The 72089-nt window shown below is 37.6% G+C and overlaps 1 long non-coding RNA gene across 1 annotated transcript; it reads right to left on the reverse strand.

The window, feature by feature from the left end:
- Positions 1 to 1483: 1483 nt before the first annotated feature.
- On the reverse strand, positions 1484 to 27899 carry LOC140500865 (uncharacterized). The gene is made up of 4 exons (XR_011965918.1): positions 26859 to 27899; positions 22273 to 22347; positions 12635 to 22158; positions 1484 to 2409 (listed from the first exon to the last, which is right to left on the reverse strand). It is a non-coding gene; the product is annotated as an uncharacterized lncRNA (long non-coding RNA).
- Between the last annotated feature and the right edge of the window lie 44190 nt (positions 27900 to 72089).

Here is a 72089-nt window from a genome sequence, read left to right on the forward strand (position 1 = left end):
TGTCAATTTGAATGGACTTTTCTCGCTCCTTATTTTTTTTGACTCCTCATCCTTCTCTACACTGTGACCCTCTCAATCATCCTATTCTTCTTGATGCTTTCTTCTCTCTAGGTTGCTTTTTTTTTTTTTTTAAACAGTCCTCTCCTGGTTCTTCTCCTATCTATATGACTCCTCAGTCACGTTTGCTAAATCTTCACCCAAATTATGGCAATGAGTTAATCAGTGTTGTAAATGTTGTTAATAAGTGTTCCACAAGTTTCTATCCTGGATCCTCTTCTCTTTTCCCCCTCTACAATTCCACTGATTGATCTCATTGGCTCCCTTGTATTCAATGATCATCCATATGCTGATTCTCAGATCCATATATCCAGCCCTAATCTCTCTATTGACCTCCAGTCTTGAATCTCCAACTTCCTATTGAACACCTCAAACTGGATATATTGTTTATATCTTAAACTCAATATATCAAAAACTGAACTCATCTTTCCCCACTAACTCTCCCCTCTTCCTACCTTCCCTATTACAATTCAGGGTACCATTATCCTTCCAGTCACTCTGACTCGAAATCTAAGTGTCACCCTCAATTCCTCACTCTTTCTCACCCTTCATGCCTAATCTTTGCCCAAGGTCCGTCCATTTTACTTTTGTAACATCTCTCACATATGACTCCTTTTTTCCTCTGACACCAGTGCCACCCTGGTACAGACACTTATCACCTTATCACCTCACCTCTGGAATATGACAAAACCTGTTGGTTAATCTCTTTGTCATACATTTCTCCCCACTCCCATCCACCCTTCATTCAATTGTCAAACTGATTTCTCTAAAGTACAGGTCTCACTATGTCACTTCCTTGTTTGATAAATGCTAGTGGCTTCCTCTTGCCTTCTATGTCACACATAAAATCTTGTTTGGCATTCAAAACCCTTCATAACTAACCCTCTCCTCTACCTTCTAGTCTTCTTACACACTCCCCATGCCCCTTACACCCATATTCTATGTAATCTAGTGACACTAGATCGCTGTTCTTCGAATTACACAGTTTCACAGTTGTTTTTAATTATTGCAAGTTTCTCCTTGAAAAAAAAAATGCAGTATTTTCACACCAGCATTTTTCTGGTGATGTTGAATGGTTATGAGTCATGGTACACTTCAGGCTCACCCAAATGGCAGTGGAGGTGAACCCCTATTGCTTTTCTTTAAATAAGGCACTTCATCTCTCTTTGGGCATTTCCTCTGGCTATCCCCCATCTCTGGAATGCATTTCTTTCTCATCTCTACCTCTTGGCTTTCCTGGTTTCCTTCAAGTCCTAGCTAAAAATCTCACCTTCTATAAGAAGCTTTTCCTGATTCCTCTGAATTCTAGTTGTCTTCTCTTTGTTGATTATTTGCAATGTAGCTTATATATAATTTGTTTATAAAGACTTATTTACATGTTGTCTCCCCTATTAGACTATGAGTTCCCTGAGAGCAGAGACTTGTCTTTTGTTCTTACTTTTATTAGCACAGTTCCTGGCACACAGTTGGTATTTAATATTTATTGACTGACTAATTCTATCTAGGATCTATCTGCCATTGGATAAACTCTATAGTCTGTCCATCAGATGGGGTGTTTGGGTGCATGTCCTTGGACTCCAATTCTAAAATCACATTTCTTTCTAAAAATCACATTTCTCCCTAGCCTCAAAACACTATCCCAGGCAGTTTCTTGCCAGCCCAAGGACACAGCCTGCCCCAACAGCAACCATTATCCCCCTTCCTGATACAGTAGCCAGCTGCACCAATAGAACTTATTAGTCTGAACCAGCTGTGTACTGACTGAACTGTGTACTGGGTTATAATGGCATTTACTTCTCACTGACCAATCACACGTATCCTAGACTTAGACATAAGTACACTCCCTTACATTCATCTTTTCTAACAAGACATTGATGAGAGCAGCCTGGTGACCGCTAGTTGACTTAGTGATGTTTGAGGCCTAAAACACATCTCTATGTACCCCTCCCACCTTGGGCTATTTCCTGACAAACTCTAGGTAAAATACCTGCACAGTAGATACTAAAAGTGCATGTTCCTTTAAGAACTGACCAATCCTTAGCCACTCCCCAGTCCCACCCCGAATTACCTAGTTATCGTATTTGGCACATGTTTTACTATAGAATATGTTATATAAACTTTACCTGTACCCTTCTAAAGTTGCAGGTTCCCTAAGAACTCTAGCGCCGCTGAAAAGTGTATTAAATCTTTACTACCTTGACCTCCACAGTGCTTGAGTCTGTGAATTCTTTTCCAGATGACCATGCAGGAAGCTCCAATCTTAGAGTTCCTGTACCTCTAGCTCTTCATTTCTCATCATATCCAATTGTGTACCATAATCTGGATAATAGTCTTTCATCCTCTTGGCCTTTCCTGTATGAATAGTTAAAGCAAACTCTTTTTAGAGATTATGAATCTCTGTAAAGTTCTCAGGTTAAAATTCAGTCTGCATAATGTCATTTGCAAATAGGATCATTTGACGCATTCTACCACACACAGGGAATTCTTCACCTTGGGTTCTCTGCTGAGCCTTCTCCATGACATTTTTGGTGAGCACGTATCTCTCTGTTTTATGTCTTACTTGATATTAATAGTCAGAAGGTCATCAAACAAATGCTCCTCTCTTGTTAAATCTTTCAAGCTTTATTGTTTGATTGTAACATTGGAGGCACCTTGTTAGGGAGCCTTTGAGGTGTTTGCATTTCCAAGTTTTTGTGGTGACTTTTGGAATTGTCTACTAGAGTAGGGCTTCTTAAACTTTTTCTACTCTCGACCCCTTCAGCACCTCTTAAAGTGAGGATCTTGACCCAATAAGGGATCATAACCCACAGTTTGAGAAGTGCTGTCTGAAAAAAACCGTTGGCAAAAGCCTCTTCATATAAGGGTGGCAATTATTGAATCTTCACCTTTACATGACACCATGTGTGTGTTCATCCTTCATTGCCAAAGAAGACCATGGCATCAGAGAAATAATGACATGACTTGCACTTGACTTTGTTTTGAGGGAGGGCTGGGCAGGTTACCGGCCTCACTTCTTGAGAGCCATCTTAATCCAGTGACCAGATATTCATCAGGATGACTGGAGATGACCCAGGATGTGTCAAGTGTCTGATGTGAGATTTGAACTCAGGTCCTCCTGACTCCTGCACTGGTGCTCTATCCACTACACCACCTAGCTGCCTCACATGATACCAGAGCAGCTGAGTCAAGTAGGCCAGTAATTTGAATTACTTTTCTGGATTCTCCGAGACTCAGGGTTAGGAAAAATATCTCCATATTCAATTTAATTCTCTACTATGTGCTAGTGTGTTGTGCTAAGTACTGAGAATATAAAGAAAGAAAAATGAAACAGTCCCTGCCTACACAGAACTCTCATTCTACTGGGGGGTGGGGGTGTGGAGATAGATATAACCTTTACATTAATAAATTCAAACAAAATACGCTCAAACAGATAATGGTCTCATTAATGAGGGCATCTCCTCCAAAGATGTAGATCATATCCTGTTCATGTCTGCCCATTCTGCATAATTCTTCCTTCCATGCTCCCATAAATTCACCAAAGATGACTCATGCTGGAGCCCTTCTCCTCTTCTCTTGACATCACAAAGACACTAATATGACATATACTTTGCCTTTCAGGAATACTTCCATTTTTGCTCATAACATATCAATGACAGAGGAGGTAGGGCAAAAGGGGTTCAAAAGGGATTATTTCAGAGGGACAAGATATTCCTTATGAAAGAGGGAGAAAGAAGATATAGAATCTGAAATGGTTTTAAAACTTTATGCATGGGAAGCAGAGAAGATTCCAGGATTTAGAACTGGAAAGGACTTTAGAGAACATCTGGCTCAACCCTCTCATTTTACATATAAAGGAATTGAAACCCCAATATGTTAACTGGTTTGACTAAAGTTACACAGGCATTAAATAGAGCTAGGATTTGAACTCTGTTCCTCTTGATGAGGTTTAGGGGTATTGGGGACCCCAAAATGTCAACACATCTGGTCCTGCTCACATGAATTCGACTCAAGGCTTCTTAGAGCCAAAGAAAGACAAAGTTTACTAAAGATTCACCATACTGGGTTGACTCTTAAGGAGCCTAAGCATTTGTAATGCTTGTATTCACAAGCCGGCCAGATAGAATCTCAGCTAGACAGAGTCTGAGCTGGATTGAGGCTAGATGGAATTTATATACAGAAAAGACTGAGGGAAGCATCCAGGTGTCGCCAGGTAGTCTTGGGTCCCAGGGATGGTCTTGAAAGATCAACCCCGGGGAGAATCCTGATGGGAGGGGCCAGTAATCCAGATAATCCACAATCCAGGCTGGGCAACTTGGACTGCAAGAGAATGCTAAGTAGTCGGGAATATCAAAAGGATGCAAGGATCAAAGGAAGAGAATGTTAAATGATGATCTGATAGGGAGTATCCAGGGTGGGAGAAATGGAAGGGGAGTCCAAGAAGACCTCCCCCCCCACCCCAAGGCCAGACTTTCCAGGGCCCTTCAGACAAATGGGATAAAAGCCCTCCCGATCCAAGGGGAAAAGGTCTTGGCTTGGGCCCGTACCCCATCACTCTGAATATAAATCCACCACACTCTACTGAAAGTAAGGCCTTCTAGTTAAGATGGTAGCATAAAATGACCAATGATGATCCAACCATACCATCCAAGAGTGTGGCAGGGTGCTGAGTCTGGCCCTGATAAATCTCAAAACAGGAACAAAAGCAAGAGATGTGAATAAACAGAAGAAGTTAGTAAATACCATGAAGAAATAACATGAGTCAAGAAATGTTAAATAAATTCATAAGACAGATAAATCCACAGCAACTATAAGCAGAACTTCAGAGGAAAATCTAGAAGAAATGAAACAAGGGATAAAAAAATGTGAAATACAACTGATATAAAATCTTTGGAAAAAAGAATTGGAAAGAATTACATATCTTAGAATAAGTAATAGACTCCCTGAAAAATGAGAACAGAGCAAACAGAATTCAAGGATTCCATGAGACAAAAAGAAATAATAGAACAAAGTCAAAAGACTGAAAGGACAATAAGAACAAGGCAAGAATTTAGGAATGAGGATCTTGATAGGTAAAAATCAGCTTAGTTTTTACTTCATTCAACTTGGTGAGATTTCTAAACATTCCATGTTTCAGGATCACAAAACAGATGACAAAAGTAGATTTGGGAGTCACTTGGGAAGTAGTTAGGTGTAAAGAAGCAAGAAGTGAGGAAGACATTATTTGGTTGCCCAGAATAAATGTGCATGGGGGTAGGAGAGAGGAAGTTTTCTTCAAAAGGAACCTTGAAGGATTATTTTTAGAGGAGGATATGCTACTGTGTTTGAAAGCCAAGTTGGAAAGGTCTTCTGAGAGGATGAATTCCAGAAGTAGAAATAGAGATGGGTGTGGAATGCATGAGAAAGCTGCTTTGGAACTTCTTACTCCAATAAGTATGCAAATCATTTAATAGTATGCAAGGTTCCCAGGGTAAATCAAATCCATTCCCACCACAAATGAGATTTGCTATGCAATTGCTAACTTTCTTTACTCTGCAGAGTTTACTCTGCTTGTGGGCTCCCTTTTACTTGGAAAGGTTGTTTCTCAAATATCTCATTAAAACCTAATGTTTTCACCCTGCGTTTACAGGGTCCCCCTAATCTAGCTCCATGTGAAAGGATGTCAAGCGAAAACTAATTGTTTTTAACGAAAGAGTGGTGGTACACGTTTTTTTTTTGGAAGGGGTGCTTTGACTATTTCTCCTCTCCTACTTAAATATTCTAATATATTTGAGAAGTAGTGTTGCATAGTAGATACATTTAGAATTGGGAAGTCCAGGATTCAGATCTTACTTCAGATACTTACTGTGCAATTCTGGGCAAATCATGTAACCTTTAGCTTCAGTTGCCTCGTCTGTGAAATGGGGATAATAACGTACTTCACAAGGCTTTAATGAGCACTGAAAGAGGGTATATAAAAGCACTTTCCAAAAGTAAAATTTAATATATATATAATATATATGTATATTATATATACATGTATGTGTGTATATATATATATATATATATATATATATATATATATATATATATATATATAGTCAGGTACCATTCTCATCTGTAACTGGCATTTGATAGCTTTATGTGTTATTTGCAAATGCATGAGCAATGCAAAAAGGTGAACAATTCAACAGAGTTCATGATTTTTCCCATTCATTGAGTTCCTAAATATATTTAAAAGGGGAACAAAGCCCAATAACTGACATTTGAGCTCCAGGAAGCCACAAAGTGCTGTAGTACAATAGGTAATGCTGTTGATTTTATTTAACAGTTTGATCCTTACAGACAAACACAAAAGCAGTAGAGTGGAAGATGTTCTCTTAATAGACAAGAGTCGTGAATATTACAGTAAGTGCCCTAAAAGCCTCTCTGCTCACCACACTGTGTCCTTTCCCAATGTCTTATTTAGCTCCACAAACATAAAACAGGATGTTTTGAGTTAGATTTGAAGCTCACAACTGCTGTATTTAAATTGCTTTTGGTAAATACAGACTCCTCTTGTCACTACCGGTTGATGAGCTCTGGGCTGGAGAAAATGTGGCAAGAAGTCATTTACATAAAAAACTCACTATCTGTCCATTCCTATTAGAAACAACACTTTATGTTTTAGTGAAAATTATTTTAAAAGGGCTGATAACTTAGAGATGCAGAAAGGATAATCCACAGAGATATATGCAGTTTGTTCACTTGGATGTCCTCAGGGCAAAAGCATCAAGGATAACAAGTATACTAAATACAAACAGACACAATCATAAAACATGACACACATGATTAAAATATCCTTTTCAAGGGACTTGTTCATTTCCTAATAAAAGTTGCCTTGTAGATATCAAAAGACATAATTTCCCACACACTAGGGACAGGTTAAACCAATGATAGCTTATCTTTCTTTGCTTTTTTTTGGACTAAACCTGTGATTTCACTAGTATAGGAAACTCCCAATGAGTAAAATCCCTCTACTGATGTATATCGGTACTGATTCTGCAACTTACAATCTTATTTGGAGCACTGAGAAGTTAAGCTATTTGTTAGTATGTTTCAGAAAGAGAACTTGAACCTAAATTTTTCTCACCTTAAGACTGGCTCCCTATACCTTGAGGATAGAGAGACCTGTACGTGGTCTTTCTTGTCATCTTAGTGAAGAGGCAGAAATTCACAAACCTCAATCAGACTAGATCTTAGAATTTAAAATATTGGACCTTATTTGCTATTCCTGTAATGATGGTGGTCTGGCCTAGGGGGACCTTTGAAAATGAATATATTTCTTGCCTGGTTCCAGTCCATGCAACCATGTTGACTCCCCTAGGGAAATTAGTCTTTTCCTATAACTGAAGGGCTGGTCTCTGTGATAAATTTTCTTATTGGCTGCTGAGCCAGAACTGATGACTCAAGGAATGCTAACTTGGAACTCAGTATGCCTACAAAAAAGGCAACCTAAGGTCCTCCTCTCCCCAACTTTGAATTGAGAGGTAGGCTTTGAGCTGCTTTTACAAGAGTTGGTAGAGGAAAAGACAGCTTTCTCTGACTCTCTCCAGGCAAGGGCATCTATGAGCATATGCCCAACTATGTCTTTTGTGTTTCTCTCCTTGGGTGGGTGATCGAGTAGCAACCTCAAGGTGGATGTGTCCCAGGCAGTGACCTTATGAGTTCAAGGTCCTATCAGACTATGGACTTGAATGGCAGTAGAAACCACTAGAGCAGTAGTGGCAAATAGTAATGAGAACACTTACATAAGGATCAAAGAGACCTAGCAAGGCCAAACACATGCAGATAGTTGTAAGGAGTGGGATCCCTCATGATGGAGATGAGCATTGGCTAAAGGTATGGACCCTCAGAATTCAGCAGAGCTACTCCCAAGAGGAATCTGATGATGACTTTATCAAAGTAGAAAACAATCTCCAGCGTGAGTTGAGTGATCCATTGCCATATGTGCTCTCTACACATGTGCCTCACTACCATTTCCTTAAGTTTGTGTCCATTCTCCTTACAGATACAGTGTAACAGTATCAGTGAAACAATGAGTCTCAGGCTTGAGGAAAATGTTTTGTATTAACTGTTCATTCTTACTATATTTTTTCTAAAAGCTAATTAAGTGTACTAATTGTTAATGGGAAGCACTAACCAATAAACTTTCATGAGCGGTATCCTAGAAACCTAGTCCATTATCTCCAATGATTCTCTTTATCCCTTGTTTTGCTAAAGAACTCTTTCTCTGTTCTTAAGTGTGAAAAGCATTGACTTCTCTTTTTTTTTTTTTTACGATATCACACATATATTTGGAACTTATTGTGGTATTCTACGTATGTGTGTAAGACAGATATTGGTCTAAACTTAATTTCTGCCTAACCATTTTCTAATTTTCCCAGTAGTTGGTTTACTGACACTCTTCTACTGATGGATTGATGCTCATTCTTGTGAACATAATTTTTTCAAAGATAAAACTTTTAAAATATTTTTAAGCAGTATCAGATAGTTTCGAGAAATACTGCTGTGTATTATAGTTTGAGATCCGGTACTACAAGGGTCAATTCCCTTCTATATGTGTGATCTTCTCCATTAGAATGTAGCTCATGTAGAGCACAGACTTTTTTATTTGTATAACTGACACTTAATACAATGCTTGATACAGAGCAAGCACTTAAATGTTTTATTTATTATCTATCATCTATCTATCTAAAGAACAAATTATGAAAAAACAGAATTTTGTCAAAGAAAATCATAATAAGACAACATTCCAAACTTTTTGAGTTGTAACCAAAGCAGTCTTTGGGAAATTTACATTTCTAAACTCTTTCCTTAACAAAAGAGAGAATGAAGAAATCAGAGAACTAGATATGTAACTTAAAAAAATAGAAAAACAGCAAATCAAAAACTCTAAGCATGATGAATTTTTTAAATTATATTTTCTAATTTTGTGAAGTAATTCTGTGGTGGTTGATTGGTATGGATCTGAGTCTGCTTATACTATTATTTTTATTCCAATGGCATGGCCCAACCACAACAAAATAATTTCTCTCAAAATATTTGTCTATCTTTATTTCTTCAAGGAATATTCTATAGTTATATAATTCTTATGTGTCTTGATCCCCAAATATTTTTTATGTTCTATAGTTATTTTAAAATGATTTTTTTTCTTTCTTCCTGCTGAGTTTTGTATTATTTAGAAAGACTGATGATTTTTGGTGACCTTATTCCATATTCTGGCGCTTTACTAAAGCTACAATTTTTTTGTTTAATCCCTAGGGTTCTCACAGCAAACTATCATGTATCATCTGCAAAAAGCAATAATTTTGTTTTCTCTCTGCCTAGGAGTCTTCCCTTAATTCATTTTTTCTTGTGTTATTATCTATAGCTAGCATTTCTAGAAGTAGATGAAACAATAGTGATAAAAATAGATAGCCTTTTTGTCTTTACTCCAATCTTATTTGAGCACTTCCATACCACAAATAATGCTAGTTTCTTATTTTAAGTACATAAAGGAGTTTTATTTATTCTCATGCTTTTTCATTTAAAAAAAACAACAGATTGTTGTATTTTGTCAAAAGTCTTCTGCATTGGTGTAATCATGACTTTTGGGAAAGTTATCAACAAGTTCTCTTATGTTTATAATATTCCTGATATTGATTCAACCTTATATTTATGGTACAAATCCACCCTAACCACAGTATATGCTCTTTTAAATGTGTTGCTGTACCTTGTTGGTTAATATTTTATTCAACATTTTTTGCATTGATATTCTTTATTAAAATGCAGTTTTCTTTCACTGATTTATCACCTCCTAGTTTAAATTATCAGGATTATATTGGTCTCAGAAGGAGCTTAATATCATGCCTTTTTTGAATGTTTGATAGCATTGACTTGTAAATCCACCTGGCCTTGGTTTTTTTTTCCTTTTAGAGTACAATTATGTCTTATTCAATTCCCTCCTCTCCCTAAGGACTAGGCTATTTAAATTATCTGTCTTTCTTGTTATATTAATCTAGGCATTTTATATTCTTATATACATTCATTTCATTTAAATGGTCAACTTTGTTGGTGAAATACTGGGAAAAATAGCTTCTAATTATTTCCCTCGTGTATTTTTCATTTGCTGTTTTGAAATTGGTAATTTAATTTTCCTTTTAAAAAAATCAAATTAACTAAAAGTTTATCTGTTAGTTTTTCATAATTTCTTTATTTTCTGATTAATTTTTTAGTCTCTTTTTTCCCAGAAAGTTTTGTGCTTAGTGAGTTTTTTTATTTGTTGTTTTTCTATTTTTTTAAGTTATATATCTAGTTTTCTGATTTCTTCATTCTCTCCTTTGTTAAGGTAAGAGTTTAGAAATATAAATTTCCCAAAGACTGTTTTGGTTACAACTCAAAAAGTTTAGAATGTTGTCTTATTATGAATTTCTTTGACAAAATTCTGTTTTTTCATAATTTGTTCTTTAATCCATTAATTCTTTGTTATGTTTCTTGTTCAGTTGTGCCTGACTCTCCATGAACCCATTTTTAGAGTTTTCTTGGCAAAGATACTGGAGTGTTTTGCATTTCTTTCTCCCACTCATTTTACAGCTGAGGACAGTGAGGCAAACAGAGGTTAAGTGGCTTGCCCAGGGTCACACAATTTGAACTCATGAGGATGAGACTTCATAATTTCAAGCCCAGTGCTGTATTCATTATATCACCCAGCTTTAGTTTTATATTATTTGGCCTTTCATTACATTTGAATCCTTTCTTCAAATGCCCTTTATTGATTATAACTATTATTGTCATTAGTAAAGGATATTCTATTTCCTAACACATGGTGAATTTGTGTAAATGTGCTATAAATTTGCTCATAATGTACATATAAATACATATATGTATGTACATATTTAATAAATCCTTATTTTTCAAAGATGCCATAATTGAATTTGCCTACTCACTAAAATTTACTTGTAACCTCAAAATCAATACTCATAGCACTTTGACTATCACTTGTAGACATGCAGAACATCAAAATATTTGAGTTGCCTTATATTCATGTTCCCAGCTGAAGTCAAACAATAAGGCTCTGCCTTCTTGTTACAGCTGTCATACTGTAAACACCTGTCCTTTTCACAGTTTGTTTAGTGCCACTTTTTTGCATGTTTGTCCTTTTTCTTGGTGATTTAGCTGTTTAAAATGGTTCCTCGGAGTAGTGTCAAATGCAGTCTACTATTCCTAACCACTAGAAACCTGTGGTGTGCTTTATAGAGAAAATATGTGTTAGATAAGCTTCAATCAGGCATGAATTATAGTGTTGTTGACGATGAGTTCAATGTTAATGAATCAGAATACAGTACATTGAGAAAAAGGGAGAAGAATTTTGCTTATCTGCAGATGAAGCCACTCTAGAAAAGTACTAAAGTAAGTGTTATGATCAAAGGTTCACAAGAACCTAACCCTGTATTCCCCTTAGGAGCAATATTCCAGTATTCACTAATTTGGTGTTTATAGTGACTATGTAGAAAATAACTACCATAAATGATGAGAATTGGCTTTGTGTACATACACACACACACACACACACACACACACACACACACACACACACACACAGTGTTTTTATTTCCATTCATTAACTGCCAGAAATCTATCATATCTAACTATGCTAAAATTCTATTCAGGTCCTTAATGTATTTCTTGTTTATCTCTTCAATAGATTTGTCTAGTTCTGAAAGGGCACATGGAGAACCCTAACTATTATAAATTTGCTCTCTATTTCTTCCTGTGATTTGGCTAACTTTTTATATAAGTAGATGCTATATTATTTGGTGCATATGGATTAAGTACTGATGTTATGTTGTTAATTATAATTCCTTTAAGCATAATGAGGCTTCCCTGATTATCTCTAATTACATCTTTTTTATTGTACCTTGCCTGAAATCATGATTGCTATCCTTTCTTTTAAAAAATTCACATGAAGTGATTAAGTGATTAATACTACCCCTGGCATTCATCTTAACTACAAAAATCTTTATGTTTCAGCTGTATTTGTTGCAATCAAAATATTGGATTCTGCTTTTTAATCTATTTAGAAATTTACTTTTGGGATAGCTAGGTAGCATAGTGTATAGAGTACTGGGCCTTGAGTCAGGAAGAACTGAGATCAAATCCATGCTTGATACCTTACCAGTATGTGACCTTGGGTAAGTCACTTAACCTCTGTTTGTCTCAGTTTCCTCATCTGTAAAATGGGGATATCTACCTCCCAGGGTTGTTGTGATCAAATAAGGTAATATTTGTAAGAGTACTTATCACAGTGCTTGGCACATGGTAAGCACTATGTAAATGTTACTAATGGTAATAACAATTATTATTACTATGCCTTTTCTCCATTTTATAGGTAAGTCAATCCCATTTACATTCATGTTATAACTATTCATTGAATGGTCCATCAAGTACATCTTTAAAAATCTCTTTTCTTCCATCCTCCTTTCCTTTCACAAAAAAGGTAAAGAAAGAATGAATATGTTTACTAGTGATTTATAATTAAAGCAGTTAGTTCCTACTCTTCTGTTTTCTATTCTTCACCAACCTTATATGAATTTCTTCTTCTTTTTACTCCAGTTATTTGAAATAAGTTCCTCATCTTTCTTCATTTCTTTCCAAGTATATTTATTTTTCTCTTCTTTTCTTTCCTTTCTTAAAACCAAAAAACAGAAGAAAAATATAACTAGTCACTGTGTTTGTATATTTTTTACTTCCCTTTAACATCCCTGAAAGCAGAAACATTCTGAAGGGACAGATATTCCCCCCCAATTAGAATGTCAATTGTTTCATCATCGTGTAAGCTCTTTCAATTGCTCAAATATGTTTACCGTTCCCAGTTTTTCTTGATTTCTGTGTTTACATTTCAAAATCTCTACTAAGCTTTGGTTTTTTCATTAGAAATGTTTGAAAGTCTTCTCTCCATCAAAAGGTCCTTTTTTCTTCTATAGGATTATACTCAGTTTTGAGGGGTATATTAATCTTGGTGGCAAGTCTTTTGTCTTGTTAAATGTCATGTTCAAAGATATTCTCTCTTTTGGAGTAGTTGCAATATAGTATTGTGTGATTCTGGCTGTGATTCGTTGGTACTTGAATTCATTCTTTCTGGCTGTTTGCAGTATTTTTTTTTTCTTTGTCTTGGAAGCTCTTGTGTTTTTTAAAGATATTTTTAGGCATTTTCAATTTGAGTTTTCTTCCAGGAGAGTTTAGATGAAATCTTTGTATTTCCACAATACCTTCTGCTACATATAGACAGAGGGTCAAGCAGGAAAATTCAATAAAGTCTTAAGATACTGCAAACTAAGTTAACGCATACTTTGGAACTTAAAATTTCCATGTAAAATGGTGGTGGGTTGATATATGTAGGGTGGAGGAGACTACAATGATAGTGGAAACTATTTTGGAAAATATTATTTGACAGTAAGAAGTAAAAAAGTTCTATGGCTAGCAGATTTTAAACTATATAGAAATCTTATACCCATATATCATGGACACATCAAAAAGACAGGCAAAAGGTATCAGGCATGGTCAACACCTAATGACATCTAAAAAAATGACATTTAATTCACCTTAACAAACAGAAAAGGACTGGTTCCAAATGAAGCATCCTTGTCAAAATCAGCTGTCTTTTTGCAGTCAAATCATTAATTAATAGAGTAAAAGAAAAAATAAAAATCAAATCAGAAAGAATAAAGGTGAGAAGACATTTGGGATAAACATAGCCATTTAAATCTTATCTGTTTATATACAAGATATTGACTCAAATAATAGAAGATAAAGGGGAAGAATGGATTCTACTACTAAAAGCAGTGATTCTAGTGACATTTCTTTAAAAAGTTAACTGGTATAAATAGTCACTACAATGAAGATCCTGAAATCGCTCAAAACTTTTTGTTCATGTCCTTTGGCCATTTGTCCACTAAGGAATGGCACAGATTATAATCTTACAGAGTTTCCTGGGGGCACTAAGGTTGAGTGACTTGCCTGGAGGCACACAGTCATTGCGTCAAGGCCAGACTTGCAGACTTGAACCCAGGCCTTCCTGATTTCACAGCCAGCTCTCTATCTACTATATCAGGTAATACTTATCTATGTTATCTCTCTGCTTGATTATTAGCTCCATGAAACAAACAATGAGGTTAAAACCATCTTTGTATCACCCTCAGAATCTAATATTGTGCATTAGTGGGGTGATAGACTAAGCAGAACCTCCATCCTTACCCTTGCACCCCACTGTAACTTCTAAATTCATCCCATTACACCATCACTTAACAACTCTCCATCCATCTGGTTCATCATATTCAGATCAATGTTGTTGTAACTTAGAGGTCTCCATATCATTCCTCCTTCCTTCTCAAGGCATCCAATACTTGGCTCAATCTTCTTCTCTTTCCTAATCCTTGACTTCATGCTTGGGAACTCCAGTGTATATATCTTCAGCCATCTCACTTATCCTATTTAGAAAATGGTTGCTATGATTGATTGGTCTCCCTTAGTTCTCAAGGCATCAGTACCTATCTCACAGTTTTCTCTACCCCAGTCTCTGCTGTCATAATTTGTGACTTCAGTGTTCACTGATGTCCCTTTGAACATTCTTCCCTTCCAATTCATCAACTTCCTTAACTCCCATAATGGATATTTTCACTACAGGTCAACTGCCTATAGGGATAATCATACCTTAGATCTCACCATCACACAATATTGTGCTGCTTCCATGATTCTAAACTGAATTTCTTTTTTGATCATAATCATCAATGCTTCAATCCTAGATCACCTCACTATCTGTGTTCTCTCTGCCTACTTCCATGCGCTAGTATATACTAATTCTTTTTTTCCTCCTCAGTGGCAATTTCAGAACTCTTTCTTCCCATAAGACCAATTCAACCTTCTCCAGCAGATATATGTGCCAGCTACTTTATTGATATTAACTCACTCTTTACCTGCTCTCTCATTTTCTCCACTGAATAACACAAAAGCCTCTACACTTTCATTCAATTCAAAATCATCTCTATTTTTCATTTTTGTTCTTCACTTATCTACAGGTTCCTTCTATGAAATAAACAAACATGCTCAGGTCTACTCCACTGCTAGAAATAAAACAAAACCTGCAGTTAATCTTGCTGTCCCCTCATGCGGTCCTCTTAAACTTCTCCTTCCTTGCACTTCCTAACTTCTAGAAATCACCTATTACTGCTTCTATTTCCTCACCATGCAATCACTTTTCAACCTCTTGAAATCTGAGTTCTCATCACATCACATCAGAACTGTTCTCTGTGTCTCTGTGCACTCCATCTCCATCTTAGCAATTGCCAAGTTTTGTCAATTTTGTCTCCACATCATCTCTTTCCATAGACTTCCCACAGATATCTTCCCATTGACCCTATATGGCCACCATCCTAGTTCAAGATGTCATTCCTACTTACCTCAATTATTTATTGTAAAAGCTTCCTAGTTGGTGTTCCTAATACTGTTCTCATTCATTTTCCATACAACTGTCAAAACAATCCTTTTAAAGGCACAAATATGACTATATTTATTCCCCCTGTTCATCATCCTGTATTGACTCCTAATTCCTATAGGATAAAATACAAACTCCTCAGTCTAGTACAATCCAATTTCAAACTATATTTCTAGCTTTATTAATATAACTTTCTTCCACAAACTTTTTCAGTTAAACTGGATTAGAGTTCTTCCTTAAACATTCCCTTCCATTTCTCAACATAGTGTATTTACCCAAGCTACTCTTTAAAGCTATGGAATGTACTGCCAAAAGCACTCCTCAGGATCCTGGTCTTCCCTTAGGGTTTAGTTTCAGTGCCACCTCTTCTGGGAAGCCTTTTTTGATCCTCTTAGTTGTTAGTGAGCAGGAGGATATGGTGGATACAGTGTTATATTAGGAGTCAGAAAGACATGTCTCTAATACTTATTAGTTGTTAGTTAGCATCATCTATAAAACAGGATAATATCTGTAATATCTACTACATAGGTTGTGAAGTTCAAATGAGGGAATGTAGGTAAAGTGCTATACTAATGAAAGTTTAATATTTATTGTTAATGTTCTCTCCTTCCTCAAATTACCTTCTATTATACCTATTTGCATATGAGTTGCTTTCCTTCCAGTAGAGTATAATCTTCTTGAAGCGAAAGATTGTTTTGTACTCTCACAGCCTTGTATATAACAAATGCTTAGTTAATTTTCCTTAAATTGAATAGATTGGCAGTAAAGAGACATGAACTAGAGTCCCAGATGAGATTTTAACTAATTTCATGACCTTAAGGAAGTCATTTAACTATGATAAGCCTATTTCCTCATTTAAAATGCAGAAAATAATACTTGACCTCAAGAGTGTTATGAAAAGTGTGCCTTTTAAGCTTTTAAGTGCTCCAGACACATGGATTACTATTAGTTTCCCAGTACTCTGAGAAAATATTGATAACAGAAAATGAGAGTAAAAATAGAGCTGCTCAAGTGAATGTTCCTGCAGTGTGACAAGTATAAAGCAATAACTTGTTAGGTAAGGGCCACAGATGGCATTCAGTGCTGTGGCAGTGAGGAGTAACCACTGACTGCAAGAGAGAAAGCAGTGCAGGATGGCAGGATTCTGAAGCGGGAACCTGACCAGAAAACCTAAATGGAGAATAGAAAATTATTCTGGATTAAGAGACTGGCTGTACCTACTTAAGTAGTTCTGTATTTTCAGCTGTATGAAAATATTCTACAACAATATTCAATTAAAAACCACAAAGACACAGCAAAACAAAGCCAGTCCCAGAATGTCTCCATGGCATTGAGGGAGAAAAAAACAATAGAGTTATGGCTTTTATTCAGTTTTGCCCCTTTTGGGAGTCTAATTATTAGATTTATGAGTATAAGAAACTTCACTGACCACAATAGTATTGGTTAGTGGGAAGGAGCTATAAAAAAACCCCAAACATTTAAATCAATAATTTTCAAATATTTTGAAGTTTTTATAACCTTTCTGTATTGTTTTGAGTGGTCCAGAACCTTAATTCTTGGTTTAATGTAAAAATGGTAAAGAAGAAACAAATGAATCATGTCCATCTTTCAAGCAGTCCAAAATGAAATGTGGCATATCTCTGAGCTTCTGTGAAAAGTCTGAAAAGTCTCTGGTCTTGGGCTAATAGAATCTAGATCACACAGAACCCCAAAGAATGGAGGAACCAAGAGCATCTCCAATTTCTCCTCACCAGGTGTAATGAGTTGGCCTGATGTATGACTCAAAATCCCTCTTGTAAAATCCCTCAAAATACCCAGATTCCCTATTGTGGCAAAATTCAGATGGAGAACAGTAACAGAAGGAGGAGCAGAAGCACCAGGTATGTTCAGGTAGGAGCAGAAACAGACTAAATTCCTCCTAAAATCCTTCTCCTCAATCTTTAAAGCATGACCCTAGAGAAGTGGCAATCTGCTACCACAGCTATGGTTTACTTCAGTACGTCAGAAACTTATAAGAGAACAGTGATAGAGCAGGATATAGAAGTCAGGCTTGGTCTATGGGAAATGTCAATGGTAGCAACAGGTCTGCTAAGTCATCTACAGTTAATCTACTTACCCCTAACTATTTCTTTGTCTAGTGTTATTTTCTGAGCAAGTAGACTGTGCAGTGTTAATGAAACACCTCTTTTTACATTCTGTACTCAGATTTTCCCTGGGAAATAAATATTAGGGAGACATCTTCCTTAAACATGTACTGCTTTTTTTTTCCACCTATACTCCAAGACCCTTTATTCAAGAAAATAATTGGTAGATATTCAAAAGAGTTAACACTACATAACATCACACAAAAAAAGTTGATTATATTTTAACGGACCAGAGAAGATCTATTATTGGTGAAGGAGTCAGCTATCTGTGTATGGACAAATCACCAAATTGTTAGAACAAAGATGAGAATTAGTATACACCTAGAAGAATGAGAAAAAATTATTGCATGCAATTGAAATGACTTGATCTTGACCTCCTTAAATAAGCTATCAATAATGAAAAATGGATAATGGGCAGTAGCAATGATACTCATGTCAGCCATAATAGTTTTATTCGGAAATTTAACCAACATAAAAATAAACTGCCACAAAAAATAGACCAAAAGAGTAAAAATATCACCTCATTCTGCAAACATTTGACTTTTTCAATCAATCAATAAACATTTATTAGGCCCCTGCTATATACCAGGGACTGTACTAAGTGAAGAGATAGATGGTATTCAAAGGCAACACAGGTTCAGAAAATAGACTCATTTCTAAAATCTTACAAAGAAGGATGATGGGTAATTATGAGCAATTTTGTTTCATAAAGTATAGAGAGGCAATGGAGGATAAAATCAATTTAAAGATAGCTTCTCAAGAGATCCAACTAAATAAAGTCACCCTGAGTTCATTTAATAATAAACATAGAAGAACAACAAACACAAGAAAAATGGAAAAGATCTGCAAAGGTTTGTTTTGCAAGTGTTTTACCATTAAGGACAGTGGAGACACAACACTTGGACTCTAAAATTACAGGCTCAGATATGCTTACAAAGGAGGTAAACGTGACACTAAAGGAAACAAAGACAGAAAAATCATCAGATTGAACTGTGTACATAATAAACATCCATGTTAGAGGCAAAGGAATTGTAAAGGTGCTAAGTATTGGTTTTCAAAGTATCTAAATTAGGGGAAGATATCAAATAATTAGAAGAAACCTTGATTTCTATTAAAACAGGGAAAGAACATCTACTACTACTGACATGTATGCCTACTTTTCTGTCTATATAACATTTTTATAAGAACATTTACACATATAAAGAGTATTCTCAATGACAGTATTAGTAGAAAGTAGGAAATGTTTACTAAGTGATTTTTCACAATGGACTATATTATTATCACAGAACTGACAAAAAGATGTAGAGAATACAAGATTACTGTAATTATTGTTTATTGGAAGAATTTGGGTAAGCATGGGAAGATAAATAAGCCGATGCAAGGTGAAATAAGCAGAATCAAGAAAACAATATGGATAACGACTACAACAATGTAAATGGAAAGAACACAAAACTAAAACTGAATGCTGTACGATGTATAATAATCAAACCTGATCCCAGGGAAGAGATGAAGACATTCATTTTCTTTGCTTCTTCACAGAGATGAGGGGCTATGGATGTGAAACATTGCATATTCTGACAGACATGATTGATGTGCTGATTAATTTTGCTGAAGTGTCTTTTCCTCTTTTTTATTCTATGTTATAAAGGAAGGTTTGCAAGGGGTGGGATGAGGAGGGAAAGAATATATTTGAAAATGAAAGTGGTGTAAGAAAAATATATCAATAAAAATTTTAAAAAGAAAAAAAGTATTTGATTTAGTACAAAAAACCTTCAAAGGCTTTTATCCAACAAGGTGTCACCTATCTATATAAAAGAAAAATAATTCAAGATTCCTTGAAGGCTACAACAATAGAGATAACCTTGTTCAGTGCCCTCTGATCATTAACAATGGGTGAGGAATAAAACAGAAATGTGTTCCCCAAAGGTATTCACCACTATGATGGAAGAGATTCAGTGCAGAGTCAAAATTGAAGAAGGATTACCTGTAGATGTTGAGGCCCTACAAACACTCTTATTTATGGATAACAATATGCTAAAGTTACATAAAGCCCTGGAACACTGCAGAATCTTCTGAAAGATATCAATAGTCTCTTAAAAGGGTTTGACTTGGCCATCTACTGAAGAAAGACCAAATGAATGAAGACGATAAACTGCCCAGGTTATGGCATTCAATTAGATGAACAACGTATAGAACTTGTCCATCAATATGTCTATCTAGGATGGCCATTATAAATGGATGATGATTTGAGCCTAGAATTAAACAGGAGGATGAGGCGAGGCTGGACTGATTGTGGAGACAGAAGAGAAGTGATTAAAGATAGGAGGAGAATTAGGAGAGAATAGTGTCCCTTAAGGAGAAGAGGCCCACAGTGTAAAATGTTGCAGAACTGAGATGATGAATACTGAAAAATAGTTATTGGATTGGATACATGTCAGTGCAAGGCTGACATCCAATACCACTGCTAAAGTGATTTTCCTAAAGTAGTGATCTGACCATGTCATTTTTCTGCCCAATAAACTCCAGTAACTCCTTATTACCTTTAGGATTAATCCAATCCAATCCAATCCAATAAACATTATTTAAGTGCCTATTGGCATTTAAGACCCCTCATAATTTGGCCAAAACTTACTCTTCTGGGATTACTACGTACTATAGTATATAGTTTACTATGTACTATACATTACTGCCCTTTATATACTTTGTGGTCCAGATAAATTGGTCAGCCAGGTGGATACTCCTCTTCCTCTCCCACCACACCTCCCTTCATTCCAGGAATGAAAAATAATAGAATCTTATGATAAGTTCTGCAACCAGCTTCATGAGACTGCTTCTCCTATTCTTTGGACTGCTCCTATAAATTCACCCAGGATAAATTCAATAGTCAGATGATTCCTTCAGGATTATTACTGTAGCTTTAGTATGTCCTTCGTGAGTATTCCATTTATGTATAGTGCTCAGAATAGCTGGATTAACTCTGTCTTTTGACTTCTCTTCTGGACTTCTGGGTGAGTTATCATTCTTGTTCCTTTTTCTTAGCATTGCTCTATCTTTCCCTAACTTCCTCCACAACCTTCCCAGGTACCAATGGAGTGAAACAGGGCTGTGTGCTTGCTCCATGCTTTTTAGCATGATGTTTTCAGCCATGCTCTCAATGAAGAGGAACATAGCATTTAGCATGATGTTTTCAGCCATGCTCTCAATGAAGAGGAACATAGCATCAAGGTCAACTACCATACTGATGGTAAATTCTTCAACTTGAAAAGCCGACAAGCCAAGACCAAAGTGGAGGAAGTGTTGGTGCATGATCTTCTCTTTGCAGATGATTGTGCACTCAATGCAGCTCCTGAAGCTGAGATTCAACAAAGTATGGATCAATTCTCTGCTGCCTGTGCTAATTTTGCTGTAATAATAAACACCAAGAAAATACAGGTGCTCCATCAGTCACCACCACATCATCCAGACATGGAACCACAGGTTACAACAAAAGAAGAAGTTCTGAATCCTGTGGATAAGTTCATTTACCTTGGTAGTGTACTTTCCAGGGATGTACACACTGACATTGAGTTTGATGCACATATTGCCAGAGCTAGCTCAGTGTTGGGAGGCTCTGAAGAAAAGCGCGGGAGAGAAGAGGTATTAGACTGACTACCAAACTGAAGGTCTACAGAGCCACTGGGCTGCCCTCATTGTTGTATGCCTGTGAAACATGGACAGTCTACCAGCACCATGCCAGGAAACTGAATAGCTTCCATTTGAACTGTCTTAGGAAGACTCTGAGGATCACCTGACAGAATAAGGTACCAGACACTGACGTCCTTGTTTGAACTAAACTGTCAAGCATTCAAATTATGCTTCAGAGAGCTCAGCTCCAATGGGCTGGCCATGTTGTTCAAATGCAAAATGTATGCTTGCCGAAAAGACTATTTTATGCAGAACTCTCATGGTGGTCAGAAGAGGTGATACAAGGACACTCTCAAGAATTTCGGAATTGATTGTGTGACATGGGAGACATTGGTACAAGAGCACTCAACATGGCATGCCCACATCAGAAAGGGTGCTGTGCTCTATGGGCAAAGCAAAATTAAAACAGCTCAAAGGAAATGTAGGATGCGCAGATTTGGAGTATCCACCCCAAATGTTCACACAGACTATCTGTGTCCAATCTGTGGTAGAGCATTCTGAGCTTGTAGTGGTCCGATCAGCCACAATCGGACACCATGAAACTTGACTTTATCATGGTGATGTCATTTTGGTCCTCTTCGAGAATGAAGGACAACCACCAATCCATAAATCTTATATATCGGAAGGGCATAAAGGATTTTAATCCTTAAGATTGTAATATTCTAAATATGGGATGACAAATTTGCTGGGCATATCAGGAGCTGAGGCATACTTACACCCCAGCTATCAGCAGGTACAACCAAAAGGTGGAAATCTCATCTATGTACAGCTTAATCAACTGCCAATCTATAACAGAGAGAAAGGAGCAAGAAACACTCAGAGTAATTCATAGGAATTAACTGATAAATAAGAGTTTAAATTTTATAAATAAAACCTCATTCCTCTTCCAAACTTACTTACTTCAGATGAGAGTACCATCATCTTTCTCTGGTTAGCAGTCTTGGAATCATCCTCAGTTCCTCACTCTCCCTTACCCTGTAGGGCAAAGATTTTGCTAAGTCATGTTGATCTACCTCTAAGACATCTCTCACCTTTCTTCACTCACTTGGCCATCACCCTAGATGAGGCTTTCATCACTTCTCACCTAGACTGATCAATGCAAAAACCTCTTACTTGGTCCCCCTAACTCAGTACTCTTCTTCCCAATCTACACCCTATATAAGTTGTTCATTTGTTTCAGTTATGTCCAATTTTTCTGACCCCATTTGGGATTTTCTTGGCAAAAATACTAGAGTGGTTTGTCATTTCCTTCTCCAGCTCAATTTACTGATAAGGAACTGAGACAAACAAGGTTAAGTGACTTGCCTAGGATCAAATAGCTAGTAAATATCTTAGGTTAAATTTGAACTTTGGAAGATGAGTCTTCTTGATGTCTGACTCACCACTCTATCCACTGTGCCACCTAGCTTTCCTACCCTATACAAATGCCAAAGTAATATTCCTAAAGCAGACATCTGACCATAAACTCAAGTGACTCCCTATTACCTGTAGGATCCAATATAAACTCCTTTGTCTGGCATTAAAAACCCTTTACAAACTGGCCCAAAACTATGTTCCAGGCTTACTTTATGTTACTGACCTTTACATATTCTTTGGTCCTTCTTGCAATTCCTTACACACAATACTCAATCTTCATTTGCCACAATTTTACACAAGCTGCCTCCATGCCTTGAATTTACTCTCTCTTCACATCTCAGAATTTCTAGCTTCCTTCAAGTTAAAGTGCCTCCTCCTACATGGAGTCTTTCCTGATTTCTTCTGTTGCCAGAGCCTCCCACTCAACTTATCTTGCAGTTACTTTAACTATATTTTTTATATACTTACACATGCATGTTTTTCCCCTAATAGAATGCAAGCCCCATAAGGATAGGGAGCGCTTCATTTTTGTCTCCACCACCTAACACTGTGCCTGACACATAGTAGGCACTTAATGTTAATATTAACATTGAATCACCTTTTTAAATTACTATTACTATTATTTTGTTTTCGGTGTTCTATAATCACTTCCACATAACTTAGATTTTTTCCCCTCCCTTCCCCTCTTTCCCCCCATCTACTCCCTTCCTCCCTGAGACGTCATACAATTTTATATGGGTTCTACATGTACATTCCTATTAAATACATTTTTACTTTAGTCATATTGCATAGAGAAATTAATATGAATGGAATCATAAAACAAACCAAAATGTAATACAAAAGAAAATGATCTCCTACATTCTGCAATCAAATTCCATAGTTGTTTCTCTGGATGTGGAAGGCATTTTACCTTAAGAGGCCATTGGGAATTTTTTAAGTCCTTGAATTGCAATAAAGTTCTAAGTCTATCAGAAAAAATTCTGGCACACTGTGGTTGTTGCTGTGTACAAAGTTCTCCTGATTCTGCTCCTTTCACTCAGCATCAGTTCATATGAGTCTTTCCAGGCCTCTCTGAAGTCTACCTGTTCATCATTTCTTATAGCACAACAGTATTCCAATACAATCATATACCACAATTTATTCAGCCATTCCCCAGTTGATGGGCATCCCCTTGATTTCCAGTTTTTGGCCACCACAAAGAGTGCTGCTATACATCTTTTTGTATATGTAGGACCCTTTCCCACTTTTATGATCTCTTGTGGATACAGTCCTAGAAGCGGTATCACAGGTTATGCACATTTTTGTAGCCCTTTGGGCATAGTTCCAAATTGCTCCAGAATGGTTGGATCAGCTCACAGATCCACCAGCAATGAATTAGTGTTCCAACTCTCCCACATCTTCTCCAACACTTATCATCTTCCTGTTTTGTCATGTTAGCCAATCTGATAGGTGTGATGTGGTATCTCAGAGCTGTTTTGATTTGCATTTCTCTAATCAATAATGATTTAGAGCATTTTTTCATATGATTATAGATAGCTTTAATCATATTCTTCCTCTGAAAACTGCCTGTTCATATCCTCTGACCATTCATCAATTGGGGAATGAATCACCTTTTAGACATAGAATGAGACAGATTCATGGCATATGATAAGCAACTACATAGTTGAAGTAACTTGTTACATGTGCTATAGCTAATTTCTTTCAGAGCTTAGATTAGAACCCATGTCTCTTGATTCCCAATCTTGGGTATGTTGTATTATATTGTGTTGAAAATTAGATACTAAATGAAGAAAAAGATTAAGAGTTACATGTAATTTTTTAATTGGCATGTCCAGATCTTTGCCTATTTATTCCAGCTTCATTAACTGTAACTTTATGATCTGTTCTTACATAACTTGGTATATATGTACAGTAGGTGCTCAATAAATATTTGTTGAATAACTGAAACAAAGTAAAGTTAGGGGTGACTTCCAGGCAGAACTCAACACAACTGTCATGCTATCACCTAAGAAGCTGACTCAGGGACAGATTAAAATCACTGGCTGCATTTTTTTTTTTTACCTCATACTATTTATAGTTCCTGAAACTGTGGAAAGGAAAACCAATCAGATTAAATGGTGACAGCAATAGCTCAATGAAATGTAAACCTTTCTAATTTGCTGGGACTTTAGGGTTATCACAGAAGACCTGACTGCTGATTGCTCACCACATTGGAGACCATGTAGAAGGCAGATAATGTGTGTCAGTAGGATACCATATTGTTTACCACTTGGAATAAAATTCCCTATGTTTTTATTCTTAAACACAACTTCTTGCCAGTTATTTAGGTTTGAAGTTTACTTCCTATTCCAGCCTTAACTTACAACTACTAAGCCCATCGAATTTTACTGCAGTCCATACATCTCCATTCCAGCTGCAACTGGTCACAGCTATTTCCAAAACAAAGCTATTTGGGGCACCTTTCTCCTTTTTATACTGTCTTTCCAGGCCCTTACTGACCCATAAAATTAACTTGTAACCAGTCACAATGAACTGAGAGCTATCTATTCTTGTGTTCACACCTTGAGTTTACACACTTTGTTTGGGTGAGTCCTGTTGTCTTTCCCCCCAAAAAGGACAACGTTTAATGACAATGAGCCATACTGCCCTCACTTTATCCCTCAGATTGATCATTGTGACCTCTCATTGGACATTCTCTTCCTGCCCCTTTCTTGAAAGTTTCCTTTAAACACTTCCATCAGTGCTAGGGTTATTTGCATTTTCTGCTCCTGCTGTTGGCTGCTGTAGTTCTTAATGACAACAGAACATCCTAAGTGTAAAGAAGAGTACCTTCAGCGGATGATGAACCTAGGGTTTTAGGTCATTCTAGGAAGATATTCCAGGGTTGGGATTTGTATTTTCACCTTTTCTTTAGGGTTCTTTTTTAAAATTTTGTTTAATTTTTATCTAATTTACTTAAAAGGAGTTAGTCAATGGTGCATCAGAGGTAAGACCTGTGGAGGTCTGGGAAATGAGGAAGCTGGGAAATGAGGAGTGTAGTGAAGATGAATGACGGTGTTGAATGTGGTTATCTGGGACAAGTGGTATCTGGAAATAGGTCTATGTATGCCTATTATTACTAAATAGTAAAAAGCACAAGTTAGGGACATCATGGCCTTAGATACCTAATATGATAAGGTTTGTAAACTAGAATCAGGGATGGGGAACTTGAGGCCTGGAGACCACATGTGGCCTGGAGGTCACAGGATCCTCACCCCAGATCTAGATGACCCCCAGGGCATTTGGTCTACATGGCTTAGTCAAGAATAAGTAGTAACATAGAGGTAGAATAGAACTCACTTATTTACTTTGTTTGGGTAAGTCACTTTATTTTGCAAAGTAGGAAACTGAGGCCCAAGGAGGTGAGACAACCTGCCTAAGGTCAATTACATAGTGATAAATCCAGGAACCTATCTTTGGACCTTTGTACAAGAATTGCCCAAAGTAGAGACCTGGCCAAGGAAGAAGGTTTAGTTTTGTTTTACAGGAATTCACTCAGAACTTTGTACTTTATCTAATCACTCATAATTTGGATAATGAATGCAATCACTAAACAGTAGGACTGGAAGGAACCCTAAAGAGCTGTCTAGTCTTTCCACTAAACCAGGCTGCCTCTTATATTAAAAAAAGAATCTTATTTCTTTCTCTGACAGAAAAATGAACTTTTAATACAGCTTTTGACTGTTTACTCTGACCCCATAAAGGACTTTAGTCCAGGCACAATGGCGTTTGTCCTAGAAAACATTATACTTTGGCTGCTGATTTTTTAGTTAACCAATGCTCACAAAACATTGGCTATTTCCTCCTCACAACACCTACTGTGGAAAGAGTGGATAAAAATGTGGTGATTCTGCCTCACTTCTGTCTACAGATCATGAATCTGCCTGCTTTTGAACTGATGAAGCTGATTTAATACAATGTGATGACGTTTTCACCCTGATGCTTCAAGTGGTATGGGTAATCCCGCATTCTGAAAGATAGTTTTAGTGCTGTATAAAGTTTCTAAGAAATGTAAGAGCTTGAAGGATGGCCCCCATGAACTGTTACTGTCAAAGGTTCACAAAGGTCTCCAACCTATGAAACCAACTTACGCCTATCAGCAGATCATAGGATTGTAGAGTTAGAGCTGAAAGGTTCCTATTGGTAATCACGTCCAGTTCCATTATTTTATAGACAATGTAACCTGAGGGTGGAAGAGAGAGAGTCTATTAAATATGATCAGACCGATCACCTGGGGCAGCAGATGGACTGCTGCTCCTGGACTCAGGAAAGCATCTTCCTGAGTTCAAATCTGGCCTCAGACACTTGGAAAGTTAGTGAAGACTGTGCCTCAGTTTCCTCACCTTAAAACGAACTGGACAAGGAGAGGGCAAACCACTCCAGCGTCTCTCGGCAGACTGAATAACTAGGAAGCACGTCTACCATGTGACCGGCACAGAGAGAAAGTGGAAGAAGCGTGACCCCACCTTGGGCCCTTCTGAACCTACCTATACCTTACAAGTCCTGGACAGACGGACACGAAAACACGCCTCTCACCTGCTGCCACCTGGCGCTTTCCAGCCAGTCCCCTCTGAAGCATGTTGCTCTAACAGGAAAGGACTGTTCACTAGGAACTGGACTTTTTTTTTTAGGTGGAGCCTTTCCATTTTTAATAATTAAAATCAACAACCAAATTCCACCCATTAATTTTTTTCAAAGGCCCAGTCTGTTCCTTTCTTTGGGCAATGACCTAAACCTTGCCATGAAAAGCCAGGTTTGGGGCCTGTCCTGGGCCCGCTGCAGGGTAGGGAAGGTGGCCAACCTGGCTCCAACCGCTGCCAGTCACTTTATGACTCTTTTTTTACCCCTTTAATCCCCTTATGTGTATCCAAGTGGCAGTTCCAGTCCCAGGGGTTTGGCAGAGCGACAAGTGGCTGGTACAGGCTCGAAACCAAACCGCTTAATCCAGGGCTTGGGCACAGGCTGCCTCCCTGTCTTCCCTGGTTCAGCCCCGGGCTGGCTGTTGGCCGCCCTCCTGCGCCGCCCGGCCCGCTGCCCTCCGCCGCCGGCCTGGGTCACCGCTTTAGAGCGTGGGAGTACACGCCACTCCTTCTCGCAGAGACGGAGAGAGACAAAGAGACCGAGAGAGACTAAAGAGCGGGGGGGGGGGGGGGGGGGGGGGGGGAGGGGGGGAGGGCATGGGGGGGAGGGGGAGGGGGAGAGACAGGTCTTCGTGGCCCTGCAGCTGCTTCTCCCTTTTACACAAGTAGCTTTTTTAACGGCTCCTGACAGAAAAACAGCACGAGTTTTTCTGGCTTTTCTTTCGACTCTTCCTTTAAAAGCCTCCGCATGGAGAGAGACGTTTCCACTCCGAGGCTCTTAAGGGAGAATGTCCTCGAGCACACTCAGTGGGAGCGGGCGGCTTCGCCCCGCCCTCCTGACTCGGGCCGCTCCCATTGGCTGCTGCCTGTTGCTAACCCACGTGACGGAGCGCGGGGGGCCTCCCAGGTCCGGGCGCCGGCGTGCCGGCCCCCCGCTGCGGCTCGGCAAGTTTCTGGGTGCCTGGGTCGGCCCACATGGACTGGGGAGGGAGGGAGAGAGGGAGCGGATGGGGGAGTCCGGACTTCAGCCGGACTCGTAAAGCCGGTTTCCCTCCCCCTCCAACCCCGCCCCGCCTAGGTTTGGGCCCGGCTGAGGAGGAGGGCGCGGTGCTCGCAGGCCGCCACGAGATGGCAGCGCCGCGCTGTGCGTAGCCCGCGCCCGCGTGGGGCCGCCGCGCCGCGAGCTTATCGGCTCCTCCCGCGAGTTTTAATGAACACGCACGGACTACTCTGCGCGCCGTCGGGGGCCAGCGGGCCCGGCCCGGCAGGCTTCGTTTTGCCATTTACTCCAAAGGCGACCGGCATTCCGGGGTTCGGGTCCGACCGCCCCGGGCGTTTTCCTAAAACCGAACCCGAGAGGACCATTGTTTGGGGCCTGTTTGCAGAAACTCGGTGCGTGAGCGTGTGCGTGTGCGTGCGTGCGCGTGTGCGCACATGGCTCTAATGAGGCTAGGTTCCCAGCTGTAGATACGTATGCACACATACTACGTGCATGCGCAGATCGGCGTGCATGTGGGCGTGTCTACACTAGATGTGCGCGTCTACACGCGCTCTTGTAACCTGTCTGATGTATGTGTGCTATGTCAGGACTGCGGAAACTGCGCGTGTATATGTGCGCACACGGACTGTGCACACGCGCTCTTGTACAAGCCTGGGGTGAGCAGAAGCTGTGTGTGTACGCAGAGTTTAATTTGTATGTCGCTTGTATACGATTTATTTTTTATATCCGCTTTTTTATTGTCTGTGTGTATCATTAGATCGGGCTTGCAAAAGCCTTGTGTATACGTATGCGTGGTATTAGGTCGGCTTGCTGTATTGTGCATATATCATATATTTTATGATATATGTAATATATAACATATACATTATATATTACATACGTAACCATATACATTATATATTACATACATAGCCATATACATTATATATATTACATACATAGCCATATACATTATATATTACATACGTAACCATATACATTATATATTACATACATAGCCATATACATTATATATATTACATACATAGCCATATACATTATATATTACATACGTAACCATATACATTATATATTACATACATAGCCATATACATTATATATATTACATACATAGCCATATACATTATATATTACATACGTAACCATATACATTATATATATTACATACGTAGCCATATACATTATATATATTACATATGTAACCATATACATTATATATTACATACGTAACCATATACATTATATATATTACATAGCCATATACATTATATATATTACATACGTAACCATATACATTATATATTACATACGTAACCATATACATTATATATTACATACGTAGCCATATACATTATATATATTACATATGTAACCATATACATTATATATTACATACATAGCCATATACATTATATATATTACATAGCCATATACATTATATATTACATACGTAACCATATACATTATATATATTACATACATAGCCATATACATTATATATATTACATATGTAACCATATACATTATATATTACATACGTAACCATATACATTATATATTACATACGTAGCCATATACATTATATATATTACATATGTAACCATATACATTATATATATTACATACATAGCCATATACATTATATATATTACATACGTAGCCATATACATTACACATATAACCATATACATTATATATATAATATATATGTAAAATACATATCTGCTCACACACCCAACTGCATGGAGGTTGTGATAAAATGACCTAATACCATATATCTATGAATAAACACAATGCTTTTTAAAGAGCCTTTCCATATCTAAAAAGTATAACTAAAATATAGATTGTTTCTGCAAATAAGTTTCTTTCAACTCTTTCAGTGTATAAAAAATCTATGTAGTTTTTGCAACTATCAGAGGTTTCTTTCAACAGCCTCTCTCTCTGTCTCTGTCTCTCGTTCCATACACACATTTATTTATTTAGTCATGAGTTCATTTATGTAACAAAGAGAAATTTGAAATGGGAGCTGCTCTTTCACGCCTGCCTCCCCCTTCCCAGCCACCTCCACCTTTCATCTCAGCACCTACTTGCCTTTCCTTGGCATTCATCTGAGCTGCCCTTTGGGTGACATGAACCATAGGCTGGGCCTTTCACTGGGTATGCACATGAATCACCCACTATTTCAGCCTGCCAACCCTGCAGCGCGCCCACACTCTGCAATCCTGACCCGCTTCTAGGGAGAAGGAGATCCTGTGGTGGCTGCTTTGCAGCTGTCCCAGGATAACCTTAATTCCCTTCAACAGAGAGATAAGCATGCCTGACCTAATTTGATCCCACTCCAGGCAGTGTGCCATCCTCATTTAATTTTTGAGGAATTGGTGAGTATGTCATTCTTTCTGCTCACTTGATTATGTTTTTTTCTTTCTTTGGTTTTTCACTAGCTGCTTTATGACTGTTCTTTCTACTCCTTTGCTGTCATTCACCTACCTTGCCTTTCTTTCCCCTTTGCCCCTTTTGCTCTTTTTCCCCCCTTTTAACAAAATGTTTTGAGGGTGTTAAAATCTCTCACCACCATTGGGAAAGTTGAGAGCTTTGAGGCTACCTGGAAGAAGATGTGGAAGAATGCAGCAAATGAGCATAAATACTTACCTGAGCGTGCAAGGAAAACCCTAGAAGGCTCCCCACAATCATCCCTGCCTGGGACCTCTTCTATCTCAGCTTACTGAAAACCTTCTGTTTCTTCAGTGCCCAGAGTTCAGCTACTACCTCCCTTATCAGACTAGTTGAAAAAGATCCTCCTTAAATTTCTCACACTACTTTAGATTTCTGCTTTGCTTTTATGACAATTTTTCTTGTATTGTAGCTAGCTATGTATTTGTTACCTTTATTCCCCTGGTGCCTAGCACGGTGTCTCTTACATAGAAAATGTTTAAAAAATACTCTTTGAATCAAATTGAAACTTCAAACTCCTGACATCCAAGGCCATGCCAAATGGGGCTCCAACATACCATTCTTGTCTGATCTTCCATTGAACTCCTGTATGAATTCTGTTCCAGTCAAACTGTAGCAGGGTTCTAGTTGTTGTCCTTCAAAAATATGGAAAAGATAAAAAAAATGGAAAACACACCAGACTAGGAATCAGAAACCCTGGAGTCTAGTTCTAGCACTGCTGTTCCATAGCTGTATTTCCTGGAGAGCATCATTCCCCCTCTCTGAGTCTCAGTTTCCTCATTTGTAAAATAAAATTGAGTTTGGTAGTCCCTTAAGGTCCATTATGGTTCTAACACAAATAGCCACACAGCATTCTACATCCATATCTGATCTAGTACACTCTGAATCCCTTTCTTATCTCCCTTTTCCTTTCCTCATCTTCCCAAGACCCCAGCTTTTCTTTCTGCTCATCCAAATTTTCCCATTCTTTAAGGTTCATCTGATCCCATACCCTCTGTGAAGTCTTTCTGACCACCAGAGTTAGGAATATTCTCACCTCTAATAAACTTCTGTGGCCTTTATCATCAGTATCATTCATTTAATCAGCACTTAAGCCACTTGGTATTAAGTTTTCTTTTCATGTAGGAAGTTGCTGTTGCTTGAAATATTTCCATTTCTCTTGGAATTGCTTTCAGAGCTGTGGCATATTCTTTTGAGTAACCATGATGTTGGCAAATCTTTGTCCTTTGAGGGCAAATTTTATTTTTAGAAGCAATCAAAAGTCATTTAGAATAAAATTTAGTGAAGAAGGTAGATGATCAAGCCAGGAAAATCCACTTTGTGACAGAAAATAAGTTCTGAATACAAAGTAGGGAGTATAGAAGGCCAAGACCTCTGGAGCAGGCATTCCCTCAGGAAAAAGCTTCAGTCAGGAGCAACAGAGGACACTTATCTCATCCCTAGCCTGATTCCCTCAGAGTCTGCTTGTCCTAACCCTGCTACTTGCCTGTGTGGACTCAGACAGATTTGTCTGGCATATCTTTAGCAACCTACTCAGGAATACATGAAGAACACAGGACTCAGGGCTCCCATGAACAACCATTACAGTTGTATGTGTGGCACATTTTTTTCTATTCTGTGTTGCATTTGTATATCATTTTATTCTGTCACTACAGAATGACAACAGTTATTCCAATAACCAGCTTCTTTAAATACCCCAATTAATATTTTTTTCTCCGTATGTGTCCCCCTCCCTCACCAACACTGTACCATTGGCAGGACCTTCCATCCCCAGTCATCCTGATGATTATCTGGTCACTGGACCTGGATGGCTCAGGAGGAGAACATGAGGTTGGTGACCTTGCACAGCCCTCCCTCACTCAAAGTCAAGTGCAAGTCATGTCATCATTTCTCTCATGTCATGGTCTTCTTCGAAAATGGATGAACACAACAACAACAACCATTGGCGGATGCTACTTTCTAGAGCCAATCCATGGCTGGGTCTTTTCTCCACCATGAGTCTATTGCTTCTTGCATGCAGTTGAGAGTCAGACATTTTCTTGTGTGATTTGTAAACTGGTTCTAAAGATAATTTCAAGAGTTTTGAGCAGTGACAGCATACCTAGAATAAATATATTACTTTCAAAATCAGTTGATTTGAAAGACAATATATATTTTGGTGTTTAAATTGTATGTGCTTGTCAAAAGGCAGATGATGTGGTGTAACGGATTGAGGCCTACTATCTGGTTAACAATGGTAAATCACTTAACTTCCTAGCACCACTGGCAGCCTTTTAAGACCATAGTTAATGAGGAGTTGCTCAGCTGTACTGGTGAAGGGAAGTTTCTGGGCTAAGAGATATCCGTGGAATCTTAGGTCTGGACCAAAATAAATCCCTTCATCGTCTTCCTTCAAATGGATCATCTCTCTTCTTCAGGAAAAAGGACTACATCATACTTCTTTGTATTACTCACTGGAATAATTCCTTGTGAATAGTAAGGATCTGATAAATATTGATTGACAGATAAATACTTGAATTTAATTCTTGCCTTGGGCAGGGCTGATAGTTCAAGTCCAGAAAAGGTAGAAAATATGAAAAAAAAATCCAGATTTAAATTTCATGAAGCATTAAGGGAAAGGAGTCCTTGAAGACCAGGGGATGATGGAAATGGTAATAATTATCTAGTAATCACATCAACATAATACTTAAAGGAATCAGGATAACTAAAATAATGTGCATGAAAATGGCATATAGATCCCATTTATAATGCTCTCTAAGTGTAATATCCTACCAACTAATGACTCTATAACCTTGCTCTTCAAAGTTTTTGAGATTAGGGAATCCTTTAGCATTACCCTTCATGAATCATAGCCATAAATTTGGTATGGGCTTTGAGGAAGGTCTGAAGATGTTGGAGCAGACACATATTATACATGTGAATCCACAGTTCAAAGCCACAGGGCCACAACCTTGCCAATATTTTGTGCTTTTGGTATTGTTCACATATTGCTGTGAAGACTTGAATGAAGCTTTTCAAAGTGCCAAACAGTGCAACTCATTAAAAAATATGAATGGTTTAGCTTATGTTGGTATTTTCCTTATTTTGGTAAGAAAAATTTTCCCCTATGATGAACTGAATTTTACAGACTCTAAGCAAGACACAGATCAACTTCATGTTTGTCTTTTTTGTTTTAGCTGTTCCCTCCCTTGTCCTTCCCCTGACACTACTATACAGTTTTTAGTAGACAGACTGTGTAAAGGATTTATTTTAATATCTGTGAAACCTCTTTTGAAAGAAATAGATGTGATTTTAAAGAATGAACTTGTAAAACACAAAAAAAAGCCCCCCCCTCAAGAATCTCTTATATAATATCCAGATGTCTGGCATCATGTGGACAAGGCATCTAGATGATTAACTGAATTTTTCACTTTCCATCCAGATGTTTTGGCATTGTGTAGACACAGCCAAGGAGAGCAGTTATATAAAAGCTTTGCTGGGAGTGGCTTATGTTACCTTATTTAACTTGTTCTTAAAAATAAGCAATCATAACTATTTTATTAGATGATGAATAAAATTCCCATTCCCTCTTTTCAATTTTTTTTAAAAAGGTCATGAGAGCATTTTTGGAAATCATCCAAAGGATTGACTTCAGGTGAGACAAAATAACTGAGTGATTGAATGACTTTTCCACTTTTCCTTCAGAGGCTTTGGGGTTGTATTGACATAGCCTTTCTTCCTCTGAGCCAGGTTAATTAAATATATTATTGAAATGGTTTCAATTTTTTTTAATAACATGGAGGCTGCTATTCAGAATGACAAAAATTGCTGTTCAAATTTCAGCCTGATTAGTTGTTTTTAAATGATTAAGTTCTAAGTCCCTGCAAGAAAAGATTTCTTACCAGAAATGCCAAGCAAGTCTTTGAATGACGACAGACCCAGCAGTGGTAGAATTATTGAAATGAAGAGCTGATTAGTGGTAGCATTTGTTGAAAAAGCATTTTCCCTGCACACTAATCTCTACACATCCTGTGGGGAAATCCTTTGAATCCAATACCTGATAAATAAATCTGGCAAGTGAATAAACACCCTGTAAAGCTCTTACCAATGTTTAATTCCACCTGTTATATGAGGGCTGCTGTGTGCCCATACCTTTTGCACAGTACACATCTTTCAAATTGGCCAGGAAGAGCCCACAGCAGAAGCAAAGAAATGGTTGAAGTGACCTTGCCCAGCACTGTTCATTCGACTTCAACCTTTTGTAAAAGTCAAACGGGGGTATTCAGCATTAATTTTGGCCTCCAGGATTATAGTTGTTAGTATTTAGTGCTTTTGTGGAGCCTGAAAGTCTCCTTGGCATTGTATAAAAACCCTATATTAGAAAACACCAGGTCCCTAATTCTTCTGGTTTTTCTTTCAGTCAAGGAGTAGGGCTCCAGAAGCTGCACCAGAAGGCTTGTGCAGATCAAGAGCAAGCTAGTTAGTGAACTTTGCTTTAGTTGTTGATGAGATGTGGGTGTGTTTGTCATGATCATAGAAAGAGCAACAGGCAAGCTCTGTTAATTAGACATAGAATGTATTTAAAAGTTAAGTGGGAAAGTTTCACTCAGTTTCTTGAGTTTTACACTCAGGTGACTGATCAAATGAGTCTGTTAAAAAGGGATATGGTCATCATTATTATAGCAAACAATCTTGTTGTGCATGGGCCAAAAGGTGCTGAATAACAGTGATTTACAAACCATATAAAGCAATGCTTCCCTCTTCTTCCCCTTTACTTTTTTCTTTTCAAGTTATCATACTCCTATACTTTTCATAAATCAATTCAAACATAAAATTTTCTTAGCTTATCTTTCATTAAAATAAAATTAAAATTTTATTACAATTTTTAAACACCACAAACCATAGAATCATAGATTTAGATATGGAGGAGACATCAGAGGCCACCTAGTACTACCCTCATTTTATAGATTAAGGCAGTAGAAGCTCAGGGAGGTTAAGAGGCTTTCTCCAAGATCATGGAGGTAGTAAGAGTCACAGATGGTATTTGCACCCATGAATTCCCACCCCAGCATCAGTATTCTTTCAAATTTCAACAAAAAAACCCACACTGATATTTATTGATAAAATCAGGTGTAACTTTCATGTGTATAATATATAAAATATTCAAACTGATACTGTTAATATAATGAATGAGAAGCAGCAGATAGAAAGCTGGTCTCAGAATCAAGTCCACCCCTGATAGGTACTGGCAGTATGGCCCAGGACAAGACATTTAACCTCTTAGTGCCTCAGACAATCCATAAGAGTTTAAGTTAGTTGGTAGAGAAAGTGCCTCATTTCATGCCCTCTACCCTGATGAAATTACAAGACCAATATAAAAAAGACCCCAAAGTAATGCATAGTCTTGTTTTTCTGTGCAAAATTTTTAAAAGGTGACATCACTGATGATGTTGCTACTTGCCATTCATTTTGGACTTCTAATAAAAATCTATGCCTTGTCTTTATAACAGCAAACATAGAAAAAACACTGTTTTACACAAGTGGAATGTTATAGTAAAACATGTATCACTTTGCCAAATCAGAGAATTTTTTATTTGCTTATAGCCAGAATAATTTAAAGATTTTTAGGTTCAAATGCAAGTTTCAACATACTATCACAAGACAAATCTTTTAACTATTCTTGTAAAATTTGAATAAGACCAAATTATTATATTTACCCATGGTGAAGGAGTTCCTTGCCTATTCACATTTAAAAAATATCAAGGTCTTTAAAATAAAATGAGAATTGTTTTTGTAGACCAGTCAAGCAGATCTGTATTTTCTTCTCTTTCCTTTGTAGGGCAGGTTTTTTTTTTTTAAGTTGGGAAATATGTTAAACAAGGATGTTATAAATTTCTTGTTCACTTCTCTAACTTTTAAAAATGTATAGTCACTTTGTTCTCCTGGATTGGAAAATGAATTTGAGGACCATGAATTAAATTACTGAAAATAATGTTTAAAAAATCCACCCAAAGCACATTTTAGTAGGAAATTTTTGTAATAAAATGAGTTTGCTTCATCTTATTATTCCAAGGAAAAAAAAGCCCATTTCTTCTTTTAATTTAAACACTCTTCAAATTACTTTGGCCCAAGAAAACTGGCAATAACATTGAAGTGTAACCTATGCCCTGCCCTCATATAGTCACACAGTTCTCCAAAGAACTTTTCTTTTAATAGACTATTTTTTTAATAAAATTGATTACTCTTGTGACAATTTTAAAAGCTGTACATAAATCCTCACTCACATTTCTTGTTACAAGTGATTGTGAAGCAGGCACTATGTTTAAATTACAGAAAGGGGCCACATTTTTAACTGGTGCCTGTAGACCTGTGTTTCATTCTGATAGCTCTTGTTAGTGGAGAACTCAATATACTTCTCCTCCATTATATGATTTTTATTTTAAAAATATATCAGTAGTAAAGTTATTTGAAAGCATATTTGCAGAGTAAAAAGTTTCCTAATATGTTCCAACATGTCACATGTTATAAAATGTCTATTTTTAGCTAAAGGAATTGCCTCATCTATTTACAATGCAAAATAGGAAGATTTTAGTTAATTAATTGATTACAAAGGTCTTTAGACAGATGGGTAACTCTCCTTCCTGCCCTATTATATCTGCAAGTGGAACCATTTGAAGCTGCTTTGCACGGGAATTGTCAAGCATTATTTTGCTCATATCAATAGCTAGAGGTAGCACCAATGTTTATCCTATTAAAAGAGACATTTTTCACTTAACCATTAAAGAGGCAACTAGGTGACTCAGTGGATAGAGCACTGGTCCTGGGATTAGGAAGATTCATCTCCCTGAGTTCAAATTCTAGTCTCAGACACTGACTAGCTGTGTGACCCTAGGCAAGTCACTTAACCCTGTTTGCCTCAGTTTCCTCATCTGTAAAATGAGCAGGAGAAGGAAATGGCAAACCACTCCAGTATCTCTGCCAAGAAAACCCCAAATAGGGTAACAAAGTCAGACACGAATGAAAACAATAGAATGACAAATTCTATAAAGAAACATGTAATTAAAGAGGATCTCTTGATGCTACAAACTTTTTTTTGGAAAAGGGCTTTTTTTTGTTTTGCTTATTAAAGGAATCACATTTTCTCTGGGAAAATTCTCTTGCTTTGCAGGTGTATTCTTCATGTATATTTTATGCTGTCATTTCTATTTGTTAGGTGTTGTTATGTGCGGCGAAAGCATTGATATATAGCAAACACAATGGTCTTTTTTCTCAACTAATCAATCACCCAGCCTTTATTGAGTACCTTCTATGTATCAGGAACTGTTTTAGGTGGTGGGGTTACAAATACATTGAATGAAACAATCTCTTCTGGCAGAGTTTATGCTCTACAGGAGAAGGAGGAGAGAGAGGACAATAAGTACATAGATAAATGTGTTTTGTTTGCGTGCTTTGCTCATGTAGGTTATATGTGTCCGTAGGTGTCTGTCTAGATATGTCTCAAAGGGTATTAAGAATAAATATCTCTAAAGTCCCCCCCCCCCTTTTCTCCAGGAGAAACTGATTCCTGCCAGGAAGGGAAGCAGGAAATTGAGGCTAGAGGCTGGTCATTCTGCTCTCCTCAGAGAGAGAAAGGGACTAGACTAGAATTATATCTGTCTTTCCCTCTAACTATTGTTAGTTTAGGGGAAATAATTTTTAGATTCAGACTGTGCTCCTGATCACTATCCCTTAACAGTAAAGACATGCCTCCAGTTAATTATACATCCTAGTCTTCAATTCCTTCCCAAGAAAAGCCAGATCTACAATGAATACATGTAGCAAATAGCAAATAAACCCTTTTATTCAAATAGATAGTAAAACAGAAATGAGGAATAAGATAGTAAAATAGAAATAAATAAGAACATTTGAGAATATACCAGACAATATAGAGTGACTAAACTCTCCCACTGGAAGTGAGATAACTCAGTTCAACCAAAAGAGAAAGTCTTAGATCTTATGCAAGGGAAATTTTTCTGAAGCCTCTAGTGTAATAAGCTAGAGATAGGGACATGATCAATGTGCTGGCTCCTCTACATGTTAGCCTCTTCCCAGAATCTCTCTCTTTTTCCCTTCAGAAAGAGAGTATGGAATCACACTTCTCTCTTGAAGCTAGATGCTAGAAAACTAGTATTTATCTTTTCTTAAACTTTCGCCAGTTCTACCCATCATCTCTCATGAATAGAACATTGAATAATTAATCTCTGCCAATAAGGAGAGTCTCATGCAAATGAACTTTGAGGCACAGATTTATAGAAGTTTATACAAAATAAACGTAAAGCATACAAATACAAAATAATTTGGGAGAGAGGGCTTTAGCAGTTGGGGGAAAATTGGAAAGGCATCTTGAGCTGTATTTTGAAGGAAGAGAGCATGGTATTCTATGAAAACAGGTTTGGGAAACAGGCATGGGGAAATCCCAGTGTAGTGGGTTATATTTTATGGACTTGGGCTTTTTACTTTGTATTTCTGCTACTTAAACTGTTTTTATTATCCTTGTTCCTACTAGTTTCATCTCCTCCAGGAGATTTTGTCTTTAAACTGGTCATATTTTTATCCTCTGCAATAAAGCCAATTTTTAAAAAATTAAGAAAGTTAAATTTAATTGTTAAAGACTTTTAAATGAGTGTAACTCTTCTCAAGATTTTTATATTTTTAAAAGTTGAATTTTTGGAGAAATTAGCTTATATTTACTCAAATTAATGACATTAAGAAGTAAAACATTGTGGATATTTTTAACTTTTAATATTTAATTTCTACTCATTTTCAAATACAGTAAGCATCATGATGACATAATTCATTTGTCTCATTAGTTTACATGCATGAATGACAATGATGGCACATAATGCCCATGGGAAGATTTAACATATCAACTCAGAGTTGACCTTATTTGCCCACATACTATTAAATAACTACTGTATTTCATTCTCTGTCATTTGAAACACATTTATCCTATTAGGGCTGCTTTTGTTGATTGCCATTTGAACTTCGTTTTTATTTTAAAAGATGGATGCTTTTATATAGGAGGTGTCATACAAAATATCCAATAATTTTGCGTGCTAGTATGATGCCGCACAATTGGGATAACCCTGCTGAAGGAAGAGATTTAGACCCTGTACTCTGTGAGCATACTTTGAAACCCACTTGTACAACCCCCAGGGACATATTTTTAGCTTCCTGTCTGATTTTAAGACTTTGAGGACAAATACTATGACTTGCTGATTTTTGTATATCCCCCAGCACCTGACAGAGTACACTGTACTTAGTAGACCCTTAATAAATGTTTGTTGATTAATCTTTACTTTATAATCTATACAATTCATTGTTTTTGGTCCATATGGAAAATTAATTTTGAGAGAGCCCTGAGAAAATCACCAAACTGGTTGTCTGGTATTATTCCAACAAAATAACTAGTTATTTCAATTCAATTAAAATCAGTTCAATTCAATTCAGCAAGTATTTATTAAGTTACTATTCCAGCTCAGCTAGTGATCAGCTAGTTCCCTTAAGGAACAACTTATAAATTCTGTATTGGTGTAATATTGGATATATTCCAAGAGAAGAAAAATGTGTATACATAATGTATATATGTATATAATATATATATGAATACATATGTATACATGTGTGTATTGAAGAATAATCCTATTTTTTCTTTCAAGGCTACAACTGGTACAATCTTTTAAACAGCCTCACAAGTTACCACATTGGTCTGAATATAGGACACCACCAAAATACTCAGGACTACAAGATCTCTTTGGTAGAAAAGATCTATCTATCTGTATGTATGAGTCTATGCATACATAATTTTTTCACAGTAATACTGAAATGCTGCCTTTTTGCAGTACTGTCTATTCAAAACAATATGGTAATTTGTGAAGCTATTTAAATAACTGTACCGTTTGTTTTTCACATTAAATACAGTCATAGAAAAGGAAAGAGATCACCAGGGTATTTCTCTCAGGGGGAAATCCCTACTTTCAACCCATCCTTCCCTACTTGCAAAACTGTGGGAATGACCCTGGACATTCTTACACCACTACCACTGAGCCTTTCAGAGCCATAGGTAGACCTTGCAAAGTAATTAATAATGCTTGCTTTCCAGGGCTTCGCTCCAGCTTATGCAGGTTTGTCCTGAAAAGGAAATCCTGACAATTTTTCACATTTTCTAAGGTGTCACTCAAGCCCCACTCCTGCTGTGATTTCTGCTGATGACTGCATATACGTAGTATGGCTACATTAGTTCTGATTCCTGGGTTCAATAAAGATTCTGATCTTTGCAAAAGAAACATCATCAACATTCATTATTTAAAACTGAATTTTGTATTTCTCTTGTTATGTGGGCATCAAATAGGAATAATTTTCATCCAGATCTCTTAAGTCTATTTGGCCCAAATCACTGGTACCATTTTCAAGGAATGTTTTCCCTTCTGCCTTTCTCTAGCATCATATCATTTCCCTGATTATGCCAAATTACTTTTAGGGGAGATTATCTGTCTAGGTGACCTTTATATCACAGGAGAGTTGTTTTCACTTGGCCAATGGGAATATTCTGCTATGAATGAACATTAGTATAAGGCTAAGAGACAGTGGAGGTTAGTGGACAGATAGTTGGTCACAGAGTCCAGGAGAACTGGGTTCAAATTTTGCCCCTGACAATTACTTTTCTGTGAGCTAGGAAAGTCAATAACTTCTCAGTGTCCCAGGTAATTCTCTAAAACCATATATTGTAGAGAAAGTGTAGATATACTTTGGCAGAGGGATTTCTTCCGTGAGTTTTCCTACAGGAATGAAATCAAAGGTCTAGTTAAAAAAATATGAAAGATCTAGCTTAGACATTAATCAAAGAGTTAGTGGATTACTCAAAAGACTTCATTTTAAGGCTATATCACCTATGAACCTCATTTTTATTTTGGCAAATGCTATTATGCAAGAAAAGTGATATAAGGCACCCATGTAGTATGAGAAGTTTCAGGTGAGTTATCAGGTAATAATCGGTACCTCACTTGTTCATTTTGATTTGATTCAATCAAATTCAACTCAAGAATTATCTGTTTAATATACATTAAAGTCCTACCTTCAGCAAAAAAAGCCTTTCCCAGATCTTTTTAATCTTAGTGCCTTCCCTCTAAAACTACTCTTATTCTTCCTTCCTTCTTTCCTTCCTTCCTTCCTTCCTTCCTTCCTTCCTTCCTTCCTTCCTTCCTTCCTTCCTTCCTTCCTTCCTTCCTTCCTTCCTCCCTTTCTTACTTCCTTACTTCTCTCTTTCTCTGTCTCCCTTCTCTCTCCCTCTGTCTCTTTATATACATATGTATGTAGTTTGTACATATTTGTTTGCATGTTTTCTTTCCCATTAGATTGTGAGCTCTTTGAGAGAAAGGACTTTGTATTCCCAGCACTTAGTAGGTGGTTAATAAGTGCTAGTTGACTAACTACCTGCTATGTATAGAACCTTGTACTAAGCCTTAAAGTAGATAGATGAGATCCTTGTTCTGTGAAGGTTAGTATAGTGGTTTAGGAGGGTATGTGTGCGATGACACACACATAAAGACTAATAAAAAATAACATTAAAAATATGTCCAGAGGAAAGAAGATTATTTCTGACTGTGGGGATCAATGTTTTCTTGGATGACTTTTGAGTTGAGATATACCTTTTCAATTGCTATGTAGACACTAGGGCATGATAATGATGATATTAATAACTCACTTTATAGAGTGCTATAAAAGTTCATCCTCACAACAATCCTATGGAGGTAGATGCTGTTATTATTCCCATTTTATGAAGAAGGAAACTGAGTCTCAAAGAGGTTAAATGATGTGATTAATATATATTTATAGCAGAATTTAAAACCAGCTCTTCCTAATTTCAAGTCCTGGGCTAAATCGACTATGCCATGCTACCTGTCATTCAAAAATGATTTGGGGAGTAACAGAAAGGATCAGAGAATTCAGTTAATGTTGTAGTCTGTGTTGTAGAAAATGATTTATACTCACATAGGAGTCCATGAGAGCATGAATGAGTGAAGACTTTATACTCTTCTGAATGGGTTCTGATCCTTGACATATACTATCTGTGGGGTAGATTGAATCTCATAAATTATATGATCTCATCGTAAGGCAGAGCTAGACCAATTGCTATAGTCATGTTTTCCCCTTTTCCTTTGAGGGGCAGAATGGTACAATCAAAAGAGTACTGGATTTGGGGCCAGAGAACCTGGATTGAAATACTGACTTGGTCACTAAGCTACCTCTGTAACCTTAGGCAAGTCATTTACTTTCTCTGTGTTTCAACTTTGCTCAACTACAAAATGAGGGGGATGGAGGAGATAATCTCAAAGGTCCTTTCCAGCTATGATTCCATAATCAAATCCCCTGTTACCATGGCCAGAGTGGATTGATCTGGACCTCCATCCCTCATGTTCTATTCTAGTGGAATCAGTCATGGACATATAGCCAACTGTTCATCTCCTTTGTTGTTATTGTTCAATCAGTTACAATTATTTACAACTCTTCATGACCCCAGTTGGAGTTTTCTTAGCAAAGATACTAGAGTGATTTGCCAATTCCTCCTCCAACTCATTTTACAGATGAGAAAACTGAGGCAAATACCATTAAATGACCCAGGGTCATATAGCTAGCTAGTGTCTGAGGTCAGATTTGAACTCAGATTTTCCTGACTTCAGGCCCAGCACTATATCCATGGTGCCAGCTAGCTGCCCTCTTCATTTTCTTTAGCAGTTCCTATAGTTCTTGCACCGCTCCTCTTCCCTTTCATATGGATCTCACAGTGTAACTGAGTTATGAGTGAAACTCTGGGAGTAGATTCAATAGACCTCTATAGAGCCCTTCAGTAAGCCTCAGAGCAGCCATTCTACAGTAGGCACATTGAAGTGGTGGCTCATTTGTCTTTTCTTTGATCCTTCTTTACATTTATGATTTAAATTTTTGAGGATATCTTTTGTTATTAGAGTGCCTTTACTTCTAAATATCTCTTTCTCCACACCCCTACTGGAAGAGTTTTCCCTTCTAACAAAGAATAAAAAAAGGAAGAGAAAGAAGTAGATCATTAAAAAAAAAAACACATCAACAAGTCTGAGAGCATGTACACTGTGTTGTACCTATAGTTTCTCACATTTGCAAAGAACAGAGAGAGAAGCGCATTTTCTCCTCCTTTAGGGGATTCAAGCTTGATCATTTATAATTATACATAGTTCAGTTTCAGGTTTTTTTCTGGTTTTTTTTCTGTTTATATTATTGTAGTCATGCATATTATTTTCTTGTTTGTGCTTGCTTTGCTTTATCAGTTTATATAAATGTGTATTCTTCATAGTCATTTTTGCCATGTAGTATTATTATTTCATTACATTCATGCACCACAAGTTTAGCCATCATCCAAGCAGTGGACATCCACACTGTTTTCAGTACTTGATTACTACAAAGAGCACTACTAAAAATATTGTGTTGCAAATAGAATCTTTCTTTCTATTCTTTATCTCCTCAGGATATATGCGCCTAACAGAGGACTCCCTTGAGTCAAAGGATGCAGATGTTTTAAGTCACTTTCTTGGTGTGATTACAAAGTACAGATTCCAACATTTCACAGACCCACCAGTGATATATCGTTAGTGTGTCCGTGTGTCCACAACTGCTTCAGAACTGATTCTATCTTTTCTCAATCTATGCCAATTTTTTGAGATCCAATCTCAGACTTGTTTTTGATTTGTGTTTTCCTTATGATAATAAGTAATTTTGAGCACTTTCATTTAGTTGTTTATGATTTCCAATTTCTTTTACAGCTCTTTGTTTATATTCTTTGAGCACTTATCAACTGCAGATAGCAATTATTTTTTGTGTATTTGTGCTAGTTCTCTATGTATCATGGATAACAAATCCTTATCAGAGATATTTGGGACAGAATGTTTAAGTGATCTGCCTGGTGTCACACAGCTAATTTTTTAAAACTAACTTAAATAAATAAGCTAACTTATTTTTTAAATAAATGTCTAAGGTAAGATTTAAACCCATGCCTTTCTGACTCAAAGCCCAGTACTCTAACCACTACTCTCTGTTGCCTTTATTTTTTATCTGTTTACATGTTTTCCCCCAGTAAAATATAAACTCCTTACAAGTAAAGACTAGTTTTCCTTTCCCTCTCTATCCCTCCTTTCTAGCAACACAGTGATTACCACATAGTAGGTGCTGAAATAGCGATTCTTGAGTTGAATTGAATCATCAGATAGCAACAGGCCTCGTGTTTGCAGAACATTGTTAGGAGACACACAAAATTTAGATAAGGTATTGTCTCTGCCTTTATGGAGCTTATAATTGATTATGGGATAAAACTCTGACACAGATAAGTATAAAATATAGAATTACATGATAAATGAATTAGTCATAAAAACAAATTACTATAAGTGGTCCAAGAAGGAAGGTAATTCCTGCCTGGGGTAATCATGGGAGATTTCAGGAAGGGGTTAGAATTTTAATTGAGTTTTGAATGAGGAATAAGGCATCAATAGTTTTTGCCTTTCCTTAGGCCCCAACCCCATCCAGGGCTGCTGGGCAAGAAAAACATGACTATTCATTCTACTTGGAGGAGCTGGGAATCACCAATGAGATGAAGGACCACTCAGCCTTACTATATGCCTTGTCACTGATTTTTAAAAGTCCTTTGGCCTTTACCATCTGTCCTGCTACTACGACCTCCAGATTTCCATGCAGAGTTGTCTGGTCTGATGGTGTGTGTTCTTAGGATCCTAGAACCTTGCCATCCACCCTGCGGCTGGACCCTTAGGATTTCCAGACCTTTCCATCTTCCCTACAGCAAAACAGATGTTGTCTCCATCCATTAGAGTGTCACCTTCTTGAGATCAGGGACTGTCTCATTTTTTTCTTATAATCCCAGCATTTACCAGAGTGCTTGACACATACTAAGTGATTAACAAATGCTTTTTTATTCATTAAATATGTGTAAAGAAGGGCAGATAGTGATCTAGGCTTATGAGAATATAGGATGTGTTTGGGGGTGGGTAGAGTAAATACAATTAAACTGGTACACAGACTACATAGAAAGGAGAGTAGTAAGACATAAGGCTAGAAAATGTAGGGGATTACCAGACTGTGTAGTGCCTCGAATGTTAGAATATAATTAGAAATGGATGTAGTGGGCAGTAGAGAACCACTGAAGAGTCCGAAGAAGAGATCCAACATGTCTTTGCTGTTATTATTCATATATTTCAGTGATGTCCGACTCCGCGTGATCCCATTTTGGGGTTTTGTGGCAAAGATACTGGAGTGGCTTCTCCAGCTCATTTTACAGAAGGGGAAACAGAGACAAATAGGATTTGGTGGCTGACCCAGGGTCACACAGCTACTAAATGTCTGAGGCTGGATTTGAACTTGGGTCTTCTTGACTAATCTGGCTGACTCTATCAACTGTGTCACCTAGCTATCCCCAATGATTAGACCTATGCAAAAGAACGTTATTCTGGCAATGAAATATAAAGGATTAAAGGTATTGGAAAGTAAGAAGACTGAAGTGAGGAGGTCACAAAACCTGTCAGTAGGCTATATTGCAATTGTTACGTAGATTAGTGATGAGGATTTATACTGAGGTGGTAACCCTAGGAATAAAGAGGCTGGGATAGTTATAATAGGTTTTGTTAAGGTGGAAAGGTGGCATTGACAGAATCTAAGTGATTAGATGTTAGACCGAGAAAAGAAGGAAAAATTAAATCTCATCCCAACATTATGACCATGGAAAACCAGGTTGGGTCAAGAATTAAAAAAAAAAAAGCCTAATCAGAAAGAAGAACTGGTTTAGGCAGAAAGAATGAATTTGTTTTGGAAACATTGGATTTGAGATAACGGAGTTATTGGCCAAGGGCAGAGGTCTTACAGGCAATTGAAGATGCTGGTTTGGAGCTCAGAAGCTAAGAGCATAGCTTTAAATTTAATATCCCTCTGAATAAAGGTAGTTTTTGAACTTGTAGTTGTTAGCAGGAAGCATGGAGAAAAAGCTTATTTAGGGCTGGGCTTCAGGGTTGAACATCCAATATATTGTTTTTGTTCAGTCATGTACAACTCTTCATGACCCCATAGACTCTACTGTCCATGGAGTTTTCTGGTAAGAATACTGGAATGCTTTGTCATTTCTTTCTCAAGTGTTCTAAGGCAAACAAGATTAAGTGACTTGCCCAGGGTCACACAGCTATAAGTGTCCAAGGCCAGATTTGAACTCAGGAAGATAAGTCTTCCTGACTCCAGGTCTCGCACTCTATGCACTGAGCCAGAGTCATGGAAAGCATTTTTTGCACATGACTTTAGGCAAATGAGATGAGGACAGTGATACAGGGAGACTGAAGCAAGAGAGAAAAGGAATCTGATTACTGGAGGAAAGTCATGCAAAAGGCAGGCAGTGGGGAGAAGAGGTAAAATCCAGGGTATAGCTGGAAGAATGATCTTTAATGAGGGCTATGTGAACAGAAGGCTGGAATAGGGAGAGTGGGGTTGCTGTTAAGAAGTGATGAGGGGAGGAGGAAGGGACCTGGGGCTATTCATGTCAAACTCAGACATTTTAGTGGAGGAAGAGGAGGCAAGGTCATCTATTCTAAGAATGTTGCAGTCAAGAGGAGAGAAGAACAGTTTTGGAACAGGGATTTGATAAATATAAAGGGGATGCATTATGCAACCAAAGCAAGTGCTTAGTTGAAGTTATGTAATATGAATTTGTAGTAAGTAAAATCACCTTGTTTTTGTGACTTTAAACCTAGGTTTTTAAAGTCCCATTTTCACCTCTTACTATTAGCTGTGTCATTTCCCTTAAATCTCAGTTTCCTCATCTATAAAATAGAGCTAATAATATCTGCCCTGAAGCTACCTCACTAACTTGTTTTAAAGCTCACTTTTGGAAATACATCCCCTGGGGAACTTTGTGTTGTGAAAGAAACCAATGAAAAGGTTTTTTCAAGGATGAGACCCAAGATTGCAAAGAATAACACTTAACCAGAGAGAAACAAGAAGATGGCAGCAGTATTACGTATTGTCAGTTTCCAAAAGGATCGTGGGATTCATGGCTACAGAAGCAATGAACACCACTATATCATTCAAATAAGATAAAAAATAACAAAAATCATGACCATAATAACTAGCATTTATATAGTATTTTAAGGTCTAAACAATGCTTTACCAATATTATTGAATTTTATGCTGAGAGGTAGGTGCTCCCATTTTACGGATAAAGAAACTAAAGTATAGAGAGGTTTATGAGTAAAGGAGGATTTTGTTATCCGTTTTAGAGGTTGGTTTCTCAGGATCCCTGGCCATGGCAATGTCTAGTTTCTAGGTATTAGATAATTACTCCCAGAATAGCCCCAAGGATCCTAGATAGTAATTCCTAGAATCGTAGTCATAGACAGTCCTACTGAGACTGCACAGTGAGCTAAGGGGTGGCATAATATGGTTCTATGCTTGTGCTGAAAAGTGATATTGATGAAATTAACCGGTGAGGCTATTGCTGGCAATATACCTTCTTTGTCTGTTGCCCTATAAAGCAAGTAGGACACCCATTGGGGAATATGACAGTGTAAAGCTGTGTGTGCCTTGATCAGCTCCCATCAAGGCTTGGGGGGAAATCTGTATTTGCTTCAATAGACCCCCGTTGAAGTTTAGGGGAGCCTATAGGAGTTGTAGCTCCTACTGTATTCTCACTGACCCCTGTGAGAAGGATGATTAGAGAACACTATAGGTGTTAGTGCTCCCATTATCAGCAACTTCCTTTGAGAAGACCGGACTTGAATCCTTCTGAAGCTCTCTTCCTATCCTTCCTTTCTGACCAGAACCAGAGTGAACCTGTTAGAGGCCAGAGTCCAAAAACTCCAGTGCCTCTCATGTGTTATTTGTGAAACAAGGTTAAATGACTGACCCAGGGTCATTTAGCTGGCAAGTATCTGAGAAAGGCTCTCAACTCAGATCTTTATGGCCCCACAGCCAGTTCTCTAGCTGCTGTACCATCTAGTTTTCTTCCAATAATCTTATATTCATACAATTTCACCTTAGCAAAAATAAAAAAGGGATAAATGTGTGATATCCCATTAAGAAAGGTAAATCTTGGTAGACATAGTAGCTAGAGCTTATTATATGAAGGATTGTTGATCTTTTTCTCTCAAAAGCACTTCCTGGGCAGTGCTAACCACTCTTTGTTCCTCTTTCATTTGTAGAGCTTTAAAAAGTAGTCCTGTACGCTATAAATCATCCTACCCAGCTGCCCAGGGAGAATTATAGGGGATAATGAGAATCAAGAAAGGTACTCACTTAGACATAGCAGGTAGATGAAAGTTGAGAAAAAAAGAACATAGACTACAAGTCACCATGAACCAATATGGAACCAGGAAGACAGCATTGCCTATAAAGTATAAGGGGGAGATCATTCTTGTAGTCCCTAATCTATGAGAACTTGTCATGAGAATAACCACAAAATAAGTCTTTAGAAAGGGATGTATCTAGGTCTGGATCTTTATTTTTGAGTTGAAAATGCTCTCTGGAGAGACAGAGAAATCTTGTTCCTTTTCCTAGAGATGATAGAGAACTTCTTAGAGAAATAGTATAAGGAAGTTTAGTGGGAGGTAGCCACCAAGAGTTGGAGGCAGAGAGCTTGCCAAGTATAGGTAGGGGAATAAATATTTACTGAGAACAGCTGCAGGTGAAAAGCCAGAAAGTAGCCCTTAAGTGTCCCTATGTAGTGCCCTCTGCCTCTGCCTCTGCCTCCGCCTCTGCCTCCGCCTCCCTCTCTCCCTTTCCCTCTTCCCCTCCTTGTCCCTCCCTCTCTCTCTTTCTCTCTCTCCACATATGTAGTATAATATACTCTACTAGTAGAGTATATTAACTATACTACCTAGTATAGTTAATTAATGGACACTGAAGGCCTCTAGAATAAAGGTTAGTTGATGGTTATGATTGCTTTACCATGGATATGAATACTAATTTCATTGACTTATAAATAAAAGTATTCATGTTTTGAGCCTGTGTGCTTGTAAAGGAATTGATGACTCTAGCTTTACAAAGGTGAAGTCTGAAGTCTCCAGCTCACCTGCATGGGAGAAATGAGCCTCCAGAGTGTACGCAGGTCCTTTTTCTCAGAAGGAAGCCTCTGACATAAAGGTTAAGCAAAATTTTCTCCTGGTAAACTAGCAGCTGTTGCTACTTCAGAGTAAAAACCTCTGAAGGCTTAAAAAGGACAGTTTACAAGCTACAAACTATATTCAGTACAATCAGTGTAAGTATAGTGTTCAACTGAAAATAGTTCATACCCCCTTCAACTCCTTTTATAGAACCCCCAGAATTTCAAAGATTAATGTCAGGAGAAAATGATGCAGAACCAAAACATCTTGTATTTCCTCACTCAAATTTGATGAAGTAATAATAATGATAGCTAACACTTGCACAGTGGTCTGTCTTGTAGAAAGCACTTTTCATATAACCCTGTGAAGGAGGCTATGCCATTATTAGCATTTCTATTGCAGAGATGAGGAATCTGAGGGTCAGAGAAGTCACACAGCTGGAATTTAAATCCAGATCTTTTAATTTAAAATACTTTTACTTTAGCACAGAGGAGGGGAAACTCATGAGTGAGTATGATAATGAGCTTCAACCTTATTTTCCATTTTTAAAAGTCCAAGTTTTGTGACCTGCTCTTGCCTTTTTTTTTTTTCCAAGGAGGAAAGTTTAAACATGTCAAAGAAAAAATATCCCAAGCACCAAATATGTGTCATGAGTTATTTAGGAACTATTCCTGCTATTCATAGTTTCATCAAAACTGGCTTAATACTTAATAGAAAAACTTCTCAAGCAACCTTTAGTACAGAACTTATTAAAAATAAACTCCAATCTCAAAGAATTACCACATGGGGAAAAAAGTTGAACCAGAAGCCTGCATATTAAAGATTTATAACAAATTAGGGAAAATGCAGTGCCATATTTTTTTTTCCTTCTCTCCATTAAGTTTCTCTCCAAAGCCTCAGTTTTCATATTACCCTGAAGCATGACCTGAAATCACAGAATTCTAAAATAACAAGGGTGGGGGAGAAATCAAGACCGGACATCTGGTACAGCCCTCCAAAAATGACTAGGTAGGTACTTCTTGAACCAAGCTGCCAATTCATAGTTACAGCAGTAATAAAGAGGATAAAAATAATAGTGAAAATGATGGCAATGACAAAACAACAGTTGATCTGCTCAAAAACAGACACATGGGATAGAATAGAATGATTTAAGAAAAAACAAGAAACTATTAACAACTTCCTAACAGATGATGGTCCTAAATAAACAAACATTAAACCAAGGAGAGTCCCATCCATCACAACTCAGCACAGTTTTGAATATGGGTCATTGGGATGGGAAAATGCCATATTACATGAAATTAGACATTCAGGGAACCTGAAAAGCAATTCCTTTTCCCCACACCTGCACCTACTCACATCCCAGAATTTGTTCTCCTTCATTGTCTTCCCTGTGACCTCTAGCTTTCACTGATTTCTCCTATTACTGAACTCCTACAGCATTTAATGTTTACAACACTCATGACCATCATATTAGGTAGCATCTCTTTGCCTCCTGTCATCTGTCAGTTTCACATGTGTATGACATCTTGTCCATCCAGCTGAAAACCATTGAAGAGCAAGACCACAGGTTCATAGAATTTATAGTTAGAAGTGATCTTAATGACAGTCTAGTCCCAAACTCTCATTTTTCATGTAAGGATGTTATATCTTATATTTCATTTGTTTCCCCTAGGACCAATTTTCACAGAGAGTAGCTGTTTAAATGGATGAGTCAACTCCAACTTTTAGCTCTGGGTTTTCCATTAGAGGTTTTAGCTGAAGTCCTAACCACTCACAATAATTACATAGGATTACAAAGAAAACCAAAGAAAGATTAGTGAAAATAAAGAATATTTTTCCCATCTAAATTCATGTCTGTAGATCCCAGGTTAAAAACCCTTGACTGCTCCAGGAAATCAAGATAGTTACATCCTTTCCCCACCACTTACTAAGAGAGAGTGTAGGGTCTTTCAGAACAGGGCAGGAATATAGAGTTAGAACCTTTGCCTTCTCTTTCTAGATCCCTTGTAATACTGGACAACATAGAGGGACTGAAATCTTTTTGTGTACAACCATCTATAAAATAGACATCATGACCCCTTTCCCTTTTACAGGCAAGCTAGGAGGCTTTCATGCATCTGTAAAGTACTTGGAGGCCCCCATTTGGCAAATGGAAAGTGCAGCACCTGCTGTTGTTCTCATTTTTCCCCACTCATTTTAGGTCATTCTCCATCTCCACACATTCGCCATTTCCCCCTGATATTATTGGCTTAAGTACACTTCAAGAAGAATTCCTCTGAGGCAGTTATTGTTGACATCCTGCTAGTGTTTCAAGAGCTAGCCTTGCTAGCTGTTTGTCCCTTTGGATAAAAGCCTGCAATAGTTCTATTAAATATTCTCTGTTCAACTAGGAAAAACAAAACAGAAATTCACCTCCCTCCCCAAAAAGGTGGTAATTCCTATCAGAGTTCCCTTACTGCTCCACACCCTCTGCCCCTGGGTCCTCTGGGAAGATTCCACAGGAAAGGGAATATGCACTTAGAAAGGAATTGGATTTTTCCATAGCCCAATGTCAGGGTTGTAGCAAGGAAGTGTTTCTATGATGGCAGAACATGCTGTGAAGGATACTCTGCAGGGACTATAACACCTGCTCTGGTGGGAACCAATAACCAGAAACATCTGCTCCCTGGGGGATTCCACCTGGAGTCTGGACTGGATCCTCCAAAGCTCTCTTGTTTCTTTGACTTCTGTACCATGTTCCCTCTTCCCTTGAGAATCCAACACTCTTTTCAGTGCTTTCTACATTGATTCTTGTTTCTTTGCTTTGTTGCCAGAGAAACGGGCAGAAAGGGGGCAAAGTTCCCTATGAGAGCCTCTGGCACTTTTCTCTGAGTGAGGTGGTATGTAATAGTGTGCAGAAGAACCACCTAAGCTTCCAGGGCTTCATGACCCTTGAAGGACCAAACACTGGGGGTTTATCTTTCCATAAAACAACAAGCCTCCCTTTTCCTGAATGGAAAATGCTCATTTTAACATCCAAGAATGGCTTTCCCTCCTTGGTGTACGTGTGAATTTCTTACAGGTTTTGCTCATTATGACCATCATGACCATTTCTCCACTGGGGGGAATATTGATATAGAGTGCAGCAGTATGTCAGGAATAGAGCCTTTCTGATTAATGCTAAGAATTATATATCCTAAAACTGCCTTCTTATTATAATAGATTGTGAGGTAGGGGCAGCTAGGTGGTGCAGTGGATACAGCACCAGTGCAGGAGTCAAGAGGACCTGAGTTCAAATCTCACCTCAGACACTTGACACTCACTAGCTGTGTGACCTTGGGCAAGTCACTTAACCCCAACTGCCTCATCCTGGGTCATCTCCAGTCATCCTGATGAATATCTGGTCACTGGATTTCAGATGGCTCTGGAGGAGAAGTGAGACTGGTGACCCTTACAGCCCTCACTCAAAACAAAGTCAAGTGCAAGTCATGTCGTTATTTCTCTGATGGCATGGTCTTCTTCGACAACGAAGGACAAACACACGCACTAGATTGTGAGGTTCCCAAATCTCATGTCAATTAAGCAAATGTCTACTATTCTGTGTAAAATAGCTAAAAACCAAAAACACATCCCACAACCAATGCCTGTCCTAAAAGAGCTTACATCTTACTTCAGGGGTTGGGGGAGGGGTAGAGGATACGACCTAAACACAATTAAGTAAATAGGAGGTCATTTGAGGAGGAAGAGAGTCCTAACAGTTGGAGAGTCAGATGGTACCTGAACAGAAATTTGAAAGGAGCTAGTCATCCCAAGTGTTAAAGAGGGAGAGCATTCTGGGCATGTGCAGACACAGAGCTAGGAGAAACAGCGTTGAGTTTGGGGAACCACAGCTAATAAATCAGTTTGACTAGAATATGGAATGCACAAAGGGGAGAAATGTGAAATTAGCTTGGACCAGATAGAACAGTGCTAGACTGAGGGGAACTTTAAACATGAGGCTGGTTATTTTGTCTTTTATCTACAAACAATAAGGAAACCACTGAAGGAGAGAAGGAAGATGAAAAGTCATGGCTTGTAATGTAGCTTGGTAGTGTTTCTTGCCTTTGGCCTGTTTCCCGGATGCCTGTAATAGATAATCAAAGAGGAAAATCAAGGACTTGGTCAGACTTGTGCTTTAGTCCAATTTGGTGGCCCTGTGGACTGTAGGTTAGAGAAGAAAGAAGTGATAAAGATCTGAATTAAGGTGGGAGTCATGTGAGTAAGAGAGGAGGAACCTGTGGTGAGAGAGTTCATAGAAGTAGAATCAATAAGATTTGACAACTGATTGAGTATAGGTATGGATTCTCTTAGAAGAAAAGCCCTCAGTCCATATTGATTAAGTCTCTTTTGTATGTCTAGCCCAGTCTAGTCTGCTCATTCTTGCCATGGCATTAAACCCCTTGTGAACTCTTTCCATTACTAAAGCTCCACATTGTGACAGAAAGTGTAATTGAATCTTTACCAAAATAAGCCTAAAACAAAATGTTTCCCTCTCTTTCCCCTTACCTTTCTTTCTTTAACCAGCTTCCTTCAAGGCTCAACTCAGTTGCTACCTCTCACTCATTACCTTTCTTGGTCCCTACAGTTGCTAATATTTCTCAGATTTCCTAGTCTTTGTATGTGTAGAGTTGTATTTCCTCAGTAAAATGCAAGTTTCTTGTGAGCAAAGACTGGTTTTTGTTTTCCTAAGATGCCTAGCACTGAGCCTTGTGCTCAGTTAATTACCATAGGAATGATTCTTTTTCTTTGCGGTATACATCATTGTCTTATGTTTCCCAAAGTCAAGTCCTTGGCACTTAATAAATATTTGGTGAATGAACAAATTCATAGTCCCTTTAAGGTCAGAGTCCAAAGTTCTAATTTCCATGGAATCTGAAAGAGAGAGAGAGAGAGAGAGAGAGAGAGAGAGAGAGAGAGAGAGAGAGAGAGAGAGAGAGAATGAATATGTATGTATGTGTATGGGTGTATTATCTTTTTGCACTTAGATGCAGAAATGTGTCACTGGCCAACCTACAATGGTAGATATGTATAAGGGGTGTAGGAGACCTGATTGGCTGACTGAGAAAATGACCAATCAATAGTTGACAGGGTTGGAGAGGGGCCACTGGTGGCAAAGAACCTGGAATCTCAAAACTCCCTTTTGGTTCTAGTCCATGCATGGTTGTGAGAGCTCAGTGTTTGCTCTCTCTGTGATGAGGTCAGCTGAGAGGGAATAAGGGATTTTTCCAGACCTGGGCCCAGTAGCTGGGTGTCAGCAGTGCCCCACAGGGCTGGCCAGTCATAACAAGGTGGATCCTGAAAGTTATTAGTCAACGATTAGAGCAGCCAGACAGGAAAGACAGATAATGAAGTAGGGATTTGAAATATGCAACCCTGGCTGTAGGCACTTTGCCTCATAATGCTGTCAATGGATGTTAGAAGCACTCTAAATTAACTGAGTGAACTCATGTCCTTTGGAAGAATTCTATTTTGGGAATCTTGTTGGTGTTGGTGGGGATTGCCTTTGAAACTGAAGTAATCACCTCACTCTTAGCATTCATGGCTGTACCCACCAGACAAGCCTGAGTAAGAATAAATCTTTTGTGCTTTGGGGAACTTCCAAAAACAGTTAGGGCTCATGGATGGCAGGGGGGAAGGAGAGTGGTGAGCAAAGACTGTTACCACAGCTTGTTTCAGATGAGCAGTCAAACTTATGACCAGAGACTCTTCTAACTCTGAAACAGCTGAATAAACCCTGTGTCTGGAGTTTAATATTCTCCTGGATCCTAAAGAGAAGAACTAGGAGGTCTCTTTCTAGTCTTCTGTGGGTGTTTGTTCCTATTAGGAAACCGCTGCATGCATAGTTCATTTCTCCCATTCACAGTGATCCAGAACAGCTGCTGTTATAGAGCACAACATTATGGTTAATAAAATATTCTGGTTAAAAGAGAGTTGTCATACATGGACCACACATTTAAAAGAATTAAAATATATTCAACATTAAAAACAATAGTTAATTCTTTCCTTAATGATTCAGGAGGTGATGATTTAAGATCTTGTAGTTCCTTGGTATCATCTTTATTGTGAAGAATTCAGGCTTATCTTCAGGAGTCAGCCTGGGGACCTGTATCAGCAGGAGGGCCTGCTGTACAGGTTCTTTGATCTGCTTTTCTAAAAGGAAAGCAGTTTTTGAGGGGTCATCAATCCCTTTAATCAAGTACATGTATCTTTCACTTAGTTCATGGGAAAAAGTCAGCATCCTGAATTTCAGAGATAATGCAGGGAACCAAAGATCAACCAACAGACAGGGCTTCCAACTGTCTGAGTGTAAGCAATACATAGATCATAGACCAATAGACAGATCCAACTGTCTGATCGTTACATACATACAAGCACCAACATCTGAGTTTTCCAAGCTGGCGGGGGGGAGGTCTCCTTAGTGGCTGCCCAGAGTCTCATCTGGCCAAACAAACACTTCCAATGGGTAAGTCCCAAAGTAAAACCTCACCTCAGAATATTTATACACTTTTCAGAGCCAGAGGGCATCACAACCCTTGAGAACTAGAGCCTCAATGTGTGTGTTCATCCTTCGTTGCTGAAGAAGACCATGCCATCAGAGAAATGATGACAAGGTAAGCTTCCCTTAATGGGCAGGTGGGGAAGATCTTTAACTCTCATTAGCATTACAGGATATAGCCTCCAACGCTGAGAGGTTTCATCCTTCAATACTTTAAAAATCTCCCCATTCTGTACCAAGTTGGTTTGGATACCTGGGTTCAGAGAATTATTTTCCTCTGTTCCTCTGCCCCTATGTCTGGGTGCTCACACTTCCCTCTTTCCCTTTTTCCTTTTCCTCCATACATTCCATTCAGTGCATTTTTCTAGAGTTTATTTAAATACAGAAAGAAATTTAGAAATAATACAGGATTTAATACAATGGTTTTAAGCTTTAACAAGCTTAAAACCACATTAAGATTTTTGAGACATCCTAAACCAAAATGTAGGGTAATTACAAATAACATAAGAAACAACATTTATTCAATATTGTTTTTGACTACTTGAAATATTTAGTTAGTATGAAATATCTGAACATATATCTGCCAAAACAGACACAGGAACTATATGAACATAAACATAAAACATTTTAATACAAATAGACTCAGATCTAAATAACTGAAGTAATATTTATTGTTCATGGGTAGGTAAAGCCATTGTAATTTTTAAAATAACAATTTTACCTAATTAATTTATTCAATGTCAACCCAATTAAATTACTAAAAAAAAACCTATTTTTTTGAGTTAGAAAAAATAATAACAAAGTTCATTTGGGAAGAACAAAAGGTTAGTAACTTCGAAGAAACCAGAGGAAAAAAGGTGTAAAGGAAGTAGATTCAGCAGTGTCAGACTATATTTTAAAGTGAGAGCATTGTTGAAGTATAAAAAGGATAATTTCAATGATTTTTAATTAAAATTTTCTTGCATAAATAAAACCTGTGTAGCCAAAAATAGAAGGAATGCAGAAAATTGGGGGAAAACTTTCATAGACAATCTCTCAGATAGGATGTGATTGGTTTGGAATATTTCAGTGGTGTGGGAAATGATGAGCTGGTTCATTTAGAAAAATATGGAAAAATTTGGACTTATGAAGGTAGATGTTATTCACTTCAGAGAAACAGATGGTAGGAGGAAATAAGCATAGTATAGTCTTAGTGTACATATTTATAGTATCAATGTAAGTGTATGTAGAGCCCTAAAAAAGGCTGCAGGGGGGAAGAAGAAAAAAAATAAAGGAAAGAACACACAGAGGAGAACAAAAAAACAAACAAGGAAGCAAAGCAAATCTGGACAGCTTTGAAAATAATGTATAGCATTTATTATGTAGATTTTCTTGAAATGGATATTTGTTGTTTTATATTGAATCCTCTCTTATGTTCTGCTGCGTGTGGCAATGTTTTTTTTTCTTTTCTCATTTTGTATGTAAGTTGAAAATTTAAAAAAATTGAAAAAGAAATAATACAATAGGCCAGGAAAAGAACAAATAAGAGACAGAATTCCAGACAGAGTGGTAATAAGTTTTCTTTTTCTCATTTAATCTAATTTTTCTCAGTTACATGTAGACAAAAATTTTAATATTCCTTTTGAAAAATTTTAAGTTCCAAATTCTCTTCATCCCTTCCTTCCCCCTCCTTGAGAAAGCAAGTAAGTTGATGTATTTATGTGTAGTTATGCAAAACATTTCCATATTAACCATATTGCAAAAGAAAATACAGACCAAAAAACCAAGAATAATTAATAAAATAATTTATAAAAAATACTAAAAATGTATGCCTCAATCTGCATTCACAACCATCACTTCCTTCTCTGGAGTTCGATAGTATTTTTCATTATAAGTCCCTTGTAATTGTCTTAGATCATTGTATTACTGAGAATAACTAAGGCATTCACAGTTGATATCATATAATATTGCTGTTACTGTGTACAATGTTCTCCTGTTTCTGCTCATTTCACTTTAAATCAGTTCATAGAATCTTTTCAGAGTTTTTTCTGAGAACATCCTGCTTGTTGTTTCTTATAGCACAATAGTATTCCATAACAATGATATAACACAACTTGTTCAGTCATTTCCCAATTAATGGGCACCTCCCCCCTCCCATTTCCAATTCTTTGCCACCACAAAAAGAGATACATAGAGATCCTTTTCATTTTTCTTTGATCTCTTCAGAGTACAGATCTAGTAGTGATATTGTTGGATCAGGGTATGTACAATTTTATAGCCCGTTGAGTATAGTTCCAAATTTCTCTCCAGAATTGTTGGATCAGTTCATAACTCCACCAACAGTGCATTAGTATCCCAATTTTTCCACATCCTCTCCAAATTTGTCATCTTCCTCTTCTGTCATGTTAGCCAAACTGATAGGTGATGAGGTGCTCTTTGTCTATGTATACTCCTTCTAACAGCACTAATGATGTAAAATTCTTAGGAGTTACAATTATCATCTTCCCATATAAGAATGTAAACATTTTAACCTTATTGATTCCATAATGATTTCTCTTTCATTTTTACATTGTTATGCTTCTCTTGATTCTTACATTTGAAAATCAAATTTTCTTTTCAGTTCTTATCTTTTTATCAGGAATGCTTAAAATTCCTCTCTTCAAATATACATTTTCCACCTGAGAGATTTTGCTGAATAGGTTATTTTTGGTTGTTATATGAATTCCTTTGCCTTTTGGAATATCTTCTCCCATGACCCTCAATCCTTTAATGTGGAAGCTAAGTCATGTATGATCCTGACTGTGGCTTCACAATATTTGAATGATTTTTTCCTTTCTGGCAGCTTGTAATAATTTCTCCTTGACCTGGGAATTCTGGAATTTGGCTATAATATTCCTGGGAATTTTTGTTTTAGGATCTCTTTCAGGAGGTGATTGGTGAATTCTTTCAATTTCTGTTGAAATTGGGTTCTAGGATATCAGGGCAGTTTTCCTTGATAATTTTTTGAAATGTGATTCTAGACTCTTTTTTCAACCATGGCTTTCAGATAGTACAATAATTCTTAAATGATCTCTCTTCAATTTATTTTCCAGATCAGTTTTTTCCCCCAATGAGATTTTTTCACACTTTCTCCTATTTTTCCATTCTTTTGATTTTGTTTTATTACTTCTTGGTATCTCCTGGATTCATAAACTTCTAATTTCCCAATTCCAGTTTTTAAGGAATCACTTTCTTCAATGATTTTATTCCAAATGGAAAAACTATTTGACCAATACTGCTTCTCAAGGAACTCTTCTCTTCAGTGGATTTTTTTTTACCCCTTTTACCAAGTTGTTGACTCTCTTTTCATAATTTTCTTGATCACTCTCATTTATTTTCCCATTTTTCCTTCTTCTCTTACTTGACTTAAAAACACTTTTTGAGCTCTTTCAGGAATTCTTATTGGGTTTGTATTCAATTCACATTTTTCTTTGAGACTCTGCTTGTGGATGTTTTGACATCTGTTATCTTCTTCTGGGTTTATGTTTTGATCTTCCCTGTAGTCACAACAACTTGTCATGGTCAGGTTTATTATCATCGTTGTTTGCTCATTTTTTTCCAGTCTGTTTCTTTTTTACTTTTAATTTTATTTTAAAGTTGAACTCTGCTCCCATTGTAAAGGGGGCACTTTTCCAAGCTTTAGGCTTTTCATTGCTGCTATTTTCAGAGCTAGCTCTTGGAGCCTATAGGTTTTCAGTGCTTTCAAGGTAAGTATGACCTAAGGAGAGATGTAGTCACTGCTTTCTTGGCCTGTGTTCTAGTCTTTACGTAGGAAGGGACCTTGTTCCACTGTAGCCAACAGTACTAGCACTCCTCCTTGCCCTGGGACGTTTTTCCTGCAAGTGCTATTGCTCATACTCATCTCTGTCTTAGAATTGAGACCTGGGACTATCCTTCCCCATGAATAATCACAAGCATTCTTTTCTTGCCCTGGAACTATGACCTTTCCCCCACTCCCCTACATCACTCCTTTTGGGTCTGGGACCCAGAACTGTGACAATGCAACAAAGTCCTGAACCCAGAACCAGCAAAGGGTCCCCTGCAATCTCCTTCTGACCAGTTGTTTGACCCCTCCCCCACAATCACATGTGGCCTGAGAGCGCCTGAAGCTACTGATACTGCCTTCCATGCAGCTGCTCCTAAGGTGAGACCTGCATGGCCTGAAACGTGCCTCCAGGACCTGCAACTGCCCTGGTGAGACAGACCTTTCCTGTTGACCTCCTAAGTTGTCTTGGAAAATTGTTTCACTCTACCTTCTGTTGGTTTTGTTGCTTCAGAATTCAATTTGAGGCATTATTTTAGAGTTCTTTGGAGGGGAATTTGGGAGAGTTCATCTGAGTGTTTCTCAGTGCCATCTTCTGCAAAGCTTTTTATTTTAATCCTTAACTAAAATCCTGTAAACCTAAGTTGTCCCATCTGTTAACCCCTAGTCTAGTATATTGAGCAGAAAGTGGCATCTAGTTGAGAAGAGGCAGCTTCTCTTTTGAATACTTCTAAGTTGATTTGGAAATTTGGTCATTTAGGTTCCTTGGGAACTCAGTGCATTTTTCCAATCTCAGTTTTCACATTTAGTCAAAGAGTGCAAAGAGTTCCTCAAGACCTTCTCTGAAATGACCAGAAAACCATCTAATGGTATAAAAGTTCATTGCATCACACTACCTGCTCTTTTTTTTTTTTTTTGTCCAGACCTGTGATGTTATCACTGTAGGGAACTGCTAGTTTAAAACCTTTCTTCTCTGATGCCCATGGTCAGCTATAATTTCTTTTCTTAGGGAATTTCCTTTGCTTGTATCATTTATATGTGTCAGAGTCAGGACTTGAGACTACCAATTCTAAGACCAGTTCTCTATTCATTATGTGACATTGCTTTCTCTAACCATTGAATTTTCTAATGCTTAGCAAATCTTCCTGTTATCTGTCCCAAGGCATGTGGGGGCAATCAAGGAAATGCCAAACAAGGATAGTAGTCTCATTAGCTTAAAAAAGATCAGAATTCAAACTAATGCCACTGTCACCTCCAAAGTTCAGCAAAGAGATCAAAGCCTTTCTATAAAGTCATGATCCTCACTGGCCATTGTGGTAGAGAAGTCTACAAATGTCACCTATTAAAAATTTCCAGTCAAAAGAGGGCTGGATAAATGAGCTTTTAATGTTACTACAAAAACTTGCTTCCTTGGTACAGTACTTGCCTTATAAAGAACTGAATGTTTTTCAAAATAATAAATCCATTGATTTACTGAGTCATATGACTCTGAGCTGAAAAGGACATAAAAATCAAATCCTTCCATCCAATACTTGAATCCCACCTACAGAATTCATGAGAGGTGGTCATCTGGCCTTTGTCTGAGTGACCATGAGAATGTTTAACTCATGGCCACACAAGCCTAGTCCATTTGTGGATTGCTCTTATAGAAGGTTATTTTCTTTATTCTATAGAAGGTTATTTGAGTATAAATCTACCTTCTCATTACTTGTATCCAATGAATCAAATACCTCACTCTAGAGATTCATGGAATATTCTTTTCTATATGAACATCCACCAGATATTTGAAGATACCCATTATGTACCTCTTCCCTACTAGTCTTGTCTTCTTATCCTGGCTAAACATTCTCCTCTAGGATGTTGGGTAAGTCATTTAATATCTCTGGGCCTTAATTTCATCATTTGTAAAATAAAGGAATTGCACTAGATCAGTTGGTGTCAAACTCAAATAAAAATAACAACCACTAAATGGTATGTAAGGATTCCAGCAGGATGCATATTAACTTAGTTTTTAAATGTAATGTTATCTGTTTCATTGTATTTTTCTTTATTTTGTTAAATATTACCCAGTCACATTTAATCTGTTTCCTTTGGCACTCAGAAGTGTTGTGGGCCACATGCATCTCTAGGGTCAGGTGTTTGACACCTCTGAACTAGGTGACCTCTAAGGACTTCCAGCTCTAGCTAGAGCAATGATCCTAGGATTTCGAGAATTTTCACCATTTTGGTTGCCTTTGTCTCTAATTTTTCTGAAGTGGTAGCCTATATTCAATATATGCTAAACAGTGAAGAGTATGAGAAGTCATGTTGATCCTTTATTTGGATGGTATATTTTGATGATGTCAGAACTGGTTGGGGAGAGGGAGGGTGTTTGGTGGACAGGTGCCTAATATGGAAGAGGGGAATGGAGCTCCACCTGTCCCTGAGGGGTAGAAGATGTGTAGGGGGAGGATTACTCCACCATTCTCATTTAAGGGATGGACAGGTATTATCTCACTTGTATCATGTTCGTTTTGTGGAACATGAGCACCCCAAAGAAGGCCTATTCTTCCCTGGCTTGGCTTATATTTGCCTCAGAGGCTTAGCTCTATTAGATCTAGTGGTACCACTATATGTACCATATATACCACATATATACCATATATACCACATATATACAATATATATGCATATACACCACAATATATATGCATACACACCACTATATATATGCATACATAGATGCACATACAGTTTTACATACATATGTGTGTATATATATGCATACACACATATCCATATCCATATCCATATATATATATATACACATATAAAATGAAGTAGAATTTGCATTTGCCTAGGGGATATGGTTTAGTACAACTCTTGTTTGTGGGACTTGCAAATGAGATCAGTTTGAACTACTCTCTTCATATTTTAGTTTGCCCTAAAGCAGTGGTATGACCATCATTTCTCTAAAGAAATCAAAACCTCTTTTCATATCTCTTTAGCATTAATCACAGCAGACAAGAATTTGGTAGCAACCTGACTTTCTTATTTAAAAAGAGGCACAGAGCATACATGATAAAACAAGGTAGAAGTTGAAGGGTGTTTGTGATGGTATTGGAAGGTAAGCAACCTAATCTCTGTTTCCGTTTCTTCATTAACTTGAGTAATTCCTAAGAACAGAGTTGGTAGCAAGGGTTCCATTAATTCCAGGTCCCAGGGCTTTGGTCACAACCAGCTCAGAGTTCCAGAGGACTAGGCAGGAAAGCCAGTGTCTAGCAATCAGATATGACTAGTCTTTATTCTCTTTCCTCCATTTCCATGTAGTGACCTAGATAAGGAATAGCCTTTTCTTTTCTAGCTTCTCCTTCCTCCCAAAATTATCTCTTGTAGCCAAATCCATATCACCCAAATGATGAATTCTGGGAGAGTCTGCTTGCCATTTCTAGAGCCTGTCATCTTCTATGGAAGCTCTCACAATACAGGTGTTATAGTATTAATGTAATGACTTTTTTTTTTTCTGCCACATCACACTGCTGGTTCATTTTGAGTTTGAGGTTTAAAGAGTCTTGATAGATTCCTTCTAAAAAAAAAATCTCATATTTATTTATGTCTTTTGTTTGTAGATCATTGTTATTTCTCAATGTATTCCTTCCCAAAGAATAAAAAAGAGAAGAGGAAAAACAAATCTAATTATCATATCAACTGATTCTGACCATTATGTAATATTCTACACCTAGACCTCTGCAAAAAAAAAAGGGTGGTACATTATCTTCTCTCTCCTTTGGGGTTTGGCAAACTTTTTGGTCATACCTTGAATACAAACTTTAGCACAGGACTTCTTACCCTATTTAGTGTCATGGTCCCCTTTGCAATATGGTGAAGCCAGTGGACTGCTTCTTTAAAATGCATTAAACAAAAAAATTAGATTAAAATCAAAAGAAATTATATTGAAATACAGTTATCAAAATACTTTTAAGAACAAATTTATGGGTTTCAGATTAAGGACTCCTGCTTTGTTGAGGTTAAGAAGAAGGGAAGAACTTATAACTCAGTTTATTATCCTGTAAAGAAGAGACCTGAAGGGGAGCAAGAGAGGCTTTCTTACCTAAGTTTGTAGACAATATTAGCTGGAAGGATGAACCATGGATTCTTTTTGATTTCCTCAGGCAAAGAGTTCTAGCCTATAAGACATATTTCTCAAGAAACTATGTATTATTTCATATGAGCTACTCAGAACAATATCTATTATATCAATGTGCATCATCATTCCCCCTGTTTCTGTCTTGCACACATTCACAGTAAATGCTTAGGAGAACCAATAACCAAGATAAGGGATACAGAGGAGAGATCATTGAAATCTACTGAGAATACAAAATGCTCCTTTAAACCCATTCCCTATTCCCACCTCCAATCAGAGTGTTGGTAGAGAGAAAACTCGCTTATTTTGACATTCCCTTCTTCTCCTCCTTTTAATACCTGGATAGAATATTCCCTAATAGACCATTCCCTAAATGACCCAAAGGTAGGAATGATTCCTATTGCAAGCCATGATTCCTTTTAAAATTTAATGCTTTACTCCTTAACATTTTAATTTTCATTTATTTCATAAGTTTCAAATTTATTTTATTTTTAATTTATGTAATAAATAAACATTTCCATAATATAGCAAAATAAAAAGATGATTGCACATGAAAACTGCAAATCTACTATGCATAACATTCTGCTCCTCTCAAATGTACACAAAATTATCATGTAAATTTCTTTTCCTTTTTTCTTCCCTCCTCTTCCTCCCTCCAATGGATTTTTCCTTAAATTGATAAAAAGCATTTATCTAAAACTATCATCAAGTATTATTTGTAATGGGGATAAACAGGTATACTCTCAGGTATTTTATACTATCCAGAGTTATTTAAAATGGGGTATCTTTTACTATCTCTTCTTGCAGAATTTTGTTTGTGATATATAAGAATGCTAATGATTTATGTGGATTTACTTTATATCCTGCTACTTTGCTAAAATTATTAAAATATTCCATATTTTAAACTAAACTTTATTTTATTTTCAGGTCCTCACTTTCTCTCTTTGAACTCCTCCCATCCTATTGAGAAAATAAGAAAATAAAACCTGTTATAGTCATGTACAGTCAAGCAAAACAAACTTCCCCATTGGTAATATCCAAAGATACAAGTAAATATAGATGTGGATATAGATACAGATATTTCAAACTGAATCCTTAGTCTGTCCCCTCTTGATCTAGAGGTGGCATGTTTGATTTATTACAAGTCCTCTGGAATTCTGATTGGTCATTACGCTGGTCAGAATTCCTGTCTTTTCAAAATTTTCATTTTTAAGTATTGTTGTTATTGTATAAATTGTTCTAGTTCTGCTAATTTCACTTTGTATCAGTTTGTGTGTCTTCCCAAGTTTTTCTAAAGCCATCATAATTTTTTTACAATGCAACAGAATTCCATCATATTTATGCACTATATATATATTTATGCACCATCTCATTTATGTACCATATGCCATACAATTTATAACTTGTACCATATGGCACATAACTTGTACCATAACTATTCCCTAATTGATGGGCACCACCTCAGTTTCTAATTCCTTGCCACCACAAAAAGAGCTGCTATAAATGTTTCTGTCCATATGGGTCCTTTTCCTCTTTCTTTGATCTCTTCAGGCCAAAGATGTTGTAGCAGTAACACTGAGTCAAAGTGTATTCACAACTTAGTAGCTTTTGGGGCATAGTTCCAAATTTAAGACCTGACTTCTTATCTTCATTTTATAGGTTGTGTAACACAGTGGAAAGATTGCTCCCTCTGAAGTCACAGGACATTGCTTCAACTCCTACTTCTGACCTACCCTTGTAATCTTGGGCAAATCACTTGAATTCCTTGAACCTCGGTTTTCTCTTTTGTATGATGAGAAGTTTGGACCAACAAGCCATTGCATATCTATGATTAATCTCCAGTTATCCTACAGGACACACCTACCATCCCTTAAAACAAACTGGAAAAAAAAAAAGAATGTTTTTGTGAAATGTCAAAAACTGAACCTGGTATCTTCTTTTCTAAAGAACATTTTTCTTATTTCCCCTTTTATCAGCCACATACCACTCCTCTCAGTCTTTCCAACCAAGGTTTATAAACTTAAAATATTTCTTAAAATTCTTACTCATCATCTCCTTTATCTAGGTACTCACCAAATCAATCAATCAAAGGCTCATTAAGCTCCCACCATCTGCCTACCAAAACCCTTTCTTTTCTAGAGTCTGTCAGATGTATTCCCTTTCTTCATTTTAATGCTGCACATCTGAACTACTGGGGTAGGCCTCCTTCTCTACCTACAGTATCTCCCTAATACAATACATTCATCAGAGAATTGACAAGATACAAACTAGATAACCAGTTCCTGAATAAATTGAGAATTAACAGCATTTTTAAAAGCAATGAACAAAAGGTATTCTCTGAATAGTTGTACCGCAATGCTGGTTGACTGACTATATAAATAATAGCTCCTAGGTACTATAAACCAACCAATCTATACCCTTCATGTTATATACTGTCCTCAAACTAAAACAATACCTTTTATGCATTGAGAAAGAAGGATGAAGCAATTTTCCAGCATAGGGGGAATGAACTAGAGTCCCTAGTTCTTTAAACCACATATATTCTATTTTTAATTTAGTTTCCATTTCTTTTTAAAAAACGTTGAACCCAATCATCCTTTTAAGGACACTGGAACATGTTAGAACTCCTATTTTTCTGGGTTCAATTTATAATTCAATAAGCATTATGCCAGACACTGGAGATACAAAGACAGAAATAAAACTGTGTCTGCTCTCAAGGAGCTTATATTCTTCAGGGTTCTTGATAAATCACAAAAAATAAAAAGTCAACTCCAAAGAATTTTTAAAAGAAGCGAAGAGGGAGGTGCTTAGTTACAACAGACTTTTGAGATAAATGACTGAAAATGATGATATCTCTATACCTTTTCTTCATTATGATTTCCTTCCTGATATTTTTTTTACTAAGCCCCATCTCATTTACCCTGTAGGAGGGATGAGCATTTGCTTGCTGTAAATATAGACGTTTGAAATTTGAGATGTAAACAGAGAACTCTTCCTTTTTTTAGGTTTGTGCCTTATCCAAGCTTCATCTGTGGCAGGGTACCTTAACAGCACTGGTCCATTTCTTCAGAAGAGTTGCTAAATTCTTCTGCTCCATTTGTTTTGCATGTTGGAAAATATGACACAATTTTCAGGATCCATCTAAGAAATATGCAATCTCTTCACTTTCAGCTGTGATCAGCCAAAGCATTGTTACGGTCATTGGGATAAAGACCCAATGAAGAACATGAGGGAAAAGACCCGGGGCTTACGAATTGTTAAGAATATTGGAGAAAAGAAAGATCAGGGATGGGGCCACATGTACCTCTCTAGGTCCTCAAGTACAATCCTTTGACTGACTCCAAACTTCACAGGCTGCAAGTTCCCCACCCCTGCCCTACACTGCCTAGGGATAATTACTCATTTCCAACTGTTCTTAGCTTACTCTCCAGGATGTGTGTGTATGTGTGTGCGCGCACATGTGTGTGTGTAGGACAGAGGGAGAGAAGGATGGAAAAAAGAGGAGAAAAGAGAAAGAGATGGATAGACAGAGAAAATGAAAGAGAAAGGCCATGCCATAGTTAATAGAATCTTCAAATTGCATTCAGTAAGACCTGGGTTAAGATCCTACCTGAACCTCAGTTTCCTTAACAGTAAAATGTTAGTATCTACTTCATAGGGTTTTTTTATATTCATATTAAACATATTTTCACATTAGTCACATTGTAAAGATTAGAAACAATGGGAGGAACCACAAGAAAGAAGAAACAACCACAAAGAGCAAGTAATATCTGTGTTCAGACTCCACCGTTCTTTTTCTGGATGTGGACAGTATTTTCCATCATGAATCTTTTGAAAGTGATTAGATAGGTTGTTGTAAGAGCCTTTACTAACCATAAAAGGGTATATCATATGCATGTCAGCTATGATGATGATACATATTTCACAAGGTCTGATTCCACAAGTCACACGCATGCATGTATGTGTGCATTTACACACACGTATACAAACATTTATTAATTTCCTACTGTGTGCCAGGTGCTATACTAAGCACTGAGGATATAAAAAAGAGGCAAAAATTCCCTCTCTCTAGGAGCTTAGAGTCTAAGGGAAATAAAGTCTCATTTGTTTATAGTCATTCCTCCTACATATATTTTCCTAGCTGGCCAGAGGAGGTGGATTTTAGCAAGACAATCACCCCCATGATAGGGCATCTCTTTCCAGATACTAAGATACCTACAACAAACCTGGTGAAATTCAATCTGTCTCTGAAATGAGTGGCACCTTAGTCTTTCCTTAGAGGGATTAAAAACCAGGGTCATTTCCTGTTCTCAAACAAGGACATTTTCCCCTCTTCACATAACACACACACACACACACACACACACACACACACACACACACACACACACACACACACACACACACACACACACGCAGGGTCCTCCAAAGAGAGATCTAGGCCATTCCTAATGGGAGTCTGTAGTTCCCAACATCTAAAAGAGACTAAAATACATCCCAAGGGAGACTCTGAAGCAAAGGATCACTGGCTGTAGAGTGAAAGGATCTGAGTTCAAATCCTTCCTCTTACCTGGACAATCTGTGTGACCTTAGGAGAGTCACTTAACTTTCCTGAGCCTCAGTTCCCTCATCTGTAAGATGAGGGTGTTAGATTAGAGGACCTTGAGATCTCACCCAGCTTTTGAAATGTGATTCTACGATATAGTTTCTATTTCTACTAGATATAGTTTCTGTAGGAGTGTGTGCTGTGATGTGGGGAAAAACTTGTGGCTTCAGTGGTGGAAGCTTAGAAGGGGTAGAGGAAAAGGTGGTAAGGACTGATGGAGTCTATGTATATGAACCTGTTACTTTTTTTATTAGCACCAATTGGTAATCACCTCCTTCCCCATGGATTATTTTTCTTGGTCAAGGTAAGCACAGGGCAAAAGCACAGTGTTCAGAGCATTCTCTTCAATTTGGCAAGTCCTTCAGTGAGGTTCAAGAGAAGGGATCCTGCTTAAGTACAACATGATCTTTGAAGTTGCCAAGTTCCTAGCTAGAACATGTCATAGTCAGGTACACATTTTGTACTAAATTCTGGCTCGTCTAGGGTAACTGAAAAATTCAGAAGCTTCTTGAGGCTCTTTGAATTTATGTAGATGCAAAATTATACCAGAAAACATTGAATCTACTCAAATTATACCAAACCAGTCTCTAGGGAGCTTGGTAGACTTTTTACAGGCAAAAAAGGGCCCAGGGACCTCTAGGAACAACCTCTTTCTTTTTGTTCATAATCCTCATTAGGATACATGGGAAAGCATATGCATGGTATTTCCCCCCACACAGACCCCACTCAGTATCCTGACTCTGACCCTTCCTCCCCCCAAACACTTGAAATCACGTGGTTAACAAAATTGTGAAATAAAATTTTATCAGTAGAAAGAAAACAAACCATTCTCTACTGAACAGGTCTTTCCTAAAGATGTATACAGTTTCAATTCCATTTACATCAATTCAACTATCATTTTTGAAGTGTCTGCAATGTGAAAACACTATAACAGGCTCTGGAAATAGAAATATAAGACCAAAACCAAAATGGTGCCCTCCCTCATGGATGGTGCATCTTACTTTGGGGAGAAGGCGAAGAAGGTATAAAATGTGTACATAGCTAAATAAATGAAAATACATGAAAAGTAACTTCAAGAAGTAGAAAACAATAACTGCAGATAGGGAGAGATGGGGGAGAAAGGGAAGGAAAAGGGAAGAGAGAGAGGCAAAGAGAGAGAATAAGAATGATTCTAGAGACAAGGTGCCAAAGGAGATGAGAAGAGGTGTGATTAAAGGTATAAATGAATACACTGGTCTCATTGAAGAGAAGGGCTACTTCTTCATCAGAGACTCGAGCAAGGGAGGGGAGAATGGAGGATGATGTCAAGGGGTTTTGAGATATAGACCAGGAAAGAAGAGGAAGCTTAAGGCAAATGGCCTATACCCACACACACACACATATATTTTTTTTTCTGCAAGACCCTTTGCAGAGAGGAAGGGGGGAAGGAATGCTGTCGCAGGCTTGGGGGAAGAATAAGAGGACTGCAGCATGTCTCCATGAGGATTGTGATAGAGAATCAATTAAAGACGAGTAAAAGAACTGTCTTGTTTTAGGAGCTGTGGATTGTTGTGCTTCTGGTGAGGTCTATAGCTCTCAGTCAGTTGTCCTAGACTATGACAGAGCTCCTCCCCTCTACAAGGTGATTTACTGAAGGTAATAGATGCCCAGGCTAAAATCAGAACTTTGGAACACTTCCTGGAACTCTTTTTATTGCTATTTTTTTTTTCTGTTCTCTCCTTTGAGTCCTTTATATTAATCCTCATCCGATGTATGGTCAGAAATCTACTTTACTTCTTTCCCTTCTCCCCAATATCTCCAGGATTCTATTTCTTTAAATGAAAGTGAAGTTGACTGATATAGGGGTGAAGAAACAGATTTTAACCCCTCCCCCCCCCCACCCTGTATTCTCCTCTTCTTTGCAAATAATAATGCTGGTTAGAGAAGCAGAAAAGGCTGGTGACCTTTCTCCCACTTTCCCCAAGTAAGAAATGTAGGCCTGTTCTCTTTCTGGCTTTTCTGCATATTTTCTGTGAACCCAGGTGACCTCCATGACCAGGAGAAATAAGGGGCAAAGAGGAAATAGTGACTTAACATACCAGTTGAACTGAGCTTTCTGATGAATCAAAAAGGAGTAAATGTTTGTCTTTACCTGATTTACTCAAAGTTCACTCTTTCATAAATGCCTTAAATTCTTCTTGGTTTAGGAGTGCTACCTATTTATCGCATTTCATTTAAGGCAACAAATGCTCTCATCCACTCATACCAAGGCTAGACTTTGCACAACATGCATTTCTCCTCTATTCAATTTATGAGAAAAGTAAATGTCCCACAGTGTGACCTTGTTTCAAATGATAACCAGTCCTCCTAGCAACTAGACGTTCAAGGTTACATTACAAAGTTGATAGTGATGCCCAGATGTTGACTCTGGTTCCTGGTATCACCTCCCAACAAATGTCCTTTCACTTTAGTATCCCTGAAGTAGGTAACAGAGTACTGGGCACACAGAAGGTGCTTAATAAATGAAGCATAATTGTGAGATTAGGTTTCAAGAGGCAGCAAAGCTGGAAGGATCCCTAAGAGACCATATGGTCCAGCTTTTTGTTTTACAGATGAAGAGAATAATTCCTAGAGAGTGAAGTGACTTAAGGTTGAAAAGCTAATATGTGTCAGAGGAGGATCTTCCTTCTTAGTTTCACCAGTGATTCTTCAGAATCAGTTTATTAAATGTGTGTATAAAAATATGTGTGTATGTGTATATGCATGTATATATGTTTATATAGCTATATTTTACACACATATATGTATAACACACACATACACATATATCAGCCTTTAAGATTACTCTTGCTTTCCTTCTGTGTTTATGTGTATGTATATATTTTATATGTGTGTGCAATCCATGCATAAATGTATGTATGTGGATATATATGTGTGACATATGTGCAATATGCATAATACATATGTGTGTTAATGAAAATTAATATTATGCTGTATCATTTGAAAATTAATATTACTCTGTAATTGATCCTTTTCCCCATTTTGTTAATATCCTACCTCTAGCCTCACTCAAAAATGAGTTGGAACCAAGATGTTGTTGAGGAATGTGATCCCTTCTAACCCTCCTCCTGACATCCCCACCCCCTACTTAATCA

This window comes from Notamacropus eugenii, chromosome 4 (assembly GCF_028372415.1).
Source record: "Notamacropus eugenii isolate mMacEug1 chromosome 4, mMacEug1.pri_v2, whole genome shotgun sequence".
Lineage (NCBI taxonomy): Eukaryota > Metazoa > Chordata > Mammalia > Diprotodontia > Macropodidae > Notamacropus > Notamacropus eugenii.